The sequence below is a fragment of the Macaca thibetana genome, chromosome 11 (genome assembly GCF_024542745.1).
Source record: "Macaca thibetana thibetana isolate TM-01 chromosome 11, ASM2454274v1, whole genome shotgun sequence".
NCBI lineage: Eukaryota > Metazoa > Chordata > Mammalia > Primates > Cercopithecidae > Macaca > Macaca thibetana.
The window spans coordinates 54,229,420-54,301,508 of NC_065588.1; the positions used below are offsets into that span (position 1 = coordinate 54,229,420).

The 72,089-nt window shown below is 39.6% G+C and overlaps 1 protein-coding gene and 1 pseudogene across 3 annotated transcripts; one reads left to right on the top strand and one right to left on the bottom strand.

Annotated features, from left to right (window-relative positions):
- The first annotated feature begins 27,443 nt into the window (after positions 1–27,443).
- ATP23 (ATP23 metallopeptidase and ATP synthase assembly factor homolog) lies at positions 27,444–41,773 on the top strand. Of its 3 annotated transcripts, none has more exons than XM_050747370.1 (6): positions 27,444–27,819; positions 31,908–31,953; positions 32,971–33,052; positions 36,118–36,255; positions 37,931–38,014; positions 41,322–41,773. In XM_050747370.1, the coding sequence occupies exons 1-6, from the start codon at positions 27,633–27,635 to the stop codon at positions 41,523–41,525; spliced, it is 741 nt and encodes a 246-aa protein (XP_050603327.1). In that variant the 5' UTR covers positions 27,444–27,632; the 3' UTR covers positions 41,526–41,773. The 3 variants fall into 3 exon arrangements, with proteins under 3 accessions (XP_050603327.1, XP_050603325.1, XP_050603326.1); XM_050747368.1 differs by lacking the exon at positions 27,444–27,819 and adding an exon at positions 31,221–31,807; XM_050747369.1 differs by lacking the exons at positions 27,444–27,819; positions 31,908–31,953 and adding an exon at positions 35,499–35,616.
- A 29,329-nt stretch (positions 41,774–71,102) lies between these two features.
- The window catches only part of LOC126931616 (hsc70-interacting protein-like), a 4,380-nt pseudogene continuing 3,393 nt past the window's right edge, over positions 71,103–72,089 (bottom strand).

Sequence of the window (72,089 nt, forward strand, 5' to 3'; positions counted from 1 at the left end):
TGGGCCTTTTCCTGTGTGGGAGTCTGAGGATGGTAAGAACAAAATGAGGGTTAAAGGCATGTGCCCACTCCAGCCACTCAAGAGCTTTGAGCTTCTTGAGATTTGCAATGTGCATTCAGTCAGATCCAAGCAACCTTTGATGTTAGCTGTCTTCTCCTGGCACATAGTTCTTGATAATGTTTAGTTTCACATCCATAATGTTTAGTTTCACATCCTTTTTTCTCTGTTCCTTGGTGCCAGAGTTTCAAAACAGTGAAATTTTTTTTTTACATGATGAAAATATGTGAATAAAACAGACACATTTTGCAAGAAAGACAAACACAATGCAATACCAGTCTCAAGACACTGACAAGCATAAGGGGTTTGTGGGTATCTATTTGGGTGGTTATCCCCAGGGCATAATATTTTCACTATATCCTGCTGCTGGGATGGCAGCCAGACTGACTACATGATAGGGGCTGGGTGCTTGCCTTCTTCTAGGTCCCATACTGTTTCAAAGTATAGCTGGAAAAAAAAAAAAAAAAAAAAAGAAGGAAAAAAATCCAAATAGAGAATCAACATGGTTCTAAAGCCACGTAATGTAGACTCATGGATGCAAGCTGCTCATGATTCCACAGACTTTTACCTAGAATTCTTTTGGAAAATGCATCAATTTTAGGATACATAGATAGACATGATGATTCCAGTTGTATTTTTTTTTTTTAAATGAGTGTTACCAGTAGTTTAAAAAACACTGTGACCAGGCACAGTGGCGTATGCCTGTAATCCCAGCAATTTGGGAAGCCGACGCGGGCAGATCACAAGAGGTTGGGAGTTTGAGACCAGCCTGGCTAATATGGCAAAACCCCGTCTCTAGTAAAAATACAAAAATTAGCTGGGTGTGGTGGCCAGTGCCTGTAACCCCAGCTACTCTGGAGGCTGAAGCAAGAGAATCGCTTGAATCCGGGAGGCGGAGGTTGCAGTGAGCTGAGATTGCGCCACTGCACTCCAGCCTGGGTGACAGAGCGAGACTCTGTCTCAAAAAAGAAACAAACAAACAAAGAAACAACAAAAAGACTCACTGTGGGCCGGGTGCAGCGTCTCACGCTTTGGGAGGCTGAGGCACACGGATTGCTTGAGCCCAGCAGTTTGAGACCAGCCAGCAACATAGTAAGACACTGTATCTACAAATTTCTTTTTTTAAAAATCATTCAGGTGTGGTAGCTTATACCTGTAGTCCCACCTACTTGGGGGTGCTGAGATGGGAGGATCACTTGAGACATGGAGGTTGACATTGCAGCAAGCTATAATTGCACCACTGCACTCCAGCTTGGGCAACAGAGCAAGACCCTGTCTCAAAACAAACAAACAAACCTATCAAAAGCACAACACTGTGACCTTTGTCAGGTAGGCTGTGGAAAAGCAGGCATTCTCATAGATTGCTGGTATTGAATGCAAAATGACATAATCCCCATAGTTTGGCAACATCTATGAAAACTACATGTAAGTTTACCATTTGATCCAGTCATCTTCTTGTTTTATGGTTGCTTTTTGAGATGGAGTCTTACTCTGTTGCCCAGGCTGGAGTGCAGTGGTGTGATCTCAGCTCACTGCAACCTCTGCCTCCAGGGTTCAAGCCATTCTCCTGCCTCAGCCTCCTGAGTAGCTGGGATTACAGTCATGCGCCACCATGGCTGGTTAATTTTTGTATTTTCAGTAGGACCAAGTTTCATCATGTTGGCCAGGCTGGTCTCGAACTCCTGAACTCAAGTGATCTGCTTGCTTCAGCCTCCCAACGTGCTGGGAATTCAGGCATGAGCCACTGTGCTCAGCCTTAATTATCTCACTTCTAAGAATTTAACCTGAGGAAACATCTTCAACAATATAAAATGACACATGTGTAAGATTTTATATGCAGTATTATTTGTAATTGCGAAATGGAAATAACCTAAATGTGTATACACAAGGATACAGAGTGAATAAATTATATTACATTACATACACATAATAGCATATTAGGCAGCTTTTAAGGAGTGATTTTCAGGCTTTGCTGCTAAGTGAGAAAAGCAAAGAGCAAAAGAGAATAATAGTATGCCGCTACCATAGAAAAGGAATAAGGGGGAGAGAATGTACATGTATCTGCTTCCTTTTAACAAAAAGACATATTAGAAGGACAAAGCAGAAAGGACTGAAATTTGTTACTTGCAGGGGGAGAGTGGGAACAGAATGGGAGGAATATATAGAGAGAATGACACATCTCCATATCCACTAGTGTATTATTTTGACTTTTGGAATCATGTTAATGCTTTACGTGTTTATAAAATAATCAACAATTTTGGGGAAGAAGTCCTAAAATTGGATACAAATAGAAACAAAGAAACTGAATGTACATAAAAATGGAGAATCACACAGAAGGAAAAAGAAACCCAACCTACTCAAGTAACATTTGGACAAAGTATCTTGACTATATATCCTGAGTTTAAAAACAAAAGAGCTGTGAGAAATTTTGAGCTCTACTTGACAGCTTTATTGTTGGTGGTGGCACAGGTGTAGCAATTCTGAAACTATTTTTTGTATATTATAGTATTGAGCAAATAATTGCATTGATAATTGTTGGGAGCCAGAGTTCTTGCTTTGAGGAGGGAGATTCAATATGGAATGGGGAAAGGTAAGGAAGAACCTTGTGGTGGTGCTGGATTGGCATACACTCATGTTTTTTTTTTTTTTTTCCCTCTTTTTAAAACAAACAAAACAACATCCTAGCTATGTTTGCTGAAAGAGCAAGTTTCAATGAAGAGATTTGGTTTCCAAATCTTGTTTTCAAAAAATCACTGTCTGCTACAAGGAACCAGGGCTTCTTGAAGATGGGACTGTTTTCATGGCTAGAGGAGGGAAAATGTAACATGGGCCTGAAAAATTTGCTAGGCCAGAAAGTAAAGAAGTGCTAAAAATGCATGAAATTATGTCAAAATGACACAGAAGCCAGCTGATGGGCTTTCCCTGGCCAAACCTGGGATAATTTGAGCATAAAAATAAGTAGTGACATTAATGGATTACATCCCACTGAATAAAATAGATTCCATGAATTCATACTGACAGTAAAAAACAAGCAAGCAAGCAAATGCAGATAGGGAAGGGAGAAGGAGGGCTCTTTACAGTAGGGTGTCAACTAATGTAGAAGTAATGATGAGTTAGAAAGTCACCATTTATGCAATTACTGTGGAGTACTGATAAGTAGCAAAAGCAAGGAAGGGGCCCCAGGTGGAGAAGAACAGTGAACAATTGTTCTGAGAGATGGCTTATCAAACAACCCAAGGGCACAACGACCTCGTGGCACAATGACCTGTTCGGCAAGTAGGCCCCTCCAGCATGGCCCTATAAAACTTCCTTCCAGCCCTTGCCTCTTTGCAGGAGCTTTGCACATGAGCTCCTTCTCTGCTGTGCTGCCTGTTGCATCCTTGCAACGCATTGTCATGTCTTAATCTGACTTTCTTTACCTACAACTGTCTTGGTAAATTCCTTTACAGCCTGCGCCACTAGCCCTAGAAAGTCACACCTGCAACAATTACCATAGTAATAATTTATTCAGGAAAGAATTGTCAGTGGATGCTGGAAGTTGGTAGAAAATTTATTGGAGAAGAGGATATTTACACAGTACCAAAGTATATTCCTACAGATTATTTTTTAAATACAAGGAGAAAAAAGGAGGACAAATCTAGTGGAAACCACTTTAATCAAGTAATCAAGGTCAACAACATCCTCCCAAATAATACAAACTGACTGTAGGTGTGTCCTGATGTGATGAACATAAATTGCTTACGTAGTGTCTCTGCCAAAAATGTATAATTTTAATTGAATCACAGGGAAACAATGGGGATAAAACAATGGGCCTGTATTCTTCAAAAACATCACTGTCATGAAAGACAAAGCAAGGCCAAGAACTGTTCCAGATTAAAAGAGACTGAAGAGGCCGGGCGCGGTGGCTCATGCCTGTAATCCCAGCACTTTGGGAGGTCGAGGTGGGTGGATCACGAGGTCAGGAGATCAAGACCATCCTGGCTAACACGGTGAAACCCTGTCTCTACTAAAAAAAATACAAAAAATTAGCCAGGCGTGGTGGTGGGCGCCTGTAGTCCCAGCTACTCGGGAGGCTGAGGCAGGAGAATGGTGTGAACCTGGGAGGCAGAGCTTGCAGTGAGCCAAGATCTCACCACTGCACTCCAGCCTGAGCGACAGAGCGAGACTCTGTCTCAAAAAAAAAAAAAAGAGACTGAAGAGACATGACAACTATATGAAATATGTGATTCTAGATTGTAAAAAAACATTTCTATAAAGGATAATATTGGTATTTTATTATCAATATTTCAATATTGATAATATTGAAATTTGAAGATGGAATGTATATTAAACAACTTCCAAAGTTGTTTAAGCATTTATTATCATATGTAACAATAATCTAGAGATAAGGCTTATCCTCAGTGACCTCATTACCTGGGGGTCCAGGTGTCTCCCATCTTTCTTCTGTGCCATCCTCAGCAGGTTGGCTTTTCCACTGAGGCTGGTTTCTCATATTCTCCTAAGTACATACATGCAGATGTGCTTAGGAGAGAAGAGTTATAATCTCTGTAATAAGCCTCAAAAGGTTCAGCAAAAACAAACTAAAATAAATACCTATAATTCACATATGTACTAAAATATCTTCCTGAAAAGTATATAAAACATAGTATATAAAATATACTATAAAATTTTCTGTGAAGTTTTTAGGCCAGATTCCATATTTGCCCGTCAAATGGACTGTCTTTAGTTCCTTAATTTGTAATAGGGGTAGCTGAAAAAGCAAAATGCAGCATAATGCATCTATTATGTCTTGTAGGCTAAAGGTGACAAGCTTCATCTCTCTTTTAAAGAAATCAGGTTATTTCCCGAGGTACTAACTTTTCCAGATTGCTCTAATCAAACTCATTTGGTTATAAGCCACTCAAGCTAGTTCAAACAAAAGGTGATAATTGCACTAAGGGGGACCAATTTTCCTGGCACTCAACAAATAGGAGACATACTGGGATTAGGCATCAACAGACGAGAGCTGGAGAGTGGCTCTGGATTTAAGCAGAAATGTGTGGGCCTCAGCTCCATGCTTTGGCATTAGTGTGAATGATGACACCTTGCATATTTCTGTGTCCAACTGGCAGGCCTAGGGATTGGCTGCCCTCGAGTTAGGTATCTGATTTGATCAGTTGTGATGCTCTTGGCTAAAAGTAACAAAAAGCCCAATCCAAAGTTGTTTAAGCATTTATTATCATATATAATAGTAATCTAGAGATAGGGCATGTGCTCAGTGACCTCATTACCTGCGGGCCCAGGTGTCTCCCACCTTTCTGCTCTGCCATCCTCAACAGGTTGGCTTTTCCACTGAGGCTGGTGTCTCTCATGATTCCAAGTTGGTTGTTATAGCTTCAGGCATTACAGGGGTTCACAACACTGGGACACAGAAAATGAACTGTCCTTCTCATGTGTTCCATTTTAAAAAAAATTTCTCAAAAAAACAAAAACAAAAACAAAAAACGGGATACATCGGCAGAATGTGCAAGTTTGTTACATAGGTATACATACGTGTGCCATGGTGGTTTGCTGCACCTATTGACCCATTTTCTAAGTTCCCTCCCCTCACCCCTCACCCTGCAACAGGCCCTGGTGTGTGTTGTTCCCCTCTCTGTGTCCATGTGTTCTCAATGTTCAACTCCCACTTATGAGTGAGAACATACGGTGTTTGGTTTTCTGTTCCTATGTGTTCCATTTTTAGGGCAGGGAAAAATGTTCCCAGAAGGCCTCCAACAAACTTCCCCTTACATCTCATTGGCAGATTAAGCAAGGTAAATGACAACTATTGTGGCTGACTTGGACTAATTAAGGTTCATCCTCTTAGGCTGAGAAGGTGCTCAGCCTGTCATAATACATTTGGCTAAGATAAAGGAATTTTTCTATTAGGATGGAAAAGGAAAATGAGAGAATGGTATTGAATGCAGTGTTGCACTCCCTGGCCTGATCAGTCATGGTGATGATAAGTGGTTATTTCGTCTAGTAAATTATCTTTTTTTTTTTGAGACAGGGTCTGCTCTGTTGCCTAGGCTGGGGTGCAGTGGCATGATCTCAGCTCACTGTAACCTCTGCTTCCTGGGCTCAAGCGATTCTTCAGCCTCAGCCTCCTGCGTATTTGGGACTAAAGACGTGAACCACCATGCCCTGCTGTTTTTTGTAGTATTTGTAGAGATGGGGTTTCACCAGTTGCCCAGGCTAGTCTCGAACTCCTGAGCAGCTCAAAGTGATTCGCCTGTCAAAGTGCTGGAATTACAGGTCTGAGCCACCACATTTGTCTAAATTATCCTTTAGGGAAAGAAAATCTGTGCACAAAACAAGTTCTTTTAGAAGATGTGGGCAGGCAGGTAATTATTGGCATCTCAAATATACTAATATTTGCCACATCATAAAATGTAATGAAAGTAATTATCTGATGGGCATATTATTTTATCTATTTCAAAATACATAATAGCTTCTTGTTAAATTACACAAATATACAATCCTTTAGAAAAACTTAAGCTATAAACAAATAAAATAATTGCAGTTGTAAAGAGAAGTGAGAAGTATATTTACTACTATGGTATGATCTTTAGGTCTAGAAAAACCAAGGAGATCAAGATAATGAGGGCCGGGCGCGGTGGCTCAAGCCTGTAATCCCAGCACTTTGGGAGGCCGAGATGGGCGGATCACGAGGTCAGGAGATCGAGACCATCCTGGCTAACACGGTGAAACCCCGTCTCTACTAAGAAATACAAAAAATAGCCGGGCGAGGTGGCAGCGCCTGTAGTCCCAGCTACTCGGGAGGCTGAGGCCGGAGAATGGCGTGAACCCGGGAGGCGGAGCTTGCAGTGAGCTGAGATCCAGCCACTGCACTCCAGCCTGTGCTACAGAGCGAGACTCCGTCTCAAAAAAAAAAAAAAAAAAAAAAAAAGATAATGAGAAGACAAGCCACATACTGGAAGAAAATATTTGCAAAAGACATATCTGAAAATGGACTATTATCCAAAGTAAACAAAGAACTCTTAAAATTCAATAATAAGAAAACAATTTGATTAAAAAATTTTTCTGAACAGACACTTGAACCTGAACAGACACCTCACTAAAGAAGATATACAGATGGCAAATAAATGGGTATGAAGATGGCCAACATCATATGTCATCGGGGAATTGCTAATTAAAACAATGAGATATCACTACACACTACACCAGCAGGATAGAGACAGCAAGGAAGTGCCATACTTATTAGAATGGGCAAAATCTAAAACATTGAAAATACCAAATATGGGTGAGGATGTGGAGCAAGAAAAACTCTCATTTTTTGCTGGTGGGAATGCAAAATGGTGTAGTCACTTTGGAAGACAGTTGGGCAGTTTCTTACAAAACTAAACATATTCTTACTAACAATCCAGCAATCATGCTCCTTGGTATTTACCCAAATGAGCTGAAAACTTACATCTACACACAAATCTGGACATGGATATTTATAGCAGCATTATTTATAATTGCCAAAACTTGGAAGCAACCAAGATGCCCTTCAGTAGGTGAATGAATAATTAAACTGTGGTAGATCCAGACAGTGGAATGTATTCAGTGCTAAAAAGAAATGAGCTATCAAGATGTGAAAAGACACAGAGTAGGCTGGGTTCAGTGGCTCACGCCTATAATCCCAGGACTTTGGGAGGCTGAGATGGTAGAATTGCTTGAGCCTAGGAGTTCGAGACCAGCCTGGGCAACACAATGAGATCCATGTCCACAAAAAAGAAAAAAAAAAAAAAAAAAAAGAAAAGACATGGAGTAAACTTAAATGTGGCTGAGCATGGTGGCTCATGCCAGTAATCCCAGCACTTTGGGAGGCCAAGGTGAGAGGATGGCTTCAGTCCAGGATGTTGAGACCAGCTGGGCAACGTAATGAGACCTTGTCTCTACAAGAAAATAAAGTTAGCCATGGTGGTGGGTGCCTGTAGTCCCAGCTTCTCGGGAGGCCAAGGTGGGAGGATCCCTTGAGCCTAGCAGTTTGAGGCAGCAGTGAGCTACGATAGCGCTACTGCACTCCGGCCTGGGTGACAGAGTGAGGCCCTGTCCCAAACAAAAAAACAAATCAACCAACCAACTAACAACAACAACAGAAACTTGAATGCACATTACTAGGTAGAGGAAGTTAGCTGAAAAGGATGTATGCTGTGTAATTCCAGCTATATGACATTCTGGTAAAGGAAAAACCATGACTATGAAATGAGCAGTGTTTGCCAGTAGTTATTGGGGAGGGAGGGATGAATAGGCAGCACAGAGGATTTTTATGACAGTGAAACTATCCTTTTTATTTATTTGTTTTGAGACAGAGTCTTGCTCTATCGTCCAGGCTGAAGTGCATTGGTGTGACCTCAGCTCACTGCAAATTCCACCTCCCGGGTTTAAGTGATTCTCATGCCTCAGCCTCCCTAGTAGTTGGGACTACAGGTGCGTGCCACCATGCCTGGCTAATGTTTTTGTATTTTTAGTGGAGACGGGGTTTTGCCATGTTGATCAGGCTGGTCTTGCACTCTTGGCCTCAAGTGATCCATCCACCTTGACCTCCCAAAGTGCTAGGATTACAGGTATGAGCCACCAAGCCTGGCCTAGGACAATGAAACTATTCTGTGTGATACTGTAATGATGGGCATGCTATTATACATTTGTCAAAACCCAAAGGATGTGCAGCCCCAAGAGTGAACCCTAACGCAAATGATGGATAATGATATGTAGGTTCATCGATTGTAAAAAATGTACTTACCACTGTGGTGTGGGATGTTGATAGTGGAGGAGGCTATGCATGTGTGGGGACAGGAGGCAGATGGGAATTCTCTTTACTATTCTGCTCAGTTTTGCTGTGAACCTAAAACTGCTCTAAAAAATAAAACCTATTAAAAAACAGAACAAAAAAGAAAAACAAAACAAGACAAAAAATGAAGGAGAAATCTGAAAATGGCTTGAAGAAAACAATTCCATTTATATTAGCAGCACAAAAAGAAATAGGAATAAATTTAACAAAAGTAGTACAAAACTTGTACTCTGAAAACTAAAAAAGGAATTAAAAGATTATTGTTAAAAGAAATTAATGAAGACATAACTAAATGGCAAGACATCTAACGTTCATGGATTGGAATGTTTAATGTTGCTAACACGGCAATACTCCCCAAATTGACTCACAGATTAAACACAATCTCTATAAAAACTATTATATTTGTTTTTATATTATATTAAACTATTATATTTGTGGCTAATTGTTTTTTTAAATAATGGTGCCAACCCAATTAAATCAGAGAAAAAAGGAAATAGTCTTTTCAACAAATGGTGCTAGGACAACTGAATATCACAAAAGAATAAAGTTAGATCCCTACCTCATGCCATAGACAAAAATTAACTCATAATGATGGATCATAGACTTAAATGTAGAAATAGTACTATGAAAATCTTAGAATAAAATGTGGGAGTAAATCTTTGTGATATTGGGTTAGGCAAAGCCTTCTTAGACATGATGCTAGCACCACAAGTGACAAATGAACAAGCAGATAAATTGGACTTGATCAAAATTAAAACAAACTAACTAAAAACCTTTTGTGCTTCAAAGGACACCATCAAGAAAAGACGATAGGGGCCGGGCGCAGTGGCTCACGCCTGTAATCCTAGCACTTTGGGAGGCCGAGGCGGGTGGATCACAAGGTCAGGAGATTGAGACCATCCTGGCTAACATGGCAAAACCCTGTCTCTACTAAAAATACAAAAAAAAAAAAAAAAAAAAAAAAAAAAAATTAGCCAGGAGTGGTGGTGGGCACCTATAGTCCCAGCTACTCGGGAGGCTGAGGCAGGAGAATGGCGTGAACCTGGGAGGCAGAGATTGCAGTGAGCCAAGATTGTGCCACTGCACTCCAGCCTGGACAACAGAGTGAGATTCCATCTCATGGAAAAAAAAAAAAAAAAAAGAAAAAAGAAAAGACAATAGAATGGAAGAAAGTATTTGCAAATTAAATATTGATGAGACTTACGTCCAAAAAAAAATAAATAACTCTTAAAACAACAAAAAGATAAATAACTCAATTGATAAATGGGTGAAGGATCTGAACAGACATTTCTTCAAAGAGAAGATATACAAATGGCCAAAACGCACATGAAAGATGCTCCATATTTGTACTAGTCCGTTTTCACAGTGCTATAAGGAAACTACCTGAGACTGGGTAGTTTATTTATTTATTTATTTATTTATTTTTGAGGCGGAGTCTCGCTCTGTCGCCCAGACTGGAGGGCAGTGACGCAATCTCGGCTCACTGCAAGCTCCACCTCCCGGGTTCACGCCATTCTCTTGCCTCAGCCTCCCGAGTAGCTGGGACTACAGGCGCTTGCCACCGCGCCCGGCTAATTTTTTGTATTTTTAGTAGAGACGGGGTTTCACTGTGGTCTCGATCTCCTGACCTTGTGATCCGCCCGCCTCGGCCTCCCAAAGTGCTGGGATTACAGGCGTGAGCCACCGTGCCCGGCGAGACTGGGTAGTTTATAAAGAAAAAGGTTTAATTGACTCACAGTTTTGCATGGCTGGGGAGGCCTCAGGAAACTCACAATCATGGTAGAAGGTGAATGGAGAAGCAAGCACCTTCTTCATATGGCAGCAGGAGAGAGACAGCAAGGAAGTGCCACACTTTAAAACCATCAGCTCTTGTGACAACTCACTCTCAAGAGAAGAGCATTGGGGAAGCCACCCCCATGATCCAAACACCTCCCACCAGGTTCCTCCCTTGACATGTGGGGATTACAATTTGAGATGAGATTTGGGTGGGGACACAGAGCCAAACCATATCAATATTATAGGCCATTAGGGAAATGCAAACCAAACCACAATGAGATCCCACTTCATTTCCACTAAGATGGCTATAATAAAGAAAATGGACAGTAATAAATGGTGGCAAGGATTCAGAGAAATTGGAAACCACCCAGCTGGTGGGAATATCTTTTTGGGATAATGAAAATGTTTGAAAATTGATTGTTGCAGTGGTTGCATAGCTTAGTGAATATACTAAAAACCATTGAATTGTATAATTTAAATGAGTGAATTGAGTGCAGTCTGTTGCCATTTTAAAATTAATTAATTATTTAATTAATTTATTTTTGGGATGGAGTCTAGCACTGTCAGCCAGGCTGGAGTGCAATGGCACAATCTCAGCCCACTGCAACCTCTGCCTCCCGGGTTCAAGTGATTCTCCTGCCTCAGCCTCCTGAGTAACTGGAATTAGAGGTGCCCACCACCAAGTCCGACTAATTTTTTGTATTTTTAGTAGAGACGGGGTTTCACTATTTTGGCCAGGCTGGTCTCGAACTCCTGACCTCGTGATCTGCCTGCCTTGGCCTCCCAAAGTGTTGGGATTACAGGCATGAGCTACCGCACCCGGTGCCATTTATATTTAAAGAGAGGATGGACATATATACATATAGCTGAAATATTGCTTATACTTTAAAAAATGGAAGGACAAGCCATAAAAATAAATGGCCATTTATATAATAAGGAATGAGGGAGCATTTATGGAATGAAGTGGAAGCTAGATTTTTCTCAAATAGACCTTGTTTTATAGACTTTAGAACCACACAAATAATTTATATAATTATAAAACAAAATTGAAACTAAAAATGCAACCCCTAAAAATTGAAATAAAAATTAAGCACATCAGCCTGTGTACTGAGCTAGTGGCATAACCACACATGAGAAACTTTTCCAAGTAACATTATTATCATTATTAATTTTTTTTTTTGAAATGGAGTTTCGCTCTGTCACCCAGACTGGAGTGCAGTGGTGCAATCTTGGCTCACTGAAACCTCTGCCTCCTGAATTCAAGCAATTCTCTTGCTTCAGCCTCCCCAGTAGCTGGGATTACAGGTGTGTGCCACTATGCCCGGCTAAGTTTTGTATTTTTAGTAGAGATGGGGTTTCAGCACGTTGAACAGGCTGGTCTTGAACTCCTGACGTCAACTGATCCGCCCAGTTTGGCCTCCCAAAGTGCGGGGATTATAGGTGTGAGCCACTGCAACCGGCCTCCAAGTGACTTTAAAACATAGTAATTGACTATACATCTCTATTGGAATATACCCTAATCAGAAAAAGAATTGCAAAAAAGTCCCCCCAAAACAACAACAAAAAACCCAAACTATGTTCAGTGATCATATTGTGGTGGTGCTGTGGACTGTTATTCTGAGACTATACATGATGGGAAAAATTAAATAGGTAATTACGGTGGGATTTTAGGCACAGGGGAAAAGGAGATACAGATATGAGGTTGATGAAGATAGTACTGGTTTTGAATTGGATACAGCAATAAAACTCATGATGTTTTATATCTCTAAAACAACAACATTTCCTAGTTCCACCCACTGCAAAGGTCTAGAAACAATGAACCAGTCAAGAATGACCCTGTAGGAATAAGCACCCATTCTAGATAGTGGCCTCTAAAATACCATTTCCCACTGAGAAGAATTAGGGCTCCTTGGAGACGTGCTGATTCCACATCTGAGGCAGGAAATGTTGAAGATGAGTCTGGAACATCTTGTTATTTAGAAGGTAAGGAAGCTATCAAAGGCTTTTATAGTCATGTCAAAGAACTCAGAAGTTACTTTGAGAAGATTCCCATTGGCTAAAGGTGGGACAATTTCAACATCAATGAGAATGAGAATTGAAATGAATTAAACACATCAAATATACAGGCTGAGTATCCCTTATCCAAAATGCTTGGGACTAGAAATGTTTCGGATTTTGTATTTTTTTTGGATTTTGGAATATTTGCATATATATAATGAGATATCTTAGGGATAGGACCCAAATCTGAACACAAAATTCATGTATGTTTCATATACAGCTATATACACAGTCTGAAGGTAATTTTACACAATATTTTAAGTAATTTTGTGCATGAAACAAAGTTTGTGTAGACTGAACTATCAGAAAGCAAAGGTGTCACTATCTCAGTCACCCATCTGGACAATCTGTGGTTGTTTGACATCACCATTATTCCTGACTCTGAATTTATATGCTACTGATAAGCAAACATTTTCTTACACTTGTTCACACATAAGTGCCTAACAATAAAAAATGTGACCCACCGTTATTAATCCAGTGAAAACTAATGTGTTCAGGGTAACTAAATGGCACAGTAGCATCACCAGAACACCTGTGTCAACTGGTAAACAACAGTGACAGCCAACATGGCTGCTTTCAGTCTCCACTGTGACCACATGTGGTCAGGTGTTGAATTTTCCACTTGTGGAATCATGTTGGTGCTCAAAAAGTTTCAGATTTTGGAATCTGGATTTTTGGATTAGGAATGCTCAACCACTATTGAAAATATTTTTTTTTGAGACAGGGTTTCGCTCCACTGAATGCAGTGGCACAGTCTTGACCTCCTGGGCTCAAACAATCCCCACACCTCAGACTCCAGAGTATCTGAGACTACAGGCGTGCATCACCATGCCTGGCTAATTTTGATTTTTTTTTTGTGGAAATGGGTTTTCGCTATGTTGTTCAGGCTGGCCTTGAACTCCTGAGCTCAAGCAATCTGCCCGCCTTGGCCTCTCAAAGTGCAGGGACTATAGGCATAAGCTACCATGCCCGGCCTGCATTTAAATTCTTAAATTCTTTAAAACCCTCACAACTCTCACTTGTAGTCTTTGATGGATATGAGGGAACCAACTCATTATTCTGAAAATTGTTAAATAAAGGGAAAGAATTAAGCATGAATCCTGCCTTTCCCATATAAACTGTATTTTAGGGAGACCAAATATATGTTGAAGGGAAGTTTCTTTTTATAAAAGCATTTCAGCAAATATATGGATGACAGAATTAGAATATCACCATTTTGTAAACCTTAATTAATATATGTAAGTAATGATAATCAATAACTACTAACAGCACATATACCACTTGCACATACACATATACACACACACACAACAACCCCAAATAAAAAAGACCACCAACACTAAATTTTGATGGAATGTGGAGCACCTAGGACTTTCATACATTGCTGTTGGAAATGAAAAATGATACAACCACTTTGAACTGTTTGACAGTCTCTTTTGAAGTTAAATAATAATTTTCATTTCCAAGTACTTACTGACAAGAAATTAAAATGCCCACAAAAGGGTGTGCATAAGAATGTTCAGGGCTGGGCATAGTGGCTCACACCTATAATACCAGTGCTTTGGGAGGCCAAGGTGGGAGGATCACTTGAAGAGAAGTTTGAGACCAGCTTGGACAATATAGAGAGACCCCTTCTCTACAAAAGTACTAAAAAATTCCAGCCTGGGCAACATAGTGAGACCCTGTCTGTATAAAAAAATTAAAAAATTTAGCCATGTGGGGCGTTTTGCACCTGTAGTCCCAGTTACTCTGGAGGCTGAGGTGGGAGAATCACTTGAGCCCAGGATGTCGAGGCTCAGTGAGTCAGGATGGCACCACTGCACTCTAGCCTGGGCAACAGAGTGAGACCTTGTCTCTAAAACAGAAAAACGAAAAGTTCACAGCAGCTTTATTCCCAAACTATTATTCCCAAACAGTTCCAAACTGGAAACACCCCAAATGTCTATGAAAAGGAGAATGGATAAACAAATTATGGTATATTCACATAATGGAATATTACTTAGCAATAAAAAATGATGAACTAGTGCATTAATATATGCAACAACATGGAGATACATTTAAAAAACATTTTGTTAAGTTAAAGAAACTGGACATAAAATACTACATACTGTATTATTTCATTCATAGGAAGTCCAAGAATAGGCAAAACTATCTGCTATGGGTTTTTTTTTTTTTTTTTTTTTTAGTCAGAGTCTTACTCTGTTGCCCAGGCTGGAGTGCAGGGGGGTGCAATCTCAGCTCACTGCAACCTCCGCCTCCTGGGTTCAAGTGATTCCTGTGCCTCAGCCTCCTGAGTAGCTGGGACTAATGGTGTGTGCCTCCATGCCTGGCTAATTTTTGTATTTTTATAGAGGCGGGGTTTCCTCATGTTGGCCAGGCTGGTCTTGAACTCCTGACCTCAAGTGATCCACTCTCTTTGGCCTCCCAGAGTGCTGGAATTACAGGCATGAGCCACCGTGCCTGGCCTGCTATGGTTTAAATGCCTATGTCTCTCCAAAATTTGTGTTGAAATTTAATCTCCATTGTGGTGTTATTAAGAGGTGGGGCCATTTGGTAAGTGGGTAAGTGCTCTGCCCTTGTGAATGGGATTAGTGCCCTTATAAAAGAGGCTTCAGGGAGCTGCCTGGTCCTTCTGTCTCTTCTGCCATGTGGGAACACAGTGCCTCTTCCACTATGTGAGGTTGCAGCAACAAAGCACTACTCTTGGAAGCAGAGACAAGCCCTTAGCAGATACTGAATCTGCTGGTGCTTTGATCTTGGACTTCCCAGCCTTTGGAACTGTGATAAACACGTTTCTATTATTTATAAATTACCCAGTCTAGGGTATTTTGTGATAGTGGCATAAAATAACTAAGACACTATCTGTGGTGATGGAAATGAGAAAATAGTTGGCTGGACAGGAACTGACTATAAAGACCCATGAGAGAACTTTCCAGAATGAAGGAAATATTCTGTGTCTTGTTTTTGGAGGAAGCTACATGGGTGCACGCAATTGTGAAAACAAATTGAGCTGTTACTATCTGTGTATTTTAATTATAACTCAATTAAAAAGTGATAGATTTTATGTGCCTCCTGATGGGTGCACACAAAGTCACTTATGAAATACTACCAACATCTTTGAATCTGAATCTGATCAAGCTCCTAGATCTAAACATCAATTTACAGGAAATAGAGGGAATAAAAAAAAAACCTTATTTAATGACACCTTGGGGATGCGATCTGCAAAACTCAGACTGTGGGAATTATATTGTAGTACTTACACCAAGGTAGGGGCCCCTGTTCTGACCCTCCTCTGGCTGGACCCCTCTACTTAATATAGAATTAAACATTAATTTTAACCCCAAAGAAAAACACCATCAATACTTTTTTGTTTGTATCAACATATATTAATCATTAAAAAAGGAATCCTATTATGCATATTATTTTACAACTTGTTTTTTAAAAACAGTGCATCTTGGGGCATCCTCTTTTGTCAACATACAAGTCTACCTCATTCTTTTTAACATGGTATCAAATTGTATACGACAGTTTTTCTCAGCCTTTTAGACTTTTTTTCTTTTTTCTTTTTTGAGATGGAGTCTCACTTTGTCGCTCAGGCTGGAGTGCAATGGCATGATCTTGGCTCACTGCAACCTCCACCTCCCAGGTTCAAGCGATTCTCCTGCCTTAGCCTCTTGAGTAGCTGGGATTACAGGTGCCTGCCAGCATGCCCGGCTAATTTTTGTATTTTTAGTACAGATGGGGTTTCACCATCTTGGCCAGGCTGGTCTTGAACTCATGACCTCATGATCCACCCACCTCGGCCTTTCAAAGTGTTGGGATTACAGGTGTGAGCCACTGCACCCAGCATAGACATTTTTTCTTAATTATTACTGTCCCATGAAGTTTTAATACCACATATATACTATATATCTGTTTATATGCTTTACACATATCTATGATTTAGAAAAAAAAATTTCCCTCAAAAATCAATTTTCACCTCCTGGTTGCGATATTGCCCCTCTGTGAATGCATGATATAGGTATTCATATCCTATTTCATAAGTGTAGTACTTTTGATATTCCAATACTGCATTACCCATATTTATGCAGATATTTTGTTTCTGTAGGATATATTTCTAGAATTGAAAGGCTGTATTGAAAGTTATTAATATTTAATTGATATTGCTAAAGATTGTGCCAATTATATGCCAATCAACATATATTGAGAATCTGGCTTCAGTTTTTACACTTAAGTCACAAATCCATGTGAAATTTATTCTGGGAATAAGGTAAAGATCTAATTATCTTTCTCCTCTAAATCTAGTTCAATGTTTTCACTGGATTCATCTTTTTTTGATTTACCACATATTAAATTTGGTAAGTGCTCTTAGATATATTCAGGCTTTGAATTCTGTTCCACGACTGTTTGTTTATTCCATTACCATGCTATGTTTATTATTCTTGTTTTACACTTTATTATAATACAATTCCCCTTTATGAATTCTATTTTCTTGTTTTTTTTTTTTCATGTTTTCTCTCAATGAATTTTGGAGTAATTCTGTTTAGTCCCAAACAAGCAAACAAACAACAAAAACAGGCTCTTAAAATACTTTTGGGATTAATATTGGAATTTTACCAAATTTGTGAATTAACTTAGTGAGGCTGTAGAATGCTTTTAGAGTACATTACAGAGTTACATTTAAAATAAGACAGAGAAAAAAAGAAATAATGTTGATTTAATGATGTATACTTCTATATTAGAATACTTTGAGCTGTAAATGACAAAAATCCAGGTAAAACCCAAGGTTAAGTATAAAAGAGAGTTTATTGGCTCATTTAACAGGTAAGTCCAGTGGTAAAACTAGTCTTCAGGCATGTCCGGATCTCTGGGTTCAAACAATGTCATCAGGATTTGGTCTCTCTGTCTTCCAGCTCAGCTTCTTTAGCCTCAATATTAGACAAACCTCCATGTGGTAGCAAAGGTGGCCTGTCTGCTCTGTGTCTGTATGGTCTTTAGCACCTGCAGTATAACATCAGAGGGAGAGAAGCTTTTTTTTTTTAAAATAGTGTCAGCGGGCCGGGTGCGGTGGCTCACGCCTGTAATCCCAGCACTTTGGGAGGCTGAGGTGGGTGGATCACCTGAGGTCAGGAGTTCCAGACCAGCCTGACCAACATGGATTAACCCCGTCTTTACTAAAAATAAAAAATTAGCTGGGTGTGGTGGCACATGCCTATAATCTCAGCTACTTGGGAGGCTGAGGCAGGAGAATCACTTGAACCTGGGAGGCGGAGGTTGCGGTGACCTGAGATTGCGGTGAGCCGAGATTGCGCCATTGCACTCCAGCCTCGGCAACAAGAGTGAAACTCCGTCTCAAACAAAACAAAACAAAACAAAACAAAAATTAAATAAATAGTGCCAGCAAAAGTACCAATGATGTTTCTCATTGGTCAGGTCTGAATCAAGTGTAGGAATGGGGGCAGGGTGGGTAGTTGGGAATCAGTCCCACTTGAACCAGCTAAGGCTGGTGAGTGGTGGTTTCCTGAAAGGGACATGGAGCAACCAAAAAATCAGGAATTATACACCATAATACCTATTTATTTATTTATTATACATCATAATACCTATTTATTTATTTATTAGATGGAGTCTCGCTCTGTCGCCCAGGCTGGAGTACAGAGGTGCGATCTTGGCTTACTGCAACCTCTGCCTCCTGGGTTCAAGCAATTCTCCTGCCTCAGCCTCCTGAGTAGCTGAGATTACAGGCGCCCATCATCACACTCAGCTAATTTTTGTATTTTTAGTAGAGACAGGGTTTTACCATGTTGGCCGGGCTGGTCTTGAACTCCTGACCTAAGCTGATCTGCCTGCCTTGGCCTCCCAAAGTGCTGGGATTACAGGTGTGAGCCACCACGCCCTGCTGATAATACCTGTTTAGAAAAAGAGGATTTAAAAGCAACATTAGGAAATATTACTAAGTTGAAGTTCTAATACTATTTTTTAGATTATGAATTTATTTTAGGGCTAAAGGTGAAAAGAAACCAGGCCACTGGGCAGGAAAACATGATGATAGACATTAAAAAGTTACTTGTAATTGAACAATATTTGTTAGAATTATAATGCTTATTCTTGATGTTACTCTTCCTTCATTTCTTGATCTCATTACTACTTAGATTCTCCAAAACCTTGCTTCATAAATTTGTCCTGTTTTGCAGCTTAATCTTGCCTATTTTTTCCCCCTGCTCCTAAGGAACCCAATTCCCTACCTCCCTAAACAAATCAACAAGCCTCTCAATTCTACTGCTTTTTAAAGCTCCTCTTCTTATATTCATTGGCCAGTTGTTTAAAGTCATCAGTGATTTCCTTAATCATCAAATCCAATGGCCTTTACCCTCCTTGATGGCTTGCTGTCTCTGTAGTATTTGACAATATTGACTGAACGTTCCTTCTTGAAACCTGGAATCTTAGTTCCTGTGAAACCCACTCTCCTGATGTTTCTCTTAGCTTTCTGATGACTTTTTCTCTGTTTACTTTGTTGGTTTTTCTTCCTCACCTTCTTTATATGTGGGTGATTCTCAAGGTTCTGGCTTCAAACTGTTTCACTATTCACTCTTTTTTTTTTTGGCAGTTTCAAATACTTACTTTCAAAAGAAGGGTATACATCTTCTTCTTCTTTTTTTTTTTTTTTTTTAGATGGAGTCTTACTCTGCCCCCCAGGCTGGAGGGCAGTGGCTGCTTCCCCTGCTCAAGTGATTCTCTTGCCTCAGCCTCCCATGTAGCTGGGATTACAGGTGTGCACCACCACACCCGGCTAATTTTTGTATTTTTGGTACAGACGGAGTTTTGTCATGTTGGCCAGGCTGGTCTCGAATTCCTGACCTCAAGTGATCCATGTACCTCAGCCTCCCAAAGTGCTGGGATTACAGGTGTGAGCCACCGCACCCGGCCTACATCTTCTATTTAACTGCTTCTGACCAGTTCCTCTCCTAACACCTGTGTGATCTAATCTTAACTTGCCACTATCTAGAAAGATGGAGCTTAACTTCTTAACTTCCTCTAAAAAGATCTTTCCCTTCTGAATCCCATGGTACTTTTTTGTTTTTAAATGGCACTACTTTAAAACTTGCATTAGCTGCTTATGTGTAAGACTCGTCTTACTTTCTGACCTATAAACTCGCTTTTTTTTTTTTTTTAAGGAGATGGGGCCCCTGCTCTATAAACTTCTTTAAGAAGATTTTCTTCTTTTAAAACTTTTATTTTAGGTTTGGGGGTACGCATGAAGGTTTGTTGTAAAGATTATTTCATCACCCATGTATTAAGCCTAGTACCCCATATTTTTTCTGCTCCTCTCCATGCTCCCACCCTCCACCCTCAAGTAGACCCCAGTGTTTCTTGTTCCCTTAAGATTTTCTAATTCAACTCTGCATCTTCTATACTGTAAAGCATTGTGTTTTGTATTTTTTCATTTGTTTATTCAACATACATAAGCACTGACTCTGTATTGTGCTAGGAGCTGGGTAAGTGGTTAAAAAAAACCATGGTTTCTGCCCTCAGACAGTTTAGAGTCTCATGAAAATACATATTGTGATATATAATTAATAAAACTTTATTGAAAGAATGAATCTTACATCTTAAACTCCTTTTTCATCTTCTTTCCCCAAACTCCTGACCTACACTCCTGCACCCTTTTCCCTGATAAATCCCACAGATTTCTCAAACCCAACAGTTGAACTGGATTCATGTGCTATGGATACATATGAATAAGTTTGCCCCATGTTCAAGAAACTCACAATCAAGCACCTTCTCTCCCCAAACCTTCTGCTGATTTTAGTATCAATGTTACTACCTCCTCCTTATTACCAAGGGGAAATCTTGGTATTCTTTTTGACTTCTTCCTCTTTTTTCATACTTAATTCTTTAATTCAAACAATTATCCCTCTTGTTGAGGTCCTTTCACCTATAGCAGAGGTTGAAAATTAGTGACTCATGAATTGTATCTAGCCAGTAGAGGTGTTTTGTTTGTATAATATTATCGCAAATATGATTTTTCTGTTTCTCCTGAAAAATCAGAATATCTGGCAACACTGAATCCTTATTCTTGCAAGAACTGGCTGGAGTTTTAGATGGGACAGCTCAATCAAGTCTACCATTCTAATCTCTATCACTCCTTGCTTTCGTCACATTCAGTCCATTTCCTCACTTATGAAACTTTCTTAGTCCCTAATTTAGGCATTTGAGTTTGCCATCTCTGGCCTGTGTGATCATAGACTGTCAGTGGTGGAAGAGATATTAAAAGATCAACTCGTCTAACGGTCTTCTTCTTCCTCTCCCCACTCTTTAAGAGATGGAGAAAAGAGGTCTAAAGAGCTTACATTACCCAATCAATTTCATACAGCTAATGTGTAACAGGATTCTATAATATGCCATTAGATCCCCCCATATGGATCATGTGAAAGTTATAACTATATTTTCCCTTTGGTTTAGTTGCTAGGAACCTCAGAGCCCAATCTGTGGCACCCCTCTAGTAATTACATGGACCTTTTGGTATGAAGTTTTGGGGTATTAACATAACTCCTGGCTTTATTTTGTTTTCCATTTACCTTTGCCTCAGTTTCTCTTCCAATCATTTTCTCCTATGATAGTGTGTAGTTTTTCCCCAAGCATACTCAATCTTTTGTGAAAAAGGTGGGACATCAATACAGGTGTAAACTGTCCGGCTGTATTGTCTGGCTCCCAATTTCTTTCTTTCGCCTGTCATTCTCCTTCGGCTACTCACATTCTCTATTTTCCTTGACAGCCAAACTTCTTGAAAGAATTGTCTTCACATGCTGTGTCCACTTCATCCTGTCTTCTCAATTCACTGTAAACAGATTTAAAGTCTTCAATGCCTTCTTTGTTGCTATGATATTGATACCAAAATTATATTGTATTCGCTCATATATGCAGGACACAAAATGGTTTCCCTAAATTATCTCAACTATGAAAAAATATGCAGAAAAAAATTAATAGGTAATGCATGAAAATTTTGTTACTTCTGATGACTGGTGAGATTTATTTTCTTTTAAAAAGTTTTCCACAATTTTAAAAACAAGCGCATTAGAACACATCTCGATGTAAATTAGAAATTCTCAACTTACATTTTCTAAAAGGAGGCAGAAAACTAGAGAAGCGACAATGAGGAGCCACTGGGCCACACTTCATTTCACCTTAAGACAGACTCAGAGAAAAACAAAGAGGGTGCGACTCAGATCCCCGGGGCCAGCGGCTGGGCCAAGGGGCACGACTGGATAACCTATTGTGAGGAAAATCTTGAGAGAGCCCTCACGACCCTTTAGCACATCCTAAAAGACCTCTGAACTTCTCTGCCTCTCCCGCTAACGGCTGCAAACCGCAGATAACGGTCAATCGCCTCCGGTTGTCCTGGTAACAGCCAGCAACGACAATCCCGCCTCCCTAACTCCTCCCAGAATACTGTGCGTCTTCTGCTTCACTTCCAGGTTCGGAGGACCGACTTCTTCCGGAAGTATCTGCCTGCCAGTCACCTGGCGTGTTCTGGCTGGGTGGCTTTGGTAGACAGAGTGTGGCGTATCGTTGGGCAGGGTCCTGGGGACCCTTTTGTTCTTTTCGCCTTTTAACGGGACTGGAAAGCTAAGCAAAGGCTTTACTCTCAGGGAATTTATTGTTGGTCGTTGATAGATGAATTGGACGTTAGTTTTTAAAATGTTTTGGTGGGGTTGGCAAATTTTGATTGCTGAGTGACAGTGGTGGGTAAAATTCATCTTAGAATTGTAGCAGGCTGTCTTAGTAGCCTTTAGATTAAATTGGTTTTAAGTGTTAGCAGGCAGTTTCAGCAGCCAGGCCTGTAGAGAATTATATTTTTCAAGTGATATTTGTGACCTGAATGTTTTCTCCCTCTGGCCTCTCCACTTTTTAATAGGTATGACAAAAATGGCCCGATTTATATGATCAACTTTCACAGCTGAAAGGTGGTAAACTCTTTACAATTATATGTAATTTTTTTTTTACTGTGATAGATTTATAAAATTGTAAATAATTTAGTTCCCATGAAAAAGCAATTATTTTTGCTTTAGAAAATGAAGGCTGAAAAAACCCCCAAAACACAAAACCTCCAAATCCTACCCATTTAAAGACAACCAGTGTGAATACTTTGTAGGAATCTTCCAGACCCTTTCTATGAATTATAGTAAGTACAAATTCAAAATGGAATCATACTGTATATGCTACTTTGGAACTTAAAAAACTTTTTTTTTTTTCCAGACAAAGTTTCACTGTGTTGCCCAGGCTGGAGTGTAGTGGCCTGATCTTGGCTTACAGCAGCCTCTCCGCCTCCTGGGCTCAAGCAATTCTCCTGCCTCACTCTCCTGAGTAGCTGGGATTATAGGCGGTGCCACCACACTCAGCTAATTTTTCTATTTTTAGTAGAGATGAGGTTTCACCATGTTGGTCAGGCTAGTCTCAAACTCCTGATCCCAAGTGATCTGCCCGCCTCAGTCTCCCAAAGTGCTGGGATTACAGGCATGAGCCACCTGTGCCCGGCCTGAAATTTTTTTTTTTTTTTTTTTCCCGAGCTGCTGTCTCGCTCTGTCGCCCAGGCTGGAGTGCAGTGGCACAATCCCAGCTCACTGAGGCAGGAGAATCACTTGAACCTGGGAGGCGGAGGTTGCAGTGAGCCGGGATGGCGCCACTGCACTCCAGCCTGGGCAACAGAGCAAGACTCCGGCTCCAAAAAACCCAAAAAATTTTAATGAACATATTTTGTTTAAAAGAGACACTTAACGTGGTCATATATGTTCCATTATACCTCTTGTTGGATATTTAAACAATTGATGTCTTCCCCCACTCCTTTTTTTTTTTTTTTTTTTTTTTTTGAGGAGGAGGAGGTGTCTTGCTGTATCACACAGGCTGGTCTTGAACTTCTGGGCTCAGGCAGTCCTCCTGCCTCAGCCTCCCAAATAGCTATGATTACATGCCACTGGCCTGGCCATTTTTGCTCTCAATTAGTGCTACAATGGAAAAATGAAAATCCTTATAGCTAAATCTTTGCCCTTGCTCTAATTTCTTTGTGGTAATTCTTTTTCTTTTTAAAACTCATTTGTATTTGCACTTCATTATCTCTTCCTTAATGCCTTTTTATTCCATACTTTATACTGTATACAGATGAAGTTACACATGACATCCAAAGCCCACTTTATTTTTTAAAGTTGATTTTTCTGATTATAAAGGTAATATATGCTTATTGAGGAACATTAGAAAATTTCAGAAGAATGTAACAAGAAAATTCCAATACCTAGACCGCCATTGATACTGTGATATGATTTTTTTCCCTCTGTTTCTTCAACAATCAGTATTGAAAGAGTGTTAGCTGATTTAGTAAGGAAATGTTGCAGCTTTTGGTTTGTACTTTTTTACTTATTCCTGTAGCTGAAGGGTGTTGCAAATAGTATCCAGAAATAAAGCCACATACCTACAACCAACTGATCTTAGACAATGACAACAAAAATAAATAATGAGAAAAAGACACTCTTTAATAAATGGTGCTAGACAAAGTGGATAGACATGCAGAGGAAGAAATTGGACCGCTTTCTTTCACCATATACCAAACTTAACTCAAAATGGATTAGAGTTAAATTTAAGACCTGAAACAATAAAAACCCTAGAAGGAAACCTAGGAAAAAGTCTTGTGGACACTGACCTAGGCAAAGAATTTATGAGCAAGTCTTCAAAAGCAATGCAACAAAAACAAAAACAGACAAATGAGTTTCATTGTGCTAAAAAGCTTCTGCATAGTAAGATAAATAAATAATCAAATAACCTACAGAATGGACGAACATATTTACAAACTATGCATTCAACAAAGGACTAATACCCAGAATCTACAAGGAACTCAACCAGAAAAAACCAAATAATCCTATTCAAAAGTAGGCAAAGGACAGGAATAGACATTTCTCAAAAGAAGACATACAAGTGGCTAATAAACATGATAAAATTCTCAGCATCACTAATCATCAGAGAAATGCAGATTAAAACCACGGTGAGATACCATCTCGCACCAGTCTGAATGACTATTATTAAAAAGTCAAAAAAACCTGATATTGATGAGAATTCAGAAAAAAGGGATTGCTTATACACTGTTGGTGGGAATGTAAATTAGTACAACCTCTGTGGAAACTCGTATGGAGATTTCTCAACTAAAAATAGAACTACCATTTGACCCACCCAGCAATCTCACTACTGACTACCCAAGGGAAAACAAATTATCACTGGGTGTGGTGGCTCGTGCTTGTAATCCTAGAGCTTTGGGAGGCTGAGGCAGGAGGATCACTTGATGACAGGAGTTTGAGACCAGCCTGAGCAATACAGCAAAAAACCTCCATCTCTGCAAAAAATTAAAAAGTTAACCAGACATGATGGTGCATGCCAGTGGTTCTAGCTACTCGAGAGACTGAGGTGGTAGGGTTGTTTGAGCCCAAGAGTTCAAGGCTGTGGTGAGCTATGATTACACCACTGCACACCAGCCTGGGTGACAGAGCAAGAACCTGTCTCTGAAAAAAAAAAAAAAAAAAAAAAGAAATTGTATGACAAAAAGACGAAGACATAGAACCAACCATCAACCTAAGTGTCCACCAACAGATGGTTAAATAAAATGTGGTATGCATACACCGTGGAATACTATGCAGCCATAAAAATAATGAAATGTATTTTGCAGCAACATGGATGGAGCTGGGGGCCATTATCCTAAGTGAAATAACTCAGAAGCAGAAAATCAAATACCACATGTTCTCACTTATAAGTGGAAGCTAAAGATTGGGTGCACGTGGAAATACAGAGGGGAATAATAGACACTGGGGATTCCAAAAGTGGGGAGAGTGGGAGGGAAAGGGTGAGGGTTGAAAAATTAACTATTGGTTACAATGTTGACTGTTTGGGTGATGGGTACACTAGAAGCCCAGACCTCACCACTACATAATATATCTGAATAATAAACCTACACATAAACCACCTGAATCTATGTATAAAAAAAGAAACCATGAAAAAAAATCCAAATAGTATTTCAAATGTGTGTAGGCTATGGTCCATTTCTAGGCATATCTAGCCTTCCTTCAGTATTCCACACTAATCACACTGAATTGTAATGGCTTAGTTTTCCATATGTGTATGTTTTAGTTCTATAACTGGATTGAAAGCTAGTTGTGCGGTCCTAGATAAATTATTGAATTTTGCTGAGCCCACTTTCTTTATCTGCAAATTAGAGATAATACTTTGCAGGGTTGTAGTGAGGATTAGAAATAATGTATCCAAGGTGAGTTTAATTAAAAAGTAGTTACTTTGTTTTTGACTTCTGGCTTTAGCAGTCTATGTACATAGGAGGTGTTTGTATTTTTATAATATTCCAAATGAATGACTATACTAGCATCCCACCCAGTTTAGATATTTACTGAGCATATATGACACATAAAGCACTGTTCATAACTGTAAAGGCCTGGTGAGCCTATATTATTCAGATATGTTTCTTACATAAACCACATGCTGCTTTTCATCTTTAGCAATTTTCTTAGTCATCTGTTTCCTCAGTCTCTTAACACCTTGCCTGACCCATTAGTAGGTGCTGAATAAATGTGTGAGCTGAGTGGAATAATTTAGTAGGAAAAGAGAAACACAAATTGGATAAAACCTGGCAGGCCACGATGAAAATGATTAATAGGTATAAAGTACTTTGTACATTGGGAGATCAGGAGACATTAATTTTGATTAAGGTATCTGGGAATGCCCTGTGGAGTAGGCAGATTTGACCTGGGCCCCAATAATAGGGGCTGAGGCAAGGAGCTTAAAGATGGAAATAACAATGTGAGTTAAGGCTGAGAGGTAGAAGTAAACACGGTGCGCTTTGTTATCAGGGAGTTATTGGTCGGGGGGAGTGCAGAAGAGTAGGGTAAGTGAATGGGTACAGATGGGAAGAAAAAATGTCATTGATCCTACATTTTGAGGATTTTGATGTGACTCGTCACTCTTTATAGTTTTAAAATGTTTCTGAAAAATACTGCTTTCAATATGGCCTGAGACATCCTTGGGCTGAGTGGATCTGAGGGATGGCAGGGGTCGGGAAAGTGGCGGGCCAGCGATGACAACTAGCCTGTCCCTGAAGAAAGCCGGGAGTGGCAGGATGGCCGAGACCTTCGGCGGCACAAGAGCACTTAGTGGCCAATATTTGCCCCGAGGTGAGGAAGGAGTGTCTGCGAGGAGGCGGGACACCCTTAGCAGCTCAGCAGGCAGCAGGAAGCGGCAGAACAACGCTTGTAAAGGCCTGTCACCCACACTGGGTGGGCAGCAGCGAAGTCCTCGGCAGCCCGGGTGTTGCCTTTGAGGGAAGTCGCAAGACGCAGCTCCGCCCAACAGCATCTGTCCCCGCGCCCCTCTCCCCGCCCCTCCCCCTACCCCCTCTCCCCGCCCCTCCCCCTACCCCCTCTCCCCGCCCCTCCCCCTACCCCCTCTCCCCGCCCCTCCCCCTACCCCCCCCCCTCCCCGCCCCTCCCCCCTACCCCCTCTCCCCCACCCCTCCCCCTACCCCCTCTCCCCACCCCCTCTCCCCGCCCCGAGTCCCTCGCCCCGCCCCTCGCCCCTCTCCCCGCCCCTCGCCCCTCTCCCCCGCCCCTCGCCCCTCTCCCCGCCCCTCGCCCCTCTCCCCGCCCCTCGCCCCTCTCCCCGCCCCTCGCCCCTCTCCCCGCCCCTCGCCACTCGCCCTGTTCCCCGTACTCCCGGTCTGGTTCAAAGCTCCCTCCCGCCTAACGTCTTCAGCCCAGCCTGGCTGCCCTTCTTCCCTGCGGAGGGAGGGCCTGGGCGGTCGGGTTGGCGGGAGGGAGGTTACCTTTCCCGGTCTCGCTCCGGCCGCCCGAGCCGGAGAGAAGCAGCGGCGAGGTCTGCGGGCAGCATGGCGGGAGCTCCGTACGAGCGCGGGAGGGGCCCCGCGGCAGGGGAGCAGCTGCAGCAGCAACACGTCTCTTGCCAGGTCTTCCCCGAGCGTGTGGCCCAGGGGAATCCCCAGCAAGGGTTCTTCTCCAGCTTCTTCACCAGCAACCAGAAGTGCCAGCTTAGGCTCCTGAAGACGCTGGAGACAAGTAGGAGCCATGACCTGGAGGCTGGGGTTCGGCCGAATGGGTCTGAGACCGGGTGGGCGAGGAAGGGCCTGGGCAACACCTGGCCAGCGGCTGCAGTTTCAGTCTCGGGGCTGAGTGAACCAGGTTCAGCACAGAGTGTAGGCAGACAGGGCATCATGGGGGCTGGGTTGGGCGCCTGGGGCTCAGTTTTCCCACCAGAGGAGGCGCTGAGACCCTTTTCGTCGCTGTTTTTGGCTTGGGGAATGAGTTTGTCTGCCCTTTTTTGTCACTCACTGTTGTGACACATCCTCCGATTTCTTACATAAGTTATGCAGCCACATTGTGACTTCAGGGTAAGGGTGAGGCCGAGTTTTAAAGAGCCATCGAGGTTAATTAAGGCATACAAAGTCTGTAAAAATGTAATTAAAACATACAAAGGCTGTAAAAATGTAAAAATAGTTTTGCAAACCTATCCTTCCTTGGAAGGGGTTCTTAGCCTTCATGCATGAATGGGCTTCAGAGCGTAGAAATCCCTGAAATGGTCTGTGAAATCGTGCGTGTGTGTGTGTGTATGTGCCTAAGTGCATTTCTTTTTCTTTCTTTTTTTTTTTCGAGACGGAGTCTTGCTCTGTCGCCCAGGCTGGAGAGCAGTGGCGCGATCTCGGCTCACTGCAAGCTCCGCCTCCCAGGTTCACGCCATTCTCCTGCCTCAGCCTCCTGAGTAGCTGGGACTACAGGAGCTCGCCACCACGCCCTGCTAATTTTTTGTATTTTTAGTAGAGCCGGGGTTTCACCGTGTTAGCCAAGATGATCTCGATCTCCTGACCTCGTGATCCATCCGCCTTGGCCTCCTAAAGTGCGGGATTACAGGCGTGAGTCACTGCGACCAGCCCTAAGTACATTTTTTTTTGTGGGAGAGAGAGTTTATAGCTTCATTATATTCTCAAAGAGGCCAACAACCCCACAAAGGTTAAGAACTGCTGTGGGTTAAACAGGAACACAACTGCCCATTGACAAATTTCTCTCCAGTAGCAGAGACATTGCACTAGAGAAGATTTCTTAATTCCTTTACATTGACATAGACTTAGTGTACTTTCAGATACATTTGGAAAATTAGTCTTAAACGTACTTGTCCCAAAGCAAGGTTACTATTTTATAGTTGGTCAGTCACAGGTCAAAAGTCAACCACGGAAAGATTTTCCAACCTTCTTGGGATTACCTGCTTGTAGAGACTCAGGGAGGTAGGAGGGGGAAGGGGAGGCCAGGGTAAAAGGGGAGAGAATGATGATATTGTATTTACTATACAAATATGTATTGAGTGCCTCCCAGGTTTTGGTGGGGGAAGTAGAAAGATAGCACCTTGCCTGGAAGGTGCTTCAAAGTGGAATAGAGTGGAAGGAGTGTGGGTTGCAGAGTTAGATGTGGGTTCAAATGCGGATCCCTTTCCTCAGATGTGGAAGAGTGACTTAACTTCTCTGATCCTCATTATTCTTATTGTAAAAAAAGAGAAGGGGAAAAATACCTCTTTTAGGGTTGTTGTGAAAAATAGATTTTATGGGGCTGGGTACGGTGGCTCATGCCTGTAATCTCAGCACTTTGGGGAGCCAAGGCAGGGGGATCGCTTGAACTCAGATGTTTAAGACCAGCCTGGGCAATATAGGGAGACCCTGTCTCTACAACAAATAAAAAAATTAGCTGATGTGGTGGCTCGTGCCTGTAGTCCCAGCTATTTAGGAGGCTGAGGCAGGAGATTTGCTTGAACCCAGGAGGCTGAGGCTGCAGTGAGCTATGATTGCATCACTGCACTCCAACCTGGGCAACAGAGCAAGACCTGTCTAAAAAAAAAAAGTATTGATTTTATGAATGTAAAGTACCAGCATATCAGGAGCTGAGCTGAATAAATGGTAGCTGTTTTTATAGTGGAAGGGCCACACAGTGGAGGAAGAGTAGAAATAGATAGGATGTGAGGAAGGTGGGGTGCTGAACATGAGCCCCAGTAGGAATCAATGGACCTCAATCTTCCAAGGGCAGGGTGGCTGGGAGGGCCTGTTGGTGGTATTAAAGTGTCAACCTGCAGCTTTAAAATCCTGTCTCTGCGTGGGGCATGGTGGAGGAAACCAGTCCTCATGGGAGACTTTTTTTTTTTTTCACCAAAACAATTTTATTCTAAATATTGCTGCAGGTCCTTTTTGAAGTACTAAACCAAGGTGCTGCCTGCATTTTTTTTTTTTTTTTTTTAAGTATGAGGACTACAGACTTTTGAAACTGTTTTAACTTTGTAAAATTCTCCTAGTTGCATGAATAATAATGTGCTTAATATGGTACCTGCTACCTGGTATTCACTCAATTAATAATACTTATTGTTAACAATAATTATTCTACTGTGAACACTCTTGCAAGGGGCAGTTTGGTAAAGCAGTAACCTATACCTGACTTTCTCATCTCACATTTCTTTCGCCTATTTTTGTCTTCAACCTTTTTTTTAAACATTAGTTTCTTTTTCACTTTTTTTGGGTTACGTCATATAATTGGCTGTGTATTTATACTCTCAGACAAGATGCCTATGGGAAAAGTTAATATCAGAGGCATTTGGGTTCCTTGTACTTTCCTGTAGTAGTCACGGGCCCATAGAGTCTTAGATGTGGAAGGGCCCTGAGGAATCGTATAGGCCTCCCTGTCCCCTTACAAGGAAACCGCTGTGCCATTGCTGGCCAGATACTCCACAGACCTCTACTGGAACACAGTTACCTGTTCCCTGAGGCTCTTTCAATCTACTGTTTATTGTTTCACCAGCTTTAATTGTTGGAGAAAAATCCTTTCTCTTACTGAGCTGAAATCTGCTGCGTGTAACTTCCATACTTTGGTCCTTGTTCTGCCCTTTGAAGAAATATTAACTGAATCTAGTCCCACATGGCACCCCTTCAATACTTGAAGCTACTGTGGTCCTAGTTAAGTCTTCTGTCTCCTTTCCAACCCCCTAAATCCTTTCTTGCTTCTTACTGGGAAGTAGTCCTGTAGTACCCTAGTCACTATCCCCTGTGGAAGAGCTTCAGTGGCAGGTCCCGTTTAGAACGTGGTAGTACTCAGCATGGGACATGGTGTTGCCAGTATGGTCTGACCAGGACAGAACAGTGTGGCTACTGGCTTCCCCAAATCTAGGTACTGTGCTGTTGTTCACTTTTTTTTTTTTTTTTTTTTGAGACGGAGTCTTGCTCTGTCGCCCAGGCTGGAGTGCAGTGGTGTGATCTGGGCTCACCGCAAGCTCCGTCTCCCGGGTTCACACCATTCTTCTGCCTCAGCCTCCTGAGTAGCTGGGACTACAGGCGCCCGCCACCACGCCCGGCTAATTTTTTGTATTTTGGTAGAGACAGGGTTTCACTGTGTTAGCCAGGATGGTCTCAATCTCCTGACCTCGTGATCCGCCTGCCTCGGCCTTGCAAAGTGCTGGGATTACAGGCGTGAGCCACCGCGCCCAGCACTGTTGTTCACTTCTAAGGAATGTGGCCGTAGATTCCCTCAGTCTTTTGGTATATATCGTAATACAACGTGTTTGATCATTTAACTAAACATGAACTTTAAAAGCATAGTTGATACTGTCTAAGATGCTTAGTAGTACCATCTTTGTATTTGTGTTAGTGTTTTTTTTCAGTACAAACTTGCTTTGATGTTAATTTAAACTTGGCCTCTCATGTCAATTTTTACCAATTTTAAGATAAGATTACTTTTTTTTGAGACAGTCACTCTGTCTTCCAGGCTGGAGTGCAGTGGTGTGATCTCAGCTCACTGTAACGTCTGTCTCCCTGGTTCAAGCGATTCTCATGCCTCAGCTTCCCAAGTAGCTGAGACTACAGGCATGTGCCACCATGCCCAGCTGATTTTTGTATTTTTAGTAGAGATGGGGTTTTGCCATGTTGGTCAGGCTGGGCTTGAACTCCTGGCCTCAAATGATCCACCTGCCTCAACCTCCTAAAGTGCTGGGATTACAGGCATGAGCCACTGCATCTGGCCTGTGAGTTACTTTTTGATAATATCTTACACTGCTATTTGGGTAGTTTAATTGGTGCTACTTTTCCAATTAGCTTACTTAATTAAATCAATATCTTTTTTAGATCCGTATGTCAAACTTCTGCTTGATGCTATGAAACACTCAGGTTGGTAAGTAACTCTTTTTGAACTGCTGCTCTGAGATCTGGCTGCTGAAAACAAAAACCAAGTTCTCTTCTTAAGAGAACTGCTTAGGATTTCTCTGAGGTCACGAAGTCTTTTCCATAGGGTAAATAGAGGTAATTGGCTGCATTGTTTCCAGGCAGGCCTTGTTCTCTTTGGACATCTTCTGCCCTAACTAATGTTCTTTTTTTTTTTTGAGACAGAGTCTCGCTCTTGTTGTCCAGGCGGGAGTGGGCAGTGGCGCTGTCTTGGCTCACTGCAACCTCCCTCTCCCAGGTTCAAGCAATTCTTCTGCCTCAGCCTCCCGAGTAGCTGGGTTTACAGGCGCACATCACCATGCCCGGCTAATTTTTGTATTTTTAGTAGAAATGGGGTCTCACCACATTGACCAGACTGGTCTCAAGCTCCTGTCCGCAAGTGATCCACCCACCTTGGCCTCCCAAAGTGCTGGGATTACAGGCGTGAGCCACTGCTCCAGCCCAGCTCATTTTCTAGCTCTTACCATTCACCTTGGGTGATTAGTAAAGACAGTACTCAAATTTTTCTTGTAAGTAATTACCAATCCTGGCCTTTCTGCTACACCAGCCTGAGCATTGTTTTTAATGGAAAAGAACTCTCAGCTTGTTATCTAGGAACCTTGCAGATGTTGTATAACTTTGAGGGGTTTAAAGGAAGTGACTTCTGACATCTAGTTCTTAACATTCTGGCCCAAGGGCAGGAACTCCAGCATACTTGCAATATGGCCATAATCAGTTGAACAAATGTTTTGTGGAATTATATCTATAGAATTTGAACTAGGATGCATTTTGCGTACAACCTCCTTATTTTACAGGTGAGATAACTGAGTCTTGAAGATGTTAAGTTTCTTTCCCAAGGTTTCCTATGTGTTAGTAGTAGAGGGGATTTACTGTATGGTGGAGGGTCTCCTGAGTCCTGGCCCAGAGCTGTTTGCCACATACACACTGTTTCTGGACATTGTCTCTTTAATCTGTTCTTGCCTTTTAGTGCTGTTAACAAAGATAGACACTTTTCTTGCGAAGACTGTAATGGAAATGTCAGTGGAGGTTTTGATGCTTCAACATCTCAGGTAGGCATTATTGCCAAATTGTTTCCTTCCCTTTAATCCTCTCTCTTGATATTTTTTGAGCATCTTCCACATGCTTGGCATTCTGTTTGGTAGACTTTGTGTAGGACTAAAAAAGTGAATTAGTTATCCTTACTCTAAGGAGTTTACTCTTAAAATCTCTTAAGGAGTTTATAACCTTACAGGAAAGATAAGACATGAACACAGATAATTATAAAATGAGGCAGGCTAAACCATTTTAGATGGGCTTGGTTACCACAGTGGGACAGTGATGTGATTGATTGAAAGATGCCAGCAGATTCAACTAGAGGATATAAAGCCTCCTTAGGGGCAGAGCAGGGGCAGCATGAGCAAAAGTGCATGCTAGGAAACTGCATGGCATGTGTAGGGAATGGCATATTGTCTAGTTTATCTCGAGGGGAGGAACACGTGGGGAATAAGGGAAAATAGGATTGGAAAGAAATGTAAGCCATATTTTGGGAGGCCTTGAATGCTAAACGAAAGGGTTTTACCTTTACATGGTGAGAAGTGATACTGCCTGTGAAAATCTTTCATTAGGGGAGTTTTCTTATCTGTACAGTATGGACAATGATTTTATGAAATGATTATTTTATGGAATGATTATGAGAATTAAATGAGATATTTCTTATAGAGTTGCTTATCTTAGTACCTGGCCCATAGTAAGCATGCAATAAATTTTATTATTAGTTTTAAGTCATCAGAGGGTTTCGACAGAGTCTTGGAGGTGGTAGATAATGTCATGTGATGAGGGTAAATGATGGTGTTATAAGTAACTGTTTCCCACCTGAATGTATAATTCATATTTAACTACACTTAACTGTTTCCTGCTGGATAATTTTATATGTATTTAGGTTATTTATAGCATTTTTACAGTAATCATGGGAAGTGGCAATATAGAACAAGGGTAAGAAGTTTAGATTTTGGAGTCAGACTTGAGTTCAAATCTTAGTTTCCCTGCTTATTATCCGTGGGGCTTGGGCAAGTATTTTTCTTCTTCTCAGTTTCCTCATTTGTAAACTGGTAGTCACAATACCTATAGCTCTCAAAATGGCTCTGCATAAGTTCACCCCCTTCCCGGTCCCCCCAGGGTTAAATAGAGTGCACATCTTGAACTTTCATCCTAATTCTCAGCAGTGTTGAACACAGTTGGGCACCCTCCCCTTTTATTTTATTATTATTATTATTTTTAATTATTATTATTTTTGAGACAGAGTCTCACTCTGTCGCCCAGGCTGGAATGCAGTGACGCAATATGGGCTCACTGCAACCTCCGCCTCCTGGGTTCAAGTGATTCTCCTGCCTCAGCCTCCTGAGTAGCTGGGATTGCAGGCATGTGCCACCACGCCCAGCTAATTTTTGTATTTTTGGTAGAGACAGGGTTTCGCTGGCCAGCCTGGTCTTGAACCCCTAACCTCAGGTGATTCCCCCACCTTGGCCTCCCAAACTGCTAGGATTATAGGTGTGAGCCACCATGCCTGGCCTTTTTTTTTAAGTGAAAATTTTTATTATGAAGTATCTCATTCATACAGAAGAGTAAAAAACCTGTATGTCCGCTTTCAGTAATAATAAAGTGCACACCTATGTAACCGCCACCCAGACTAAAGAAAAAGAACATTACTAGGACTTCAGAAACCTGTGTGGTCCTCTTGAATCAGGTCCTTTTCCCTTCCTTAACCTGATTTTTGTAGTAACCATTCCCTGCTTTTCTGAATGACTTTACCATCTACATATACAGTCCAACAGTGTGTTATTTAGTTGACTGCTTTTGAGCTTCATACATGATATACTTTGAGTTTTATGTAGTATTTTGTAGTATTATGAAATTGTGTAGTAGATAGTCTCCAACTTACTTCCCACGTTCAACATTAGTGAGATTCTTTCTTGTCATTGTGTGTACCTCTCTGGTTTATTCAGTTTCCCTGTTATATAGTATTTATGCTGTTGTGTGTTTGTACTACAGTTTACTTTAATATTGATTGTTTCCAACTTTATTATTATGAACAATGCTGCTATAAATATTCTTGACCTTCACTAGTGGTACACATTGCAAGAGTTTCTCTAAGTATATGCTCAAGAGCAGAATTACTGGGTCATATAGTTTGTGTACACTTGACTTCAGCTGTTAATGCCAAACACTTTCTTTGGTTTCTAGTATGCAGCATTCTTCTGGTTGCTCCTTTGCTAGCTTACTTTCCTCTGCCAGCATTTAAATGTTGAAGTCCCTCAATCCTTGGTCATAGAGCCCCTTCTTTTCTTACTCTGTACTCTGCCAAGGAGGTCTCATCAGTTTTCTGGGGTCAAAGCTCATTTTTAAGAACTCCACATTCCATATATCCAAGTGCCCATTTAACATCTCTACTTGAGCATCTTTTTATTTATTTATTTATTTATTTTTATTTTTAGTGAAAATAAATTTTTTTGGGGACAGGGTCTTGCTCTGTTGCCTAGGCTGGAGTGCAGTGGCGCAATCATGGCTTACTACAGCCTTGAACTCCTGGGCTCAAGCGATCCTCCCATCTCAGCCTCCTGAGTAGTTGGGACTACAGGTATGCATCACTGGATCCAGCTAACTTTTAAAATTTTTTGTAGAGATGAGGCCTCATTATGTTGCCCAGGCTGGTCTTAAACTCCTGGCCTCAAATGATCCTTCCGCCTTAGCCTCCCAAAGTGCTGGGATTACAAGCGAGAGCCACGGTTCCCCGCCTACTTAAGTGTCTTGAAGACACTTTAGACTTGAAATGTGTGAGTCCAAATTCATGATTCCCCAGTGAGGATGGTGCATGAATACATCATTAATCTACGTACTGCTATAGTCCAGAGAGAAGAGAAGGGAGAAGTTAGTCACTGGGCGAGGCAATTGGAGCATGTACACTTAGGACTGGGACTTGTCCCATGGGTAGGTGTGCGGCCAGTGGAGAAGAGTGGGTAGAGATATTCCAGGCAGGTGAGCTTGTCGGGGAGAGGTGAGGTCATGTGGGAGAGAAGATCGAGTCTATGAAAGGAAATTTTAGAAATCACTGAACTTCTTTTATTTTGGTGTCTCCTAGATAGTTTTGTGCCAGAATAACATCCATAATCAGGCCCATATGAACAGAGTGGTCACCCACGAGCTCATTCATGCATTTGATCATTGTCGTGCCCATGTCGACTGGTTCACCAACATCAGACATTTGGCGTGCTCAGAGGTGAGTTTTATTGTATTTTTCTCCAGAACACTCTATGCTTGAATATTTTATTCAAGTGTAATTTATTTAAATGTATTCCTTTTCCTACTGTCATAGCTCTACCTTAGTCTTGAATTTCTGTTTTTAACTAACATTGAATACCATTTTTGATATACAGCTAGAGAAATTTAAACTATATTTTTAGAAGTCTGTTAACTATATCCTGTAAGTCCTAATAATAGTGATGACTGACTTTAATAAGCTATTAGTTTTTTCCTGTGGGATACATTTTATAATGTGAAAAAATAATAATTAACATTTACTGAGGGCTATATTCCAAACACTGTTCTGTTTGCACAGATTCTTATTTAATCTTCACAATAACCCACTGAGGTAGATATACTATTATTGTCCCTGTTTTATGTATGTGGAAAGTGAGACAGTTGTTTAGATTCCAAAGTTAGTAAGTGGCAGAGGCAGGATTACAACCAGTATTTTTAACTAGCTTGCCCATCTGCCTTCCATAGAGTTCCTTGCTTGCCCTAGAGTAAAACATGCTCGTTTCAAAAATACAACATGAAAAGATATTTATTACTAAGCACGTTGGATTGCTCGGAATATGCTCCTAGAGAGAGCGTATTCTGCATATGCATATACTTGGGTGTCATTAATTGAAGAGTTGATTAAAATAATCTAAATCTCAAGCCTATACTTCATAACTTAGATTATTTTCCCTTTCTCTTGAAATTAATATGTAGCCCCCCTGCATCTAATTAGAATTCCAATTATTTGGAGAATAGACTGAAACCTGAGTTTTTAAATAGGTCTCTCTCTTGGGTGCTGTGAGAATTAATGCCTTGTAGCTAAAGTGTGTTAAGTACTTTGAGCTCCTCAGAGGAATGAGGCCATAATATTGTAGAAGGAACACGAAGTGGACCATTCTGTTAGCAATGAATTAGCAAAAATGTGGTCAGGCTGCCTGTAGAATCTATGTGGGTTGTTCTAAGACTTTTTCATTCATTAAAGTATAGTAAATCTGAAAATATGTCCTAATTTCAGGCTGTCATGCTCATAGCATGACCGGTTTGGAATGTTCTTGATTCTTTGTATTTTGTATGGCTTCATTTTTCATAGGACAATCAAGTCCCTAGAGGAAGGTCCTGAACTTATACAGGTTTGAGGGAAGCTGCAAGAGAGATTCGGGCTAGGGTTGGGAGGGTCATATCCTCAAAGTGTCTCAGATATTAATGCATTCCATTTTAAGCTCACTTTGAAACTCAGTTTATTTCAAGAATGCTTTCTTGAAGTACTTTTTAGTAATTTCTACAAGTATTTGTATCTTATAGAGTGTGTAATTTAACTCTGAGGTCTAGCTCTCTGACCTTTGGTTCCAAAAAGAAATTAGTTCTGTCAGTAAAGCTACAGCATAAAGTTTAGAAAATTTCCTTTGGTAGGCGACTGAACTTTTCCCCATCTCTCCAGTGTATTTGGCATTGTCTAGCATAGCTCATAGATACTTGCTTTTGTCGTCAATAGAGTTTAAAAAGTCCTTTAAGAAGAAGTAGTACAAATACTCTTTTCTCAGACAAAGATGCTAATTTTATATTCTTTTCTAATTTTAAAAAATTGGTTGATATCATAAAGATATATAGAGCATGAGCGTTTATTTTCTTTTTGTCTGTCTTCTGTGTGATAGGTTCGAGCTGCTAACCTTAGTGGAGACTGCTCACTTGTCAATGAAATATTCAGGTTACATTTTGGATTGAAACAACACCACCAGGTAAAAGCTAACATGCAATCACTTCCCCTCCAGAGTGTTATGAGTGGAAATAATGAATAAAGAAATGAAAAGTACATTCAGTATTTGAAATTTGAAAGAACTTCCTATGTGAAAAGAATACAAAGTATGTGCCATTTAAACAAAGTAGATGGAATTTAGTTCTACTTTATAATTATGGGCAAGCTATGTGACTCAATGAGTGTGTGAGATATTTTAATAAAGAAAGGAGGCCTGGCACAGTGGCTTGTGCCTCCCAGCACTTTGGGAGGCTGAGGCGGGCGGATCACAAGGTCAGGAGATCGAGACCAGAGTGGCCAACATGGTGAAACCCTGTGTCTACTAAACATACAAAAAAATTAGCTGGGTGTGGTGGCGCATGCCTATAGTCCCAGCTACTCTGGAGGCTGAGGCAGGAGAATCGCTTGAACCTGGGAGATGGAAGTTGCAGTGAGCCGAGGTCGTGCCACTGCACTCCAGCCTGGGCCACAGAGTGAGACTCCTTCTGAAAAAAAGAAAGAAAGGAGCTAAGATCTTGCACCTGGGATACTTTTCGATGAGGGTGGATAAGGAATGGAAGTGAAATCACAGCATGTCTTACTGTTATTCTAACAATTCTTGACTTCTGTTTTGAATCTACCATAGCATTCTGGAAACAAAAAATGTAATCCCTTTCAGAACAGAGAGTGCGTTGCTCCACAAGTTATGGCTATGTCTCAGTGTACCTGTAAAGGCTGTATAATGTGATAGAAAACCTTTGGCTTAGCACAGACTTGAGTATGATGAGCTTAGCTGAGAGGGATTTGTGTTAACAAAACAAAAACAAAAAACAAAAGAGATAGCTATAAGGCAAGATTATCCTGCTGGAAAGGCTTTGAGATCTGTATTAGATGGATGTGGGGAAAGGAAGTATAGAACTCATGGATTGATAATGAATGTGAGCAGTTCTGCTCACAGCCACCCCGGGCCTCTGTCCACATTTAGGAGAAAGGGTGGTCAGTCATTTTCTACAGTAAAAGCCTGCTGAGCCAGTTTGTGAAGTATGTGAGCATCAGGATATCAGTTCCAACTAGATGAAAAAAGATATGCTAAGGACAACAGGAAGCCCTTGGTTTTCTGGGGAAGAGAGTAACTCAGCTGTGGGGTGGAGGGTGGAGTCACAGTGAGCTACTCAGAGAAACTGTGAACTGAGTGAATCGGAGCGAGAAGAAAAGCCTGCTGCCTGGAAAGGGTGATTACTCTGGACAGTGAGGTGTTCAGCCTGTGCCAGGTCAGCTTATTGATATGCCACTGACTTGTCTTGTGCTGCATGTTTTCTGTGCCCTTGAGTCCCTGCTTCTCTGGTGAATTCTGTGTGTTCTGACTGTCAGTGGAGAGGGGTGGAAGCAGGGTCCACATCAGCACACCCCTAGAGAAGAGGATAATGTGGTTAAAGCATGTGCTGGCATAGCTCATGGATATCTGCTCTTGTCAATAGAGTTTGAAAAATTCCTTAAAAAAAAAACTGTTACATATACTCTGTTTTTAGAAAAATATGCTAATTTTTATATTCTTTTCCAATTAAAAAAATAAGTTGATATAATAAAGGAGTAGAGCGTGATTTTTTTTTTTTTATTCACCTTGTATCTTTGTGATAAGTTTGTGATGCACTCAGTCTTTGAAAGAGAAGTTTTCCTCTTTTTACCACTGGGTAGCAGCAGCAGAAAACAAATAGAAATAGTAATAGGACAGAAAATATGTGGAGGTAGTAGGAATGTGGCTGGCTGAGGGAGAAGAGTCTTAGAGAATGGAGTTGCTGCTTTTGTACAGCATGTGCCCAGGGAATAGAAACAGCAAGTACAGTTGCTGATTGTAAAATTACATAGTCATACCTTTATTTTTTATTTTATTTTATTTTTTTTTTTGAGACGGAGTCTCGCTCTGTCGCCCAGGCTGGAGTGCAGTGGCGCGATCTCGGCTCACTGCAAGCTCCGCCTCCCGGGTTCACGCCATTCTCCGGCCTCAGCCTCCGGAGTAGCTGGGACTACAGGCGCCCACAACCGCGCCCGGCTAATTTTTTGTATTTTTAGTAGAGACGGGGTTTCACCGTGGTCTCGATCTCCTGACCTTGTGATCCGCCCGCCTCGGCCTCCCAAAGTGCTGGGATTACAGGCGTGAGCCACCGCGCCCGGCCTAGTCGTACCTTTATTTTAACAGAAATTTATTATGTCTAAAAAGAAGTAAATCTGTGGTCTACACTTGTGTCTCCTAACCCTGTAGCTTCAGGAGACAAATTTTTGTACCTTTTTTTCCCTGCAGGGGAGAAATTTCCTCTCTTTTTTAGCAATTGTTGTTTTGGCTTCATATGGTTCTTTTCTTCTTCCTTTATGCCTGGGGTTTATTTTTTAAAATCAGTGTTTGGTAAAATTCAGGTTGAGAAACACTAGATTCCAATGTGAGTATCTCCAGCTTGAGCACACTGACCAGGCCAAATGAAAAACTGGGAACATGCAGAGAAAACAGATGGTTGTCAGGATGCACAGCCATCCAAACCAGTGTTTGATTATTTTTAGGAAAAGGTCAAGTGCCATTCTTTTGAGTTTTAATTTGGGCCTGGGGAGAAATAAATGGATTAAAAGCTCTCCAAGAATTGGAATGGCAGGGCCTTATATTTCTTAAATATTTAAATTAGAGTATTGAGAAATTCTAGCCTATTACTATGAAACATTAGGTAAATTATTATCTTAGAAGTTTAATATCTGTGTAAAGAACAATCAGGAAAAAAAGTTGTTTAATTTCCACCCCCCTTAAAAAATTAAGGTACTTTCCAAGTTTGGGTGGATATGTGTATGGTTTTCTGTTGCCTCCAGAGAGGACTTACCCTTCTCAAAGGAAAAGTTATGTAGCATTGGTCAACTGAAAAGAAAGAGAGGTACAGAAGTGAAGTGTATTTTAAAGTTAATTAAATTTTATAAAAAAGTCACTCAGGACCTTATAGACTTTTTTTTTTTTTTTTGGCGATTTTGCAAATTGGGAGATACTGTTTGGTAGACACTGCATAGAATTTCTGAGAATGACATCTGCTTATATTAGTGGGAAAGATGAGAAAATAGAGGTCTTACTTATGCCTAAATAATTTTAGGTTGAGCTAAAAATACTCCTTAAGTGTTAGGTATCTTTGTTCATTTTGTTTTCTTCTTTGGAATGATAGAAATTAGTAAAATAATATGAGGAAATTAATTTTAATTAATTCAGACATTAGATAAAATGTATTATTTTATGATTAAGTGTTTATATAAAATTAGAGCCTCATACTTTTCCTTCTTTTTAGACTTGTGTGCGAGACAGAGCCACTCTTTCTATCCTGGCTGTTAGGAATATCAGCAAAGAAGTAGCTAAAAAGGCTGTTGATGAAGTTTTTGAATCTTGTTTCAATGACCATGAACCTTTTGGAAGGATCCCACATAACAAGACTTATGCAAGATATGCTCATAGAGACTTTCAAAACCGTGATCGGTATTATTCAAATATATGAGCACAATGACATTTTATATTACGGAGCTTCCATCATCATGCAGAAAAAAAAAATTTGTTCTCAAGTGAACAAACATATAAAATGTAAACAATCCATTCAATCCAGATAAAACAGAAGATTGTGATTCTAGCATATTATCAGAAAAAGTAACTATGGCAAAAAATGAAACTGCTTTAAACTCCAAGGCAAAAATTGTATCTTTATAGCTAACCATTTAGTAAATAAATAAATTACATTTTTGTATTTTAGTGATTTGTTTTTATTACATGTGATTATTTTAAAATTTGATTAAGAAACCTGTGAAGTGTGCCCTTCCATGATGTTGATAGGTGACCACTATTGGTATTTATGTTAAATGTAAAGAAATGTGTACCGATCTCATTGTAGGACTCTTACCGAGCTGTTGTTATGATGAAAATTGGAAATAATTCATTCAGTGGTCGATGCTATCCTTTCCCTATTCCTCTTTTATCATATATGTAGGACCCGTATGGCCTAATTTTCTGGGGACAGTCCTGGTTAGATCTTTTTCTTTTTAATAAAGGCAGTGGTCAAATTTTAGCTCCAGATCGACTGCAAGAACAAACCAGCAATACCAAGAGGACCCACAGACCCTCTGAAGGAAGCAACGGCTCCTGCAGTACCCAGGAGACACCTCAAATACTGTGAATGCCCCAATTGCAGAAGTGGGAAAGGGAGACCCTCCTCTCCCAAGCACACCCCCCCCAGTGGAGAAACTGAAGGTCTGTTTGTGGGAGAAGTTTCCAACCTTACCTGGAGCTGAGTTAATTTAGAGAGCCGAGCGAAATACAGGGGGTAGAGGAAGCAGCAGAAAGGCCCAGGGAGCTCGCTGGGTCCCCAAGCAGCCCATTCCTGCCTGTCACCACAGGAATCCATTGTGGGGGCAGCCAGAGAAGCAGAGGGTAAAACTCCACACACAGAAGGAAATCTCTAGCTGGACTTTGTAACAATTTCAATGGGGCGAGAAGCCTCCTGGCCAGAACTTGGGAGAGGGCGCAAATCCCGTGTGCAGAATCCACAGAGGGTAAGAACCAAGCTCGTTTCTTTCACAGCTGGGAAGCAGGTAGCCTGGGGCAAGTTTTCAAGCCTGTCTCACCCACCACCTGGAAACAGACTTGGGGCTGTGGTGGGGGGCATGGTGGGAGTGAGACTGGCCCTTCGGTTTGTGTGGGAGCTGGGTGATACTTGTGACTGCCAGCTTTCCCTCACTTCCCTGACAACCTGCATGACTCAGCAGAGGCAGCCATAATCCTCCTAGGTACATAACTCCGGTGACCTGGGAATCTCACCCTCATCCCCCATGACAGTCACAGCAAGACCTGCCCAAGAAGAGTCTGAGCTCAGACATATCTGTCCCTGCCCCGACCTGATGTTCCTTCCCTACCCACCCTGGTATCTGAACAAAAAGGGGATATAATCTTGGGAGTTCTAGGGCCCCGCTCACCACAAGTTCTTTTCCATACTACCACAACTGATGCTCTCTGGAAAGCTCCACCTCCTGGCAGGAGGCCAACCAGCAAAAAAATAGAGCATTCAACCACCAAAGCTGAGAAGCCTCACAGAGTCCATTGCACCCCCCTCCCACCTCCACTGCAACAGGTGCTGGTATCCACAGCCGAGAGACCCATAGACGGTTCACATCACAGGATTCTGTGCAGACAACCCCCAGTACCAGATTGGAGCTGGGTAGACTCACTGGGTGGCTAGACCCAGAAGAGAGAAAACAATCACAGCAGTTTGGCTCACAGGAAGCCACATCCATAGGAAAAGGGGGAGGGTACTACCTCAAGGGAATACCCTGTGGGACAAAAGAATCTGAACAACGGCCTTCAGCCCTAGACCTTCCCTTTGACAGAGCCTACCCAAATGAGAAGGAACCAGAAAACTAACCCTAGTAATATGAAAACAAAAGCTCTTTGACACCCACAAAAAAATCACACTAGTTCACCAGCAATGGATTCAAACCAAGAAGAAATCCCTGATTTACCTGAAAAAGAATTCAGGAGGTTAGTTATTAAGCTGATCAGGCAGGCACCAGGGAAAGGCAAAGCCCAATGCAAGGAAATCCAAAAAATGATACAAAAAGTGAAGGGAGAAATACTCGAGGAAATGGAGAGCTTAAAGAAAAAAGAAAAAAAAATCAAGAAATTTTGGACACACTTTAAGAAATACAAAATGCTCTGGAAAGTCTCAGCAATAGAATTGAACAAATAGAAGGAAGAAATTCAGAGCTTGAAGACAAGGTCTTCAAATTAACCCAATCTAATAAAGACAAAGAAAAAAGAATAAGAAAATATGAACAAAGCTTCCAAGAAGTCTGGGATTATGTTGTGACCAAACCTAAGAATAATCAGTGTTCCTAAGAAGAGAGTTCAAAAAGCTTGGAAGACATATTTGGGGAAATAATCATGGAAAACTTCTCTGGCCTTGCGAGAGACCTAGACATCCAAATACAAGAAGCACAAAGAACACCTGGGAAATTCATCACAAAAAGATCATTGTTTAGGTACATTGTTGTTAGATTATCCAAAGTTAAGATGAAGGAAAGAATCTTAAGAGCTGTGAGACAGAAGCACCGGGTAACCTATAAAGGAAAACCTATCAGATTAACAGCAGATTTCTCAGCAGAAACCCTACAAGCCAGAAGGGATTGGGGCCCTATCTTCAGCCTCCTCAAACAAAACAATTATCAGCCAAGGATTTCATATCCAGCGAAACTAAGCATCATATATGAAGGAAAGAGACAGTCTTTTTTCAGACAAACAAGTGCTGGGAGAATTCACCATTACCAAGCCACCACTACAAGAACGCTAAAAGGAGCTCTAAATCTTGAAACAAATCCTGGAAACACAACACATCAAAACAGAACTTCTTTAAAGCATAAATCACACAGGATCTATAAAATGAAAATACAAGTTAAAAAGCAAAAACAAAAAACAAAAAACCAAAATACACAGGCAACAAAGAGCATGATGAATGCAATGATACCTCACATTTCAATTATAATGTTGAATGTAAATGGCCTAAATGCTCCACCTAAAAGATATACAACCACAGAATTGATAAGAACTCACCAACCATCTACTGCCTTCAGGAGACTCACCTAACACGTAAAGACTCACATAAACTTAAAGTAAAGGGGTGGAAAAAAGCATTTCATGCAAATGGACACCAAAAGTGAGCAGGATGGCTATTCTTACAACAGACAAAACAAACTTTAAAACAACAACAGTTAAAAGAGACAAAGAGAGGGACATTTTATAATGGTAAAAGGCCTTGTCCAACAGGAAAATATTACTATCCTAAATATATATGCACCTAACACTGGAGCTTCCAAATTTCTAAAACAATTACTAATAGACCTAAGAAATAAGAGACAGCAACACAGTAAGAGTGGGGGATTTCAGTACTCCACTGACAGCACTAGACAGGTCATCAAGACAGAAAGTCAACAAAAGAAACAATGGATTTAAACTACAACTTGGAACAAATGGACTTAACAGATATGTACAGAACATTTCATGCAACAAACACAGAATACACTTTCTATTCAACAGTTCATGGAACTTTCTCCAAGGTAGACCTTAGGATAGGCCATAAAATGAGCCTCAATAAATTTAAGAAAATCAAAATTATATCAAGCACTCTTTCAGACCACAGTGGAATAAAAATGGAAATAAACTCCCGAAGGAACCATCGAAACCATGCAGATATCTGGAAATTAAATAACTTGCTCCAATGAGCATTGGGTCAAAAACAAAATCAAGATGGAAATTAAAAAATTCTATGAACTGAATGATAATAATGACACAACTTACCAAAACCTCTGGGATAAAGCAAAGGTGGTGCTAGGAGGAAGGTTCATAGCCCTAAGTGCTGACATCAAAAAGACTAAAAGAGCACAAACTGACATTCTAAGGTCACACCTCAAGGAACTAGAGAAACAAGAACAAACCAAACCCAAACCCAGCAGAAGAAAGAAGTAACTAAGATCAGAGCAGAACCAAAGGAAATTGAAACAATAACAACAACAAAAATACAAAAGATAAATGAAACAAAAAGCTGGTTCTTTGATAAGGTAAGTAAAATTGATGGACCATTAGCAAGATTAACTGAGAAAATAAGAAAATCCAAATAATTTCACTAATAAAACAGGAGATATTACAACTGACCACTGAAATACAAAGGATCATTCAAAGCTACTATGAACACCTTTATGCACATAAACTGGAAAACCTAGAAGAGATGGATACATTCTTGACAAAACACAACCCTCGTAGCTTAAACCAGGAAGAATTAGATACCCTGAACAATCCAATAACAAGCAGCGAGATTGAAATGGTAATTAAAAAATTACCAACAAAAAAAAGTCCAGGACCAGATGGATTCACAGCAGAATTCTACCAGACATTCAAAGAAGAATAGATACCAATCCTCTTGACACTATCCCACAAGATAGAGAAAGAAGGAACCCTCCCTAATTCATTCTATGAAGCCAGCATCACCCTAATACCAAAATCAGGGAAGGATATAACCGTAAATGAAAACTACAGACCAATATCCTTGATGAACATAGATGCTAAAATCATTAATAAAATACTAGCTAACTGAATCCAACAGCATATCAAAAGATAATCCACCATGATTAAGTGGGTTTCACACCAAGGATGCGGGGATGGTTTAACATACACAATTCAATAAATGTGATACACCACACAAACAGAATTAAAAACAGAAATCACGTGATCATCTCAATAGCTGCAGAAAAAGCATTCAGCAATATCCAGCATTGCTTTATGATTAAAACTCTCAGCAAAATGGGCAGACAAGGGACATACTTCAATGTAATAACAGCCATCTCTGACAGACCCACAGCTAACATAATACTGAGTAGGGAAAAGTTGAAAACATTCCCTCTGAGAACTGGAACAAGACAAGGATGCCCATTCTCACCACTCCTCTTCAATGTAGTACTGGAAGTCCTAGCCAGAGCAATCAGACAAGAGAAAGAAAGAAAGGGCATCCAAATCGGTAAAGAGAAAGTCAAACTGTCACTGTTTGCTGATGATATGATTGTTTACCTTGAAAACCCTAAAAACTCCTCCAGAAAGCTCTTAGAACTGATAAAAGAATTCAGCAAAGTTTCTGGATACAAGATTAATGTATACAAATCGGTAGCTCTTGTATATACCAATAGCAACCAAGCAGAGAATGAAATAAAGAACTCACCCCCTTTTACAATAGCTGAAAAAAAAAAAAAAAAAAGAAATATACCTAAGCAAGGAGTCGAAATACCTCTACAGCAAAACTACAAAACACTGCTGAGAGAAATCGTAGATGACACAAATGGAAACATCCCACGCTCACGAATGGGTAGAATCAATATTGTGAACATGACTGTACTGCTAAAAGCAATCTACAAATTCAATGCAGTCCCCATCAAAATACCACCATCATTCTTCACAGAATTAGAAAAAGCAATTGTAAAATTCATATGGAACCAAAAAAGAGCCCTCATAGCCAAAGCAAGACTATGCAAAAAGAACAAATCTGGAAGCATCACACTACCTGATTTCAAACTATACTATAAGGCCATAGTCACCAAAACAGCATGGTACTGGTATAAAAATAGGCACATAGATCAATAGAATGGAATAGAGAACCTAGAAATAAACCCAAATACTTACAGCCAACTGATCTTTGACAAAGCAAACAACATAAAGTGGGGAAAGAACACCCTTTTCAACAAATGTTGCTGGGAGAATTGGATAGCCACATGTAGGAAAATGAAGCTGGATCCTCATCTCTCACCTTATACAAAAATCAAGTCAAGATGGATTAAGGACTTAAACCTAAGATCTGAAGCTTTTAAAATTCTAGAAGATAACATTGGAAAAATTCTAGACATTGGCTTAGGCAAGGATTTCATGACCAAGAAACCAAAAACAAATATGACAAAAACAAAGATAAATAGCTGGGACCTAATTAAACTAAAGAGCTTTTGCATGGCAAAAGGAACAGTTAGCAGACTAAACACAACCCACAGAGTAGGAGAAAATATTCACAATTTATACATCTGACAAAGTACTAATACCCATAATCTACAATGAACTCAAACAAATCAGTAAGAAAAAAACAATCGCATCAAAAAGTGGATTAAGGACATGAATAGAAAATTATCAAAAGAAGATATACAAATGGCCAACAAACACATGAAAAAATGCTTAACACCATTAATGATCAGGGAAATGCAAATCAAAACCACAATGCAGTACCACCATAGTCCTGCAAGAATGGCCATGATAAAAAAGTCAAATAACAGTAGATGTTGGCATGGATGTGGTGATCAGGGAACGCTTCTACACTGCTGGTGGGAATGTAAAGTAGTATAGCCACTGTGGAAAATTGTGTGGATATTCCTTAAAGAACTAAAAGTAGAACTTCCATTTCATCCAGCAATCCCACTACTGGATATCTACCCAGAGGAAAAGAAGTCATTATTCAAAAAAGACACTTGCACACACATGTTTATAGGAGCACAATTCACAATTGCAAAATTGTGGAACCAACCCAAATGCCCATCAATCAACGAGTTGATAAAGAAACTGATACACACACACACACACACACACACATATGATGGAATACTTCTCAGCCATAAAAAGGAATGAATTAACAGCATTTGCAGTGACCTGGATGAGACTGGAGACTATTATTATTCTAAGCAAAGTAACTTGGGAATGGAAAACCAAACATCATATGTTCTCACTGATATGTGGGAGCTAAGCTATGAGGACACAAAGGCATAAGAATGATTCAGTTGATTTTGGGGACTTAGGGGGAAGAAGAGGAGTGGGGCTGAGGAATAAAAGACTAAAAATATGGTGCAGTGTATACTGCTCAGGTGATGGGTGCACCAAAATCTCACAAATCACCACTAAAAAACTCACTTATGTAACCAGATACCACCTGTACCCCAAGAACTTATGGAAAAAAAATAAAATTAAGCAAACTGAAACCATAACAAAAAAGTAAAGGCAGTGCATTAAATTCATAATACAATCCAATTTAATTTTTATATATTTATAATATTTTTCATATAATCATTCTCAAATTTTTTTTTAGGCACCATATTTGAATTTTGGATCCAGAAAGCATGGTCATTGTATCTATACCCCTTAACACAGGCTTTATCTGCATCTTCCACCTGCTACCTGATCCTAGCAGCTGCATCTTTAACCTGCTCCTAGCAAACATCATTTGGCCTATGTCTAGATTGATAGGTGATGATGCATATGTGTAGAGGTTTAAAGACCGAAGCTAGCAGGATTCATTCTTTTGAGTTAGAATTTTATTAAATATAAATTATAAAGTAAAACCTGAAGCCTTATCAAACATTTAAAACAAAATTTGAGGATTCTGGGAAGATAATGGAGAAGAAAACACCAGAAATCTGTCTCCCCACTTAGGTAAAAATTATAGTAGTAGAACCTCTCTGATGTAACTATTTTGGAACTCTGGGTCTATTGAAGGCTTGCAACAGCCAGGGAAAAGCTTGGATAGTAAATTGTGGTTCATTTTGGTCAATTTTAGCTCTTAGTACAGTAGCAGCTACCCATCCCCCATCCCCTATCCCTCTGGCAGGTGGGTGTGCACATGTTCCTGGAGCAGCTTGCATGCAGATTGTGGGAGCCAGGGTGAATAAAAAAAGACTGTGTCCTCCAAATAGTGGAGATCTGTGCTTTGATTGCTAATTGCTGCTTCTGATTACAGAGGTTCAGAGGTAGGTGGACATTGTGGTTGCACCTCCCTCCATTGTTGCAAGCCCCCCCCCCCCCGGCTGAAGTGACTTCCCGGTTATTTAAAAGGCTGGTGCCTTTTTGTTTTTTTTGTGCCCTTCATTTTTCTCTTTTCCCCACTTTAGGAGCCAGACACTGAAGACTATGACGTTCAAAAGTAACCTCATATACAAGATAAATTAGAAAGTTACAGTGCATGTGTAGGGGAAGGTACAAGCTCTGAAAATACCCTAATTTTATACCTCAGACTGATCCTCAGCACAGGGACAGCTTACAACAAAAATAAAAACACAGAACAACAAAGCCTGGAGAGAGAGTATCTGACTTTTAGACTTACCAGATTATTAGATTAAAATGTCCAGTTTTCAACAAAAATCACAAGAGATAGAAAGAAACAGGAAATTATGGCCCATTCTATGGAAAAAAGCAAACAAACAGAAACTGTCCCTGAAAAAGACCTGTTGGCAGACAAAAACTTTAACACACTGTCTTAAAGATGCTCAAAGACCACATGATCCAGCAATCCTACTCCTAAGTATATACCCCAAAGAAAGGAAATTAGTATATGAAAGTGATATCTGCACTCTCACGTTTATTGTAGCAGTATTTACAATAGCCAAGATTTGGAAGCAACCTACACAATGGAGTACATTCAGCCATATAAAAGAATGAGATCCTGTCATTTGCAACAACATGGGTGAAACTGGAGGTCATTATGTTAAGTGAAATAAGCCAAACTTTGCATGTTCTCACCCATGGGAGCTAAAAATTAAAACAATTGAACTCATGGAGATAGCAGAATGATAGTTACCAGAGGCTGGGAAGGGTAGTAGGGTGGGGGTGGGGGCATGGGGGTAAGGGAGCGGAAATTGGGTATGGCTAATGGGTACAAAAAAATAAAATGAACAAGACAGTATTTGCTAGCACGACAGGGTGACAGTAGTAAAAAGCAATTGTACATGTAAAAATAACAAAGTGTATAATTGGATTGTTCATATCACAAAGTGAGGGACTAAGTGGCTAAGTTGGCTGGAAATCCTGGGTCAATAGGGACATCCCTAAGGGGACTTTCCCCTAAGCCAAAATGAGTCACAGTTGCAAGCTAAGGGATTGAAACTTCAACCAATCATATAGGGAGTTTAAGCTCTAGCTGCAGCTTGATGTTTTTAACCAATCAGGCCCACCAACCCACAAGTGGATTGAAAAATAAGCTAATTCTATAGGAATTAGGAAAAAAGAAAAGAGGATGGGGTTATAAGGGGATATAAGCATAAGACATGCAAACCCAAAACGGCAACCCTTCCGGGTCCCATTCCACAGTGTGGAAGCTTTACTTTTGCTTTCACTTTACTTTCACTTTCACTTTAATAAATCTTGTGGTGGCTCATGGTGTAATCCCAGCACTTTGGGAGGCCGAGGTGGGTGGATCACCTGAGGTCAGGAGTTCGAGACCAGCCTGACCAACATGGTGAAACCCCCATCTCTACTAAAAATACAAAAATTAGCCAGGCATGGTGGCACATGCCTATAATCCCAGCTACTTGGGAAGCTGAGACAGGAGAATCACTTGAACCTGAGAGGCAGAGGTTGCAGTGAGTCAAGATTGCACCACTGCACTCCAGCTTGGGTGACAGATTGAGACTGTCTCAAAAAAAATAAAAAAATCTTGCTGCTGCACACGCTTTGGGTCTGTGCATTTCTGTAATCGAGCTGTAACACTTGCTGCAGTGGTCCACGGCTTCATTCCTTGAAGCCCATGAGACCATGAATGCTTCAATCGAAAAAAACCTGTATCAGAAGAAGACTTCTTATCTCAAAAGGATAAATGCTTGAGGTGGGGGATACCCCATTTGTGATTACTACAGATGTGATTACTATGCGTACCCCAGATGTGATTACTATGCATTGCATGCCTGTATCAAAATATCTCATGTATTCCATAAATACACCTAATGTGTTCCCACAAAAATTAAAAATAAAAATTTAATTAAGAACTAACTAAAGATGCTCAAAGAACTAAAGGAAGACATGGAGACAGTTAAGAAAACTATGTATAACAAAATAGGAATATTAAGAGAAAACCCAGGAAGGAAAAAGAAATTCTGAAGCTGAAAAGTTCAGTAATTGAAATAAGAAATTTACTAGAGGGATTCAAAGGCAGATTTGAGCAAGCAGAAGAAAATCAGCAAACTCAAAGATAGGACAATGGAAATTAGCAAGTCTGAGGAACAGAAAGGAAAAAGATTGAAGAAAAGTAAGCACAGCCTAGGAGTCCCATGGGACAATATCAAGCAGGCCAATATATACATTGTAGGAGTTCTAGCGGAAGAGAGAGAGAAAGGAGCAGAGAGAATATTTGGAAGAAACAATGGCTGAAAACTTTTCAAGTTTGATAAAATACATGAATATAAACATCCAAGGAGCTCAACAAACTCCAAGTATGATGAACTCAAAGATAGCCACATTGAGACATGTTATAATCAAACCGTCAAAAGACAAACACAGGCCTTTGTCTCTCACTGCAGCCAGAGCTCCCAGTCTTGTGTTCACTTCTCTGTTTCTTCTGCTTCTAGAGGCCCAGCCTCTGTTGCCCTGGGACCTGCAGGTATTGGGAGATCCACAGCTAAGACACCAGGACCCCCTGGAAACCTAGAAATGAGATCATTGACATTTAGGGATGTGGCCATAGAATTATCTCTGGAGGAGTGGCAATGTGTGGACACTGCACAGCAGAATTTATGTAGGAATGTGATGTTAGGGAACTGCAGAAGCCTGGTCTTCCTGGGTATATTGCTGTCTCTAAGCCAGACCTGATCACCTGTCTGGAGGAAAAAAGAAAAAAAAAAAAAAAGAAAAAAAGCCCTGGATTATGAAGAGATAATCCAAACCAACCGGGGGTTGGTAGCCAAACCCCTGGTTATATGTTTTTATTTTGTCTAAGACCTTTGGCCAGAGTAGGACATGGAAGTTTTTTCCAAAAAGTTTTACTGAGAAGATATGGAAAATGTGAATATTAGAATTTACAGTTAAGAAAAGCTATAAAAGTTGGATGAGTGTGAGGTGCACAAAAAAGGTCATAACGAACTTAACCAGTGTTTGACAACTAACCAGAGCAAAATATTTAAATGTGATAAATGTGTGAAAGTTTTTTAAATAAAATTTCAAATTCAAATAGACATACTAGAAAGGAATTTTTCACATGTAAAGAGTGTGTCAAACATTTTGCCTGCTTTCACACCTAATTCAACATAAAATAATTTATACTAAAGACAATTCCTACAAATGTAAAGAATGTGGCAAAGCCTTTAACTGGTCCTCAGGCCTTACTAAACATAAGATAATTCATACTGGAGAGAAACCCTACAAATGTGAAGAATATGGCAAAGCTCTTAACCAATTCTCAAACCTTACTAAACACAAGAAAATTTATACTAAAGAGTAACCCTCCAAGTGTGAAGAATGTGGCAAATCCTTCAGCAAATCCTTAATTCATAAGAGACACAAGATAATTCATACTGGAGAGAAATTCTACAAACCTGAAAGATGTGACAATGCTTTTGGCAACACTTCAAACTTTTCTAAACAAAATAAATCATACTGATGAGAAATTCTAGAAATGTGAAGAACGTGACAAGCCTTTAAATGGTTGTCACACTTGATTGTAGGTTGGATAATTCATAGTGGAGGAAACTATTACAAATGTGAAGAATGTGGCAAAACTTTTAACCAATCTTCACACCTTATTGCACAGAAAAGCATTTATACTTGAGAAAAATTTACAAACAAAAAGAATGTAAAAAAACCATTAATATCTGTTTACATCTTAATATCAGAGAGTTCATACTTAGTGAAAGCATTATAAGTGCAATTAGTGTAAAAATTTTTTTTCAGAAAATATAAGCTTTTATTTTTTTATTTTTATTTTTTTTTTTGAGACGGAGTCTCGCTGTGTCGCCCAGGCTGGAGTGCAGTGGCGCGATCTCGGCTCACTGCAAGCTCCGCCTCCTGGGTTCACGCCATTCTCCTGCCTCAGCCTCCTGAGTAGCTGGGACTACAGGAGTCCGCCACCGTGCCTGGCTAATTTTTTGTATTTTTAGTAGAAACGGGGTTTCCCCGTGGTCTCGATCTCCTGACCTGTGATCCGCCCGCCTCAGCCTCCCAAAGTGCTGGGATTACAGGTGTGAGCCACCGCGCCCGGCCCAATATAAGCTTTTAAAGTGAAGAAAAGTATGTATTTTGAAGGCAAACATTATAGATATAAAGAAGGTTGTAGCACCTTTACTTGTATCACAGATCTTATTGCACATATTTTTACTACAGGAAAAGCCTAAAGCAGTTGCTTAAACTTTGTTCAACATCAAATAATTTATATTGAAGAAGAACCCCACAAATGTAATAAATTTGGAAAAACATTTTTTCAATAACTACAGCTAAAAAAATACCAGAGAGTTTACATTAAAATATAATTTTGCAGATGCCGTAAACTATGTAAATATTGGAGAATTCACAGTAGAAATAACTAAGGCACCGACAGTTCAGACATTACACTAAATCAGAGTACTGAGTAGAGAAAATAATCCAAAACTAAAGTTGGTAGACAAATTATTTGTATATAACTTAAAAAGGAGTAGAATATTTTTTGAAGAGTTATGATTACATTTAAAGTATACTTTTTTGAAAAATCTGCTATTTTTTAAAAAAATTGAATAATGATATAATTCAACTCTAAAATTACTTCATGCTGTTTCTTCATTCCTATTGTGTTTACATGTGAAAGCATGCAATAAATTGTTTCTGCATTAAAGATATGACCGATTCTTTTTTATTAGGTGGGCATTATTTATGACCTTTTCTATGGGGGAGTAATGACATTAAAATGTAAAATGCATGATGAATATCTTAAAAAGGCTCTTTGTGGTTATTTAGTGATACATTAGGTGGGTTTTCAGAGTAATATTCTTCTACATTATCATGAGAGAAAAACATTCTTAATTCTAGTTAAAATTATGTTAAAATTAATTAAATTAGTATATTACTAATTGTACTTTTATGTAATAAAATGCAGCACACACACAAATACAAAGAGAATTCTGAAAGCAGAAAGAGAAAGTTGACTTGTTGCATAAAAAGGCTAATCTTCAATAAGATTACTAGCATATTTCTCATCAGAAGCTTTTGAGAACAGAACAGAATGGACTAATATATTTAAAGTGCTAAAAGGATAAAACTGGCAACCAAGAATCCTATATCTGGTAAAACTGCCCTTCAAAAGTGAGTAAGAAATTAAGACACTCCCAGATAAACAAAAGCAGAGGCAGTTCACTACCATTAGATCTGTCCTGCAAGAAATGCTAAAAGAGTCCTGCAGGTCGAAATCAGATGACTAGATAGTAACATGAAGCCATATGAAGTAATAAAGATTTCAGTTAAGGTAAATACATGAGCAATTATAAAAGCCACTATTATTGTAACAATGATGTGTAATTTTACTTTTTGCTTTCTACATGATTTAAGAGACTAATACATTAAAAAACCAATGATTACTCTAAAAGTATTATTGTAATTTGGTTTGTAACTCCACATTTTGTTTCCTACATAGTTTAAGAGATTTATTCATTAAAAATTTTTAATGTATGTTTTTGGGCCCACACTAATGAAGATGTAATTTTGCAACATCAACAATGGAAAGGGGGGCCGGGTGCGGTGGCTCAAGCCTGTAATCCCAGCACTTTGGGAGGCCGAGACGGGCGGATCACGAGGTCATGAGATCGAGACCATCCTGGCTAACACGGTGAAACCCCGTCTCTACTAAAAAATGCAAAAAACTAGCCGGGCGAGGTGGTGGGCGCCTGCAGTCCCAGCTACTCGGGAGGCTGAGGCCGGAGAATGGCGTGAACCCAGGAGGCAGAGCTTGCAGTGAGCTGAGATCCGGCCACTGCACTCCAGCCTGGGCGACAGAGCGAGACTCCGTCTCAAAAAAAAACCAAAAAAACAAAAAAACAATGGAAAGGGATGGGGATAGAAAAAAAAAATATTAAAAAAAAAAAAAAAAAAAAAAAAAAAATGAATAAAAAAAAAAAAAAAAAATAAAATAAAAAAAAAAAAAAAAAAAAATAAAATAAAAAAAAAAAATAATAGAGTGTTAAAACTTTATGACGTTAAAGATTTGCATGGTAAAAAAACAAAAAAAAATAGCTAATTACACAAAAGGAAAAAAAAAAAAAAATTTAAAATGGATAGAGCTGTTACAGAAGTAGAGTTTCTGTATGTTATTAAAGTTAATCTAGTATAAATTCAAATTAGAGTGTTATAACTTTATGACGTTAAATGTGATTTGCATGGTAACCACAGAAAAAATAGCTAAAGGATATACACAAAAGGAAATGAGAAAGGAATTTAAAGATTTCACTACAAAAATGAACTGAACAGAAAAGAAGATAGTAATGCATGAAATGCATAAAAAAGCTATAAGGCATATAGAAAGCAAATAGCAAATTGACAGAAGTCCCTCCTTATGAGCAATTACTTTAAATGGAAATGAATTATCTTTAAGCCATAAGGATTTAACTATATACTGCTTACAAGAGACTCACCTTGGATCCAAAGACACAAAAAGATTGAAAGCAAAAGGACAGAAAAGGTTATTCCATGCAAATAGTAATTAAAAGAGAGCAGGGGTGGCTATACTAATATCAGACAAAATAGACTAAATAAAAAATGTTACTCGAGACAAAGACAGTGTATATCAATAAAAAGGTTCAATACAGCAAGAAGATATAACAATGATAAGCATTTATACAACCAGTGACAAAGTATAAGAAGCAAAAATTGACAGACTCAAAGCGAGAAATAGTTCTACAATAATGGTTGGAAACGTCAATATTCCCCCTCTGAATAATGGATAGACCAGTCAGCCAAATGATAAGAGTGAGATAGATATACATATATATGGCACTGTACCTCAAAACAGGAGCATAAGCATTCTTCTCAAGGGACACTGGAAGGATAGACCATATGTTAGGCCACAAGTGAAGTCTCAGTAGGTTTAAAAAGATAGATGTCATACAAAGTGTCTTCTCTATCCATGATAGGGTAAAGCTAGAAAGCAACAACAGATGGAAAACTGGAAAATTTACAAATCTGTGGAAATTAAACAACCAATGGATCAAAGAAAAAATCACAAGGAAATTTGAAAATGCTCAGGGATGAATGAAAAAACACTATATACCGAAATCTTTGGGACACAGTAAAAACAGTGCTAAGGAGGAAAATTATAGTTGTAAATGCTTACAATAAAAAGCAAGGTAGGCCAGGTGTGGTGATTTATGCCTGTAATACAAAAATACTTTGGGAAGCTGAGGCAGGAGGGTTGCTTGAGGCCAGGAGTTTGAGACCAGCCTGGGCAACATAGCAAGAACCTATCTATACAAAAACAAAAACAAAACCATAAACCCCAAACCAAAAATTAGCCAGGTGTGGTCATCAATGCCAGTAGTCCTAGCTATCAGGAGGCTGAGATGGGAGAATCACTTGAGCCCAAGAGTTTGAGGCTGCAGTGAGCTTTGATCATGCCACTGCACTCCAGCCTAGGTGACAGACCCTGACTCAAAACAAAACAAACAAACAAAACAAAACAAACAAAAGAAAGCAAGGTAATCCTAAGTCAACAACCTAACTTTACCATTTAAGGAACTAGGAAAAGAAAAACCAATTAAACCCAAAGTCAGTTGAAGGAAGGAAATAATAAAGATTAGAGCAGAGAAAAATGAAACAGAGAATAGAAAAATAATAGAAAAATTAATAAAGTCAGGCTGGACATGGTGGCTCATGTCTGTAATTCCAGCACATTGGGAGGCCGAGGCAGGTGGATCATTTGGACCCAGGAGTTCAAGACCAGCCTGGTCAACATGGTGAAACCCCGTCTCTACAAAAAATACAAAAATTAGTCAGGCATGGTGTTGTGTGCCTTTAGTCCCAGCTACTCAGGGGGCTGAGGTGGGAGGATGGCTTGAGCCTGGGATGTGGAGGTTGCAGTGAGTCAAGATCATGCCACTGCACTCCAGCTTGGTTGACAGAGATAGACTCTGTATCAAAAAACATATATATACACACACACACACACACACATATATATAATGAAATTAAAATCTGTTTCTTTGGAAAGATCAACAAAATTGATGAAACTTTACCTAGATGGACTAAGAAAAAAAGGAGTCAGATTACTAAAATCAGAAATGAAAGTGGGACATTACTACTGTTTCTACAGAAATAAAAATGATTATAAGAGAGTACTATGAACAATTGTATGCTAACAGATTTGATAACCTAGATGAAATGGACAAATTCCTAGAAACACCAAAACCTACCAAGACTAAACCACAAAAATACAGAAAACCTGAATAGACCTGAAACTAATAGATTGGTATGTAATAATCAGCCCCCCAACCAAGAAAAGGCCTGGACCTATGGCTTCCCCTGCAAATTTTACCAAAAATTTAAAGAAAAACTAATATCAGTCCTTCTCAAACCCTTTCAGAAAATTGAAGAGAAAGGAACACTTCCTTACTTATTCAGTGAGGTCAGCATTACCCTGATACAAAAGTCAAAGACTCCACAGGAAAAGAAACTGTAGACCAATGTTCCTTATGAACATCGATGCAAAAAACCTCAACAAAATACTAGCAAACTAAACCCAGCAGCATAATAAATGGATTATACCATGACCAAGGGGGATACATTCTTGGAATGCAAGGATGCCTTAACAGATGAAAATTCACCACTGTAATACATAACATTAACAGAATGAAGGAAAAGAAACACATGATCATTTCAATTATTACAGAAAAGCATATGACAAAATTCAACACACTTTCATGATAAAAACACTCAACATGCTAGGAATAGAGAGAAACTACCTTAACATAATAGAAGCCATATGAAAACTCATACAGAACATCATAATCAATGGTAAAAGACTGAAAGTGTTTCCTCTAAGATCAAAAAGAAGGTATGGACGCCCACTTTTACTACTTCTATTCAACATAGTGCTGGAAGTTTTAGCAACAGCGATTAGGTAAGACAAAGGCATCTAACGAAAGGCATCCTAATTAGAAAGGAATAATTAAAATTGTTTATGCTCACAAATGATGTTTATCTTCTATTATATTTCTGCTCACAGATAATATGAAAAACCTAAAGATTCTACAAGGAAACTATTAGAACAAATAAATAAATTAAGCAAAATAGTAGGATACAAAATTAATAAAAACCAGCTGCACTTCTACACATTAATAATAAACTGTCTGGGCTGGGCACTGTGGATCACACCTGTAATCCCAGCACTTTGGGAAGCTGAGGTAGGTGGATCACTTAATCTCAGGAGTTCAAGACCAGCCTCGGCAACATGGTGAAACCCTGTCTGTACAAAAAACTGCTAAAGTTAGCAGGATGTTGTGGTGTGTGCCTGTAATCCCAACTACCCGGGAGGATGAGGTGGGAAGATTGGTTGGGCTGCAGTAAGCCGTGATCATGTCATTGCACTCCAGCCTGGAAAACAGAGTGGGACTCTGTCTCAAAGAACCCCAAAAACCAGTCTGAAAAGGAGATTAAGTAAGTAATTCCGTTTAAAATAGTATCAACAAGAATAGATTATTTAGGAATTAACCAAGAAGGTAAAAGACACGTGAAAAAACAATAAAAACTAGAAAATATTTCTGAGAGAAATTAGAGAAGATGTAAACAAATGGAAAGACACCATGCTCATGGGTTGGCAGGCTTAATATCATCAAGATGTCAATACTGGCCCAAGTGTTCTATGTATTTAATGCAATCCCTGACAAAACTCCAATGAGTTTTTTTTTGCAGAAATAGAAAAACCCATTCTAAAATTAATATGGCATGGTGGCTCATACCTGTAATCTCTACACTTTGGGAGGCTGAGACAGAAGGATCACTTCAGCTCAGGAGGTTGAGGCTGCCGTGAGCCAAGATCGCATCACTGCACTGCAGCCTTGGCAACAGAGTCAGAGTTTGTCTAAAAAAAAAAAATTAAAATAAAATGAACATGGAATATCAAGGGACCAAAATCACCAAAACAACCCTGTAAAAGAGCAAAACTGGAGGATTCACACTTACTGATTTTCAAAACTTGCCACAAAGCTACACTAATCAAAACAGTGTAGTGGTGGCATAAAGACATACATACAGACCAATGGGACAGACTAGGGAGTTCAGGAATATATCTTCACTTAAACGGTCAAATGATTTTCAACACTGGTGCTAAGACTCTTCAATTGAGGCAAAGACAGTCTTTTCAACAAGTGGTATTGGGAAAACTGGATGTCCACATCCAAAAGAATAAAGCTGGATCCTTAGCTAACACCATATACAAAATTAACTCCAAATTGGGTCTGCTACCTAAATACAAGAGCTAAAATTATGAAACTCTTAAGAGGAAAACATATGGAAAACACTTCACAAAATTGGATTTGCCAATGATTGCTTGGATATGACAACAAAAGCATAAGGAAACGAGAAAAAACAGACAAATTGGACTTCATGAAAAAGACAACACACAGAATGGGAGAAAATATTTGCTAATCATGTATCTGATACGGGATTAATGGCCAGAATATATAGGCAACTCTTAAGACTCAAGAATAAATGCCAAACAACCTGATTCAAAAATGGGCAAAGGACTTGAATAGACATTTCTCCAAAGAAGATATACAAATGGCCAATAAGCACATGAAAAGATGCTCAACATCACTAATCATTGGGGAAATGCAAGCAAATTAAAACTATGAGATACCACCTCATACTTACTAGAATGGCTACTACCAAAATAGTAGTACAAACAGAAAATAAGTGTTGAAAAGGACATGGAGAAATTGGAGCCCTTGTGGATGGTTGGTGGGAATGTAAAATGATACAACTGCTATAGAAAACAGCATAGTGGTTTCCCAGAGTTAAAAATAGTTTTATCTGAAAGTCTTAATAAAGAAAAAAAGAGAAAGAAAAGTTAAAAGTAGAATTACCATATGATCCTGAAATTCCACTTCTGGGTGTTACAAGAACTGAAAGTGGGATCTCAAAGACACATTTGTGCACCATATTCACAGCAGCACCATTCACAATAGCTAAACCACGGAGGCAACTCAAGTGTCCACTGATACATGCATGGATAAGCAAAATGTGGTATATCCACACAATGGAAAATTATTTTTGTATAAAAAGGAAGGAAATTCTGACAAACACTATGACATGGATGAACCTTAAAGACTTTATACTGAGTAAAATAATCCAGACAAAAAAGGACAAATATTGTATGATTCCATTTATATGAGGTACTTATAGTAGTCAAAATATTAGAGACAGAAGGTGGTTCAGCGCTTCGGAGAGAACAGAATGGGGAGTTATTGTTTAATGGGTATAAGGTTTTAATTTTAAAAGATGAAAATAGTTCTGGAGATGGAGGGTGCTGGTGATTACATAAGAGTATGAATGTACTTAATACCACTGAACTGTACACTTAAAAATAGTTAAGATAGTAAGTTGACTTGCTATCTCCTCCTCGTACTCCAGGTTTCAGTTTAAATGTTACTTTTTCTGGACATTTTTTCTTGGCTTCCAACCTGGGTCTCAACACAGGTAATATAACCTCAAATACATGCTGTATTACACACCCCAGATCATCCTGCACTTCTTCCTTGATGAAGCTGTTCCCTATGGTGACAAAGACTCAGCCCTTGTTGGTCCTTCCTGTATCCCTGGTGCCTACATCAGCACATGACAGACAGTGAGTGTTTAATAAATACTTATTGAATGAGTACAGTGTCTATTTTTTTTCTTCACATTGAGTCCCTTTTCATGCAGTGGTTGGGAGAATGAAGGTGTGTCCAGAATTGGTGGGTTCTTGGTCTCACTGACTTCAAGAATGAAGCCGTGGACCCTCACCGTGAGTGTTACCATTCTTAGAGATGGTGTGTCCGGAGTTCGTTCCTTCAGATGTTCAGATGTGTCCGGAGTTTCTTCCTTCTGGTGGGTTCGTGGTCTTGGTGACTTCACAAGTGAAGCTGCAGACTTGCGCGGTGAGTGTTACAGCTCTTAAAGGCGGTGTGTCTGAAGTTGTTCGTTCCTTCTGGTGGGTTCGTGGTCTTGCTGGCTTTAGGAGTGAAGCTGCAGACCTTCGCTGTGTTACAGTTCATAAAGGTGGCCCGTCCGGAGTTGTTCGTCCCTCCCGGTGGGCTTGTGGTCTCGCTGGCTTCAGGAGTGAAGCTGCAGACCTTTGTGGTGAGTGTTACAGCTCATAGAGGTGGCGCCCACCCAAAGGGTGAGCAGCAGCAAGATTTATTGCAAAAAGCGAAAGAACAGGCTTCCACAGCCCAGGCCGGGAAAGCGCCAAGAACCAGCGAGGGCTGCTGGCATGTTGTCACCTCTCAAAGGGGAGCTGTAGTTTCCTAGTGAGTTCTGAGTCCAGCCACCTTGACTCTTCTGAGGCTCCTCAGGTCTTCCTACTAATAGGTGGCCCAGTTAGTAGGCTGCTTGGTCTGGCTTTGACCCTACAGATCCAGATTTGGAGTGTGCATATCACTTTGACCTTTGCTCTGGGACTCTGAATCGTTATGTTAGGAGAGTTTTTTTGGCTCATTGTAATTTTTCCCCCTCTCGTATTTGACCACTTTGGTTGTGAGGTAGATGAATGCGATTAGCACTCAGAGAAGCTGCCACTTGCCACTTAGGGCATCACACAATTTTTGTTTTCCTTCTAACTTAACATTGGTACCTGTTGAATAAACAGTGTCGTTCAATAAAACTGCAGATATTCTACTTGGTAATTTCTGTGGAACCAAATTCAGCTCTTGGGGACCGTAATGCTTGCATTGCAAAAGTTAGAAGTAGAAATCAGCAGGGAAGAGAAAGAAGAAAGAGAATAATGAAAGAAAAATGCAGGCTTATTAGCAGAATGCTTGACTCTTGCTTCTCGAATATTTTAAATTGAGAAAAAAGTTAAAAAATTCACGTGCAACATTATCATTAACATAAATTAACATTTATTAATTATACACTTAGGGCATTGCTCTGAAGTGAGTTTAATGAACAAATAACTAGGTTTGGTAATATCTTGGCTGAATATCACTATCCTCTTGAGAAGGTGAATAGTCGAAATAGCATGGTCTGATTGCTGCAGACTAACATTATTCTGTTTCATTCTTCACCCTGCTCTTCCTTCTCCCAAGGGCATAAATGAACAAAACAATGGTTTCTTAATTGTTTAGCACTCAATTTTCTGCCTAGCAAAAACTGTGTGGTTATGCCAGTTCTCACAGTTTTAGTTAAAATAGAAGATTATTGCAATTAGAATTCAGTGCATATTAACCTTTAATTCATTTCTACCAGTTTAAACAAACTCTATTGTAGAAAATTTCAAACATTTACAAAGCAAACCAAGTATAATAAATATCCTTGCACCCATGACTCAGGTTTGACAATTATCAACATTCTGCCATTTTGTTTAATCTATACTTTCAGCCACTACCCACATCACACTCATTTTTAAAAGGTAACTTTCACCTCTAGTGAGATACCCAAATAATAACTATGTAATTTGGACAATATGTACATTTGTGTAACCCACATCATAAAATTTAGAACACCCCCATCACCTCAGAAAGTTCCCTCCTCTTTTTTCTCAGTTTCCCTCTTTCCCACCATCCAGCTAATCACTTTTCTAAACTTTTTCACCACGGATTGGTTTTGTCTGTTCTAGAATTTCATACACATGGAATCATTAAATATATTTTCTTTTGTATCAGGTTTCTTTTGCCCAGCATGTCTGTGAGTTTCATTGATGTTATTGCATTTATTAGTAATTCATTCTCTTTTTCTTGCAGAGACATGTCCCATGGTATGAATATATAACAATTTGCTTATTCATCCTTCTGTTTATAGATAATGGATTGTTTTTAGTTTTAGGTGTTGTAAATAAGGCTGTTAAGAACATTCTTGCACAAGTCTTTTTGTGGGTATGTTTTCCTTTCTACAAATAGTAAAATACCTAGGATAGAATAGCAGAGTCAAAGGATATATGTGTATTTAACTTTAAATGAAACAGAAACCTTTTCCTAAAGTGGTTGTGTTATTTCAGATTCCTACCAGTAGTGTATATGAGTTCTATTTGCTTCACATTCTAACAAATATTGTCAGTTGTCTTTTTAATTTTAGTCATTCTAGTAGGTGTGTAGTGGTTTCTTATTGTAGTTTCAATTTCTACTTCTTTGATGACTAATGATATTAAACAATTTTCTTGTGTTTATCAGACAATTTTAAATTTTAAAATAAATTTCGTTTGTAAAAGTGTCTGTTCAAATATTTTGCCCATTTTTTCTTGGATTGTTTTTCTTTTTACTGTTGAGTTACAAAAAACCTTTCTATTTTCACTTAAAAGTTTTTTTGTATCAGATAAATGTTTCATGAATATTTTCTTCCAATCTGTGGCTTGTCTATTCATATTCTTAACATTTTCAATGAGCAGAGGTCTTTAATTTTTAAGTCTAATTTACCAATTAAAACCATTTTATCGCTATTGATTTCTGTGTCCTAACAAATTTTTGTCTACTCCTAGTTGTGAAAATAGTCTTTTACATTTTATTCTAAGAGCTTTATAGTTTTAGCTTTTATATTTAAGTTTGTAATATATATATGAAATTCATTTTTGTGTACAGTGTGAAGAGTTCAGGTTTACTCTTTTTCTTATAGCTGTCCAGATGTTCTAGAACCATTTGTTGAAAATACTTTCCTCATTGAATTGCTTTGGGGTCTGTTGCAAATCAATGGACTATGTATGTGTGGGTCTATATCCAGATTTTATATTTGGTTCTACTGATCTATTTATTTATGCTTAAGCCAGTAATACATTGTCTTGATTACTTTATAGTAAGTCTTAAGGTCAGAATTGTAAGTCCTTCAGCTTTATTTTTCTTTTACAAGGTTGTTTTGACCAGTCTACGTCTTCTTTATTTCTATACACATTTTAGAATCAACTTGTCAATTTCTATGAAAAAGCCTGCTGGGATTTACGACTGGGATTGCACTGAAGCTATAGATCAATTAGGGGAAAATTCTTACCTTAACAACATCAAGTCTTCCAAATTATGAACATTCAAATTAATGAACAGAGAATATGTCTCCATTTATTTAAATCTTCCTTATTTTTTTTTAGCAATTAAAAATTTTATTTTTCTTGTTTATTTATTTAAGACAGAGTCTTGCTCTGTTGCCCAGTTTGGAGTGTGGTGGTACAATCATAGCTTACTGTAACCGTGAACTCTGAGGCAAGAGGGCTCAAGTGATCCTCTTGCCTCAGCCTCCTCAGTGGGTGGGATACAGCTGTATGCCACCACATCTGGCTAGTTAAAAATTTTGTTTTGAGAACTGTTTGGGGGGTCTATCTAGCAAGGGAGTGCAGCTACTCCTATACCCTTGACCAAAGACCAGTCCTCCTCTATCCGGGATGGTCGTCCTCTTTGACTGAGTGCACAGCTTTGGGAGGGACATACATGGAGCAGTGAGGGAGGAAGGGGACACCCGCCTAGCCAGTCAGATCAGCTGAACCAAGCCTGGTGATCAATGGGGTGACAGATGCCATAGCCAGATCAAGTCAGCTTCACCCCTTGGATGTAAGTTTGATTCAACATATGCAAATCAATAAATGTAATCAGATAAACAGAACATAAACAGAACCAATAGATAAACAGATAAACATGTAATCAGATAAACAGAACACAAACAGAACCCATCACATAAACAGAACCAATGACAAAAACCACATGATTGTCTCAATAGATACAGAAAAGGCTTACCTTTGAAAACATTCAGCACCCCTTCATGCTAAAAACTCTCAATAAGATAGGTATTGATGGAATGTATCTCAAAATAATAAGAGCTATTTATGACAAACCCACAACCAATATCACATTGAATGGGCAAAAGCTGGAAGCATTCCCTTTGAAAACCAGCACAAGACAAGGATGCTCTCTCTCACCACTCCTATTCAGCATAGAATTGGAAGTTCTAGCCAGAACAATCAGGCAAGAGAAAGAAATAAAGGGTATTCAAATAGGAAAAGATGAAGTCAAATTGTCTCTGTTTGCAGATGACATGATTGTATATTTAGAAAACCCCATCGTCTCAGCCCCAAATCTCCTTAAGCTGATAAGCAACTTCAGCAAAGTCTCAGGATACAAAATCAATGTGCAAAAATCACAAGCATTCCTATACATGAATAATATACAAACAGAGAGCCAAATCATGAGTGAACTCCCATTCACAATTGCTACAAAGAGAATAAAATACCTAGGAATACAACTTACAAGGGATGTGAAGGACCTTTTCAAGGAGAACTACAAACCATTGCTCCAGGAAATAAGAGTGGACACAAACAAATGGAAAAACATTCCATGCTCATGGATAGGAAGAATCAATATTGTGGAAATGGCCATACTGCCCAAAGTAATTTATAGATTCAATGCTATCTCCATCAAGCTACCATTGACTTTCTTCACAGAATTGGAAAAAACTACTTTAAATTTCATATGGAATCAAAAAAGAGCCCGTATAGCCAAGACAATCCTAAGCAAAAAGAACAAAGCTGGAGGCATCATGCTACATGAATTCAAACTATACTACAAGGCTACAGTAACCAACACAGCATGGTACTGGTACCAAAACAGATATATAGACCAATTAAACAGAACAGAGGCCTCAGAAATAACACCACACATCAACAACCATCTAATCTTTGACAAACCTGACAAAAACAAGCAATGGGGAAAGATTCCCTATTTTATAAATGGTGTTGGGAAAACTGGCTAGCCATATGCATAAAACTGAAACTGGACCTCTTCCTTACACCTTATACAAAAATTAACTCAAGATGGATTAAAGACTTAATTATAAGGCCTAAAACCATAAAAACCCTAGAAGAAAACCTACACAATACCATTCAAGACATAGACATGGGCAAAGACTTCATGACTAAAACACCAAAAGCAATAGCAACAAAAGCCAAAATTGACAAATGGGATCTAATTAAACTAAAGAGCTTCTGCACAGCAAAAGAAACTATCATCAGAGTGAACAGTCAACCTACAAAATGGGAGAAAATTTTTCAATCTATCCATATGACAAAGGGCTAATATCCAGAATCTACAAGGAACTTGTTTAAATTTACAAGAAAAAAACAACCCCATCAAAAAGTTGGAGAAAGATATGAACAGACACTTCTCAAAAGAAGATATTTATGTGGCTAACAAACATATGAAGAAAAGCTCATCATCCCTGGTCATTAGAGAAATGCAAATCAAAGCCACAATCAGATATTATCTCATGCCAGTTAGAATTGTGATCATTAAAAAGTCAGGAAACAACAGATGCTGGCAAGGATGCAGAGAAATAGGAACATTTTTACACTGTTGGGAGTGTAAATTAGTTCAACCATTGTGGAAGACAGTGTGGCAATTCCTCAAGAATCTAGAAACAGAAATACCATTTGACCTAGCAATCCCATTACTGGGTATATACCCAAAGGATTATAAGTCATTCTACTATGAAGACACAAGCACACTTAAGTTTATCGCAGTACTATTCACAATAGCAAAGACTTGGAACCAATCCAAATGCCCATCAATGATAGGCTGGATAAAGAAAATGTGGCACATATACACCATGGAATACTATGCAGCCATAAAAAAGGATGAATTCATGTCCTTTGCAGGGACATGGATGAAGCTGTAAACCATCATTCTCAGCAGACTAACACAGGAACAGAAAACGAAACACTGCATGTTCTCACTCATAAGTGTGATTTAAACAATGAGAACACATGGACACAGGTAGGGGAACATCACACACCGGGGCCTGTTGGGGGGTAGGGGGCTAGGGGAGGGATAGCATTAGGAGAAATACCTAATGTATATGATGGGTTGATGGGTGCAGCAAACCACCATGGCACGTGTATACCTAGGTAACAAACCTACATGTTCTGCACATGTATCTCAGTCCTTAAATTTTTTATATATCCCACAAAAATTAGCTGGGTGTGGTGGCACATGCCTGTAGTCCCAGTTGCTTGGGGGGCTGAGGCAGGAGAATCACTTGAACCCAGGAGATGGAAGTTGCAGTAAGAAGAGATCACGTCACTGCACTCCAGACTGGGTAACAAAGTGAGACTGTGTCAAAAAAAAAAAAAAAAAAAAAAAAAAAGGCATTGGCTTTGAGGTGAAATATGAGTGCTTAAGGCAGAATATTTCAATACTAATTTTTATTACTGATTCTGGAAAGATTTTGAAGACAATGTTATATGCACTGTTTTCTACAACGTGTTCCTATAAACCATTTTAGAAGGCATTGGAAGATTATGGTGGTTGTTTCCATATTAAAATGTTAATGTTTGAGTCAAGTTGGTGGTTTTTGAACCTGAAAGATCAAATAGTTCAATTTAATTGTATTAACCAAATTGATTTCAAACCAGCGGAATTATTTGCAGTGCTTAAAAAGTCATTATTTTCCATTCAAGCGAGATAAATGGGTCACCTTGGGATTTGCAGCTGGAGTTTTCCTTTATGATAACATACTGGGAGCCAAGTCATTTGTCCTAATGATACTCTCAGCAAAGGTTCACCAAACCTGCCTTGATTAATTTTTCAAAAGCACTTAAAAAGATTTACCAATTACACTTTCGGGGGTTGACTTGATCAGCTCCACATGGCTGCGCAATCTGCATCTTGCTACTTTAAGCTCCAACAGACCAAAATGGTTAAAATAGGTCTGATGGAAATAAACTATGAACTTAATTCTAATGTGGTCTCAACTTGTATGCTTTAAATATTTGGGATGCTGCATATAAAATGATCTAATGCAAATTCTCAAATTCTGAAAAAGTAGTGAGGGAGCAAATATTCTGTTTTGCCAGTGAGAGATACTGTAACAGAAAACGATAAAGGAACTGAAGATGGCACACTGAACACCACCGCAGGACTATTAAGATTCGTTTTCGGCCGGGCGCGGTGGCTCAAGCCTGTAATCCCAGCACTTTGGGAGGCCGAGACGGGCGGATCACGAGGTCAGGAGATCGAGACCATCCTGGCTAACACAATGAAACCCCGTCTCCACTAAAAATACAAAAAAATTAGCCGGGCGTGGTGGCGGCGCCTGTAGTCCCAGCTACTCGGGAGGCTGAGGCAGGAGAATGGCGGGAACCCGGGAGGCGGAGCTTGCAGTGAGCCGAGATCGCGCCACTGCACTCCAGCCTGGGCGACAGAGACTCCGCCTCAAAAAAAAAAAAAAAAAAAAAAAGATTCGTTTTCTTTCATCTCTGCTCCCGTCCTTCATTTCTATGGCAGTTATCATTACATTCTGGCAGTAATGTGGTGGTAAGTAATCTGCATTTTCAATTCACACAGACATGTAGTTCCATATTGAAACAAATTGTTTTTTCTTTTTTGGTCTCTCCTAAAATCTTTCTTCTCAAAGTATGGTCCTTGGTTTAGCAGCAATGGCATCAACTAGATGCTAATTAGAAATGCCCAGATTCTGCTAGATAAATTTGTTTCATTCATGTGTATATTAAAATCAAGAGGCACTCTCTGGCCAGGCACAGTAGCTCACACCTGTAATACCAGCAACTCTGGAGGCTGAGGCAGAAGGATCTCTTGAGGCCAGGAGTTTGAGACCAGCCTGGACAACATAGTGAGACTCTGTTTCCAAAATAAAATAAATAAATAAATAAAATTAGCCAGGCATGGTTGTGTACCTAGTCCCAGCTACTTAGGAAGCTGATGTGGGAGGATCGCTTGAGACCAAGAGTTCGGGGCTGCAGTGAACTGTGGTTGTGCCACTGTACTCCAGTCTGGGTGACAGAGTGAGAATCTGTCTCAAAAACAAACACACAAAACCCCAAAAAACTTCCACAAGTTGAGCCGTGCAAGCTTGAGAATCATTGCTTTAGGATAATGTTGCATCTGGGTGCCTTTACTTTCAAACTTACCATTCTTAAAACAAAACTTTTTTTTTTTTTTTTTTTTTTTTTGAGACCGAGTCTCGCTCTGTCGCTCAGGCTGTAGTGCAGTGGCGCGATCCTAGCTCACTGCAAGCTCCGCCTGCCGGGTTCACGCCATTCTCCTGCCTCAGCCTCCCGAGTAGCTGGGACTACAGGCGCCTGCCACCGCGCCCGGCTAAGTTTTTGTATTTTTAGTAGAGACGGGGTTTCACTGTGTTAGCCAGGATGGTCTCGATCTCCTGACCTTGTGATCTGCCCGTCTCGGCCTCCCAAAGTGCTGGGATTACAGGCTTGAGCCACCGCGCCCGGCCTTATATGCTTTTTATATAGTGTGTTTGTTGCTCCATAAAGGAAGTTGAGGAATTCAGGATTGTTCTTACTTAATCCATCCGTTAACTAAATAACTCTTCCTTTAAGAACAAATGCTTTTAATCTCATGACTAACGAACTCTGCTAATTCAGTTTTGTGTATTAAGCATTGATATGTGAAGACCTACTCAGTACTCAGTGTTTCACAAAATGTGAGGAAAGAAATAGAAAATAAAGAAAGATATGTTTGGTTTTAGTCATTATTATGGTAGGATAAACTCTGATTATCATAAAAGGAAAGAATTTCAATGATGAAATTCAGCGCACACATGAGAATACATAAGGTCACTAGGTAAGATACAGGAAATCCAGTTAAATTTGAATTTCAGATCAACTATAAATACTTTTTTTAACCTAATGATTTAGCATTTTTTAGTATAAGTATTTAGTAGAAATAGGTTCCATGCAAGTACCTGGGACATAGTTTTATTTGCTAAATCTGGCAACCCTAAGAAATAAGCCATGCAAAATGAGGAGTAAATTATATTTTATAATCAATAAAAATTGGAATCTATATGATATGCTATCAGGCTAGCTACATAAATTCCTTTTTATAGAATATTTTACAATTAAAGAGCAATAATGTATGCTGTGTTCCATGATTGCAGCTCAATATGAAATCTCTAAGTAATTTTGATCAAGAAATTTCTTTGCATTGATGTCAAAACACAAGCAATAATAATTTAAAATAATGCCATGCATCCTGATTACCATTCTACTAATTTTATTAATTAATGTATAAAATGTTGAACCAAAACAATACACTGTAATGTTCTTAAAAGACAGAAAAGAAAAAAAAAAAGGAGAAAAAGAAAAACCATACTGAAATTCTGAGCTGTTAGAAAACTCAACCAGCAGCAGAGGGCACTAATGTATCACTGATGAATTGTGCATCACAAGAGGCTTAAACATTTTTTTTTTTTTTTGCTTCGCACTAATAAACTTTTATTTCACTCAAATTAGAGCAATAATCTTCCATACATAAGTATTTTTCCTGCCCGATAATTCAAATAAAAAATCCAAAATGATTAATAAAGAAAAATATAAGAATTAACAGACCCTTTAAATTTGTTTTAAATATTTTTAAGGTTTAAAAAGGGTTTAAAGTTTGTAATTCCTAGTAGGAAAACATTATCTGAATGAATACCCTAATGGCAAACCACTGTAAAATGCTTCAGCTGCATTCGGGGGAGAGGGGTAGGAATTATCCTCAAAGCACTCCAGCTGTCTTGATGAGAAGGTCAGAGGTACACTGGTTTGTATTACTGTAACATTCATCAGGTGATCTAGGTTGCCTTTCCTTAAGCAACGGCTTTATTTATCAGAAGGGCATTACGCTTGACCTCCAAATATGGCTGACAATTTACTGATAAGATTCATAACCTTTGGGTTGCTGCGGTATTTTGACATATTCGCCGGGTTCTGAGCCACAGCCTGGGAGACCACCATAACTTCTGGATCCTGTATGGCTGCAGGAACCTCTGGCTCACTGAGAATTTTATTGGGTCGAGGCCTTCTGGCCATCCCAGGTATGCCCCGTCCATTCCAGGCATTCCTCTGGGAAAAATATCAGGCATTTCCCTAGGAAAGCCACTTGGAAAAGAGCCAGACTGAGCTCCTGACTATTGTCTGGCTTGTCTGGCTTCTTCCTCCCTCTGGGCTCTCTCATGCTCTTCTGAGCCTTCTTAACTCTTTCTATTCTTTCTTTGGTCTCTTGCTCTTCACATTTTCGTTCATACTTTCTCTGATGTTCTGCAATTTCCTGTGTCCTAGGTTGAATCAGGATTTATTTCAATGGCTCTGTCACAGTCTCAGATGGCAGCATTTGGCTTCTGTAATTTGACGAAGACAGTGGCCCTCTTGGCATACAAAATGGCCAAGTGAGGATTCAGCTTGATGGAATCTGTGAATAAGTCAATGGCTTTCTGCAGTTCACCGTTATTTAGGGCTTCAATAGCAGCCACTTTCTTATCATTTGCCTGATCCATCATCTCCTCTGTTATCTCTGCATTTCATCTCCCATTTCTGGAGGGGCATCAGTGTCTGGTTCAATCACACTTTTATTATCAATTCCTAGATAACTTTCCTCACTTGATGGTTCATCTGCCTTTAAGTTTTCCTCCACCTTCTTACTACCAGATTTTTCTTCCTTGGTATTTTCTTCTGATTTCGCTTTCCGAGTAGCAGGTGATACTTTACCCCCCATGCTCTCCACCCTCTCCCTCAGGAAACACATTTCCTTGGTGTGCAGAACGCTTGGATCTTGTTTACACATTTTCACAAAGGCCCAAAGCACGTTCACTTTGTGGGGGTCTATGG

Excerpts from the sequence above, each read along its gene's own strand:
- ATP23 (XM_050747370.1), top strand. The coding sequence starts at position 27,633 with ATGGCGGGAGCTCCGTACGAGCGCGGGAGGGGCCCCGCGGCAGGGGAG. Across the intron at positions 27,820-31,907 it reads CCTGAAGACGCTGGAGACAA|ATCCGTATGTCAAACTTCTG; the intron begins GTAGGAGCCATG and ends TATCTTTTTTAG. Across the intron at positions 31,954-32,970 it reads GCTATGAAACACTCAGGTTG|TGCTGTTAACAAAGATAGAC; the intron begins GTAAGTAACTCT and ends CTTGCCTTTTAG.